This window comes from Nicotiana tomentosiformis, chromosome 9 (assembly GCF_000390325.3).
Source record: "Nicotiana tomentosiformis chromosome 9, ASM39032v3, whole genome shotgun sequence".
NCBI lineage: Eukaryota > Viridiplantae > Streptophyta > Magnoliopsida > Solanales > Solanaceae > Nicotiana > Nicotiana tomentosiformis.
In genome coordinates, this window is record NC_090820.1 from 51,930,731 (window position 1) to 52,002,819 (window position 72,089).

The 72,089-nt window shown below is 38.3% G+C and overlaps 1 protein-coding gene across 1 annotated transcript; it reads left to right on the forward strand.

Annotated features, from left to right (window-relative positions):
- Positions 1-20,289: 20,289 nt before the first annotated feature.
- On the forward strand, positions 20,290-23,667 carry LOC138899633 (putative calcium-transporting ATPase 13, plasma membrane-type). Its single transcript, XM_070186271.1, has one exon. It carries the CDS (start codon positions 20,392-20,394, stop codon positions 23,494-23,496), a length of 3,105 nt encoding a protein of 1,034 aa, XP_070042372.1. The 5' UTR covers positions 20,290-20,391; the 3' UTR covers positions 23,497-23,667.
- Positions 23,668-72,089: the final 48,422 nt, after the last annotated feature.

Consider the following 72,089-nt stretch of genomic DNA (forward strand, 5'->3'; position numbering starts at 1 on the left):
ATTTCGGCGTCAATTGGCAAAAGTTAGAAATTGGATGATTTTTGAAAAGTATGACAGGGAGTGGACTATTTGATATCGGGGTCAGATTCTGATTCTGGAAGTGGGAATAGGTCTGTAATGTCAATTATGACTTTTGTGTAAAATTCGAGGTCAATCAGATTTGATTTGATAGGTTTCTGCATCGAATGTAGAAGCTTATAATTCTAAAGTTCATTAAGCTCGAATTGGGGTGCGATTCGTGGTTTTAGCATTGTTTGATGTGATTTGAAGGCTCGACTAAGTTCGTATTGTATTTTAGGACTGGTTGGTACATTTGGTCGAGGTCCAGTGGGCCTCGGGTTGATTCTGGATGCTTAACGGTTCAAAAGTTAAAATTGTGAAATTGCTGAAGGTTGGACTCTGCTAGTGTAACCGCACCTGCGGAGCTTTGATCGCAAGTGTGAGCTCGCATGTGCGGAATGTGTTGTGCAGATGCATAGAAATGGACTGGGGACTGTGGAGTGCAGATGCGGCAGGAATTTCAACAGGTGCGGACTCGCACCTGCGCTTGGAGGGTCACAGAAGCGGAAGCAGGGGTGATGAGGATGATCCACAGAAGCGGGTTAGTTCGCGTAGATGCGCGCCCGCAAAAGCGAGGACCAGACTGCAAAAGCGGTTAGGCGGCTTAGTGGCCTCCGCAGATGCGAAGGGCGGACCGCAAATGCGGTGCTGCAGAAGTGGTTGATTGGCCGCAGAAGATAAAACCGCTGGCCTTGGGAGAAGCCGCATATGCGAGCAAGTTCCGGGGCAGTGTTGTTTTAAGAACGGAATTTTGGCCCACTTTCTTTCATTTTCACTTAGATGGGGCAAATTTTGGAGAGCTTCAAGAGGAGATTTTCATCGTCTATTGCAAGGTAAGCTATTCTCATCTATTGTGAGTTAAATACTTAGATTATGTATGGATCTTTACATGGGAATTAGCAGAAATTTGCGATTTTGGTAGAAAAACCTAGAAATCGGTATTTTTGGATTTTGACCACGAAATTGGACATGAAAATTGGAATAAGTTATATATTATAGTTCGTGATGTTATGGGTAGGATTTATCTTCAAATAGTTTTGGAATCCAGGCACGTGGGCCCGAGGGTTGATTTTATAGACTGCTCAAGAGGAGTTGGGAATTGTTTAAAATGATTAATTATGGATATTAGAATATATTTTTACTAGTTTGCACGTTGTTTGAATAGTTTTGGGTCGATGGGCTTTGGTTTGAGCCGTTAGAGAGGCCTTGGAGCCGATAATGGAACTTCGGAGCGAGGTAAGTCTCCTGTCTAACTAGGTGAGGAGGAAACCACCCCTAGATGATGCATTTGTTATGTGTTACTTGTTGCGGGGGATACGTACGCAGCAGGTGATGATAGTCCGTGCGTAGTTAGATTCATGTTATGTTCGGGTAGACTTAAGTTTCTGCCATGCTATAACTGTACTATTTGAGTTGTCTCTTGCCTAATAAATTACCTTATTTTACATTACAACTTGAGACTAGACTTGCATGGAGTGATAACTCACATGACTAATGATACTCTCCTACAAAATTCTCCCGTGTTATGCCTTCTCATCGAAATGTTCCCTTAAAAATCTATAACTCACAGGACTATTCGTGAGTAGGGTCGAGGACCTGTCAAAGTTTCTTATTATAATGGGATCGGGTCATTCGCCTCGGCAGGATAGATACATCTATGGTTCGTATCGCTCGACCCTCGGCAGTGCGCACACTATAATGGGATCGAGTCGTTCTCCTCGGCAAGATTATGTACCACACTATAATGGGATCGGGCCGTTCGCCTCGGCATGATCATGTACCACACTATAATAGGAACGGGTCGTTCGCCTCGACGAGATTTATGTACCACACTATCATGGGAGCGGGTCGTTTGCCTCGGCAATAAAATAGATATATCTGTGGTTTGGCAATGTTATGATGGATCGGGACATACGCATTGACATTTCTAATAAATACTCCTATGAATCGTGCGTAATATTTGGTAAGAAGCCATCATGTCTGTGAGTGTTTCCTGACTAAACTGTGATGACTTATCTGGTAAGGTCCATTATAGATACTCCAATTGAGGAAGTGGCTACTAGATGAGAGTTTCAGTTATTGCTGAGAGGAGGATTGCACTACGTACAATACTTGTTACTTTGTTTATATTCTCTGATTCACATTTGTTTACTTCTACTGTATCTGTCTTATTGGATCACTAGTAAGTGTCGATATCGACCCCTCGTCACTACTTCTTTGGGGTTAGGCTAGATACTTACTAGGTACGCGTTAATTTACGTACTCATACTATACTTGTTGCACTTTTTGTGCATGTAAACATATGTTCGGTGGTCTTTGGGCGCAAAGGTGCGGCCATTTCAGGGACTTTACTGTGAGTTGCATTCTCATGCTATGATCCGCAGTCTGCAGAGTCTCCATCAGAGTTATTTATATTTTTCTGTCTAACATGTATTCCAGACAAATATTGTATTTTATTATATTTCCTAGTAATGCTCATGTACTTGTGACACCGAGTTTTGGAGATTCCTTTAGGTTATTCATTATTGAGGTTCGTGTAAATATTTTTATTCACTCTGTAAATTCTATTTTATAGTGTTCAATTAAGAAAAAATTATGAATTCAAGATATTAAAATGAGTAATTAATTTGGTAAATCACCATTGGCTTGTCTGACGACGGCGTTAGGCGCTATCACAACCTATAGTGGATTTTAGGTCGTGACATAGTGAATCTGAGAAATTTCTAGAATGGAAATACAAATGGAAAGGATGTTTGAGCTTAATAATGTCTTAGATGCAAAGAGGTTTAAGCATGTTATTTCTCGACTTGTTAGTTATGCTTATTCTTTATGGTAGAAAGAGAAACGGGATAGAAATAAAAAATGGAGATATTGTCATTGATTCTTGGGGGTTTCTTAGGGTAGTTATGAGAGCTGAATGTTTGCACGAAGAGTATGTGAAAGAATTGCTTATGAAATTTTACAACATAAATCAAGGAAGCAAGAATGTGGGGATTTAATTTGAAGAGTTGGAGACAACTAGGGCTAGAGCCAATCTTGATTATAACGGAAGACTCATGATTTCTAGATTTTTGGCTAGCCAAATGACTTCGCACAAATTTACTACTATACATGAGGCATTCCAAGCGGCTATCAAGGTTGAAAATAAACTCCAAGAAGAGAATCAACTCAAAGATAGTAAATCCAAAAGAAACAAATGCTTCATGGAGCAAAAATAAGGAAACTTGGCAATCTCTTTCAAATGAAAACAAGCCAAAAATTAACTCCAAGTGAAAAAATGATAAACAAAAACCAAAGGTGGAGGCTAAGGATGGGGTTAACAATTCTAAACCTTACTTTCGAAATCCTAACTCAAATAGGTGCTATAAATGTCAATGATATGGTCATAAAATGAATAAACGTCTTGATAGAAGAACCACAATCTGTATGAAAGAAGCTTATGAAAAGGAAGAAAGTAGAGAACCATGTGAAGAAGAGGAGGTCGAATGTGATGATAAAGTAGAATATAACACTCCTAATTTAGGAGAGTGTAAGTACCCAAATAATTAGGGGTGGGCGTTCGGACAGTTCGAATTGGATATGAAAATTTCGGTTTGGATTTTTGATTTTTGAAATGAAGAAATAAAAATCCAAATCCAATACAAATAAGCTTGGATTGGGTCAAATTTTTTAAATTCGATTTTGGATTAACCAGTTTGGATATTTATGATTTTCGATTTTGAGCCTATAAGTTGAGTTGTTTCTTCTTCTTACAAAAATAAATATCCAAATAAAGTATGTTAAACTGCTTAAAAGCTCCTCACTCTCACTGCAATTATCTAAAAAAATATTTATTCAAGTAATAAATCATTATTAAGGAAATACAAAGAGTCATTAATAAGGCCGATAAGAATTAGCAATAGTAAAGTCAAATCCACATAAAAACTATTCTGATAATAACTTAATAATTAGTATTGAATATATGAGATAATATCTAATGGATAGGGTATTGGACTTATTATATTGGCATATGGTTAGTGGACTAATGTCTAATGGGTAGCACTAAATATATAAGTATAAAAATTTTAAATTTTCAGATATCCAAAAATCCAAAGTACCAAATCCAACATCCAATATGAAATTCAAAAATTTTAAAAATTGAATCCAAAATTCAATCCGTAATTCAAAAATCCAAACCAAAAATCCAAAAAATTCTAATTTCGGTTTGGATTTTGGGTTTGCTAAAATATACCCACCCTTACAAATAATAGAAGATTTGAACTAAAGAGAAAACTGGTTCCATGGAAGGTGTAATATTAAAGATCAAGTGTGTTCCTTGATTATTGATAGTGGTAGTTATGATAATATTGTTAGTATTTCTATGATTGACAAGTTGAACATGAAGACTCAAAGACATACTCGTCCTTATAAACTTCAATGGCTTAATGAATGTGGTGGACTTAAAATGACTAGACAAGTCTTGGTGAATTTTAAAATTGAAAAGTATGTTGATGAGATTCTTTGTGATGATGTTTCCGTGCAAGCATGTCATTTATTATTGGAGAGGCCATGGTGATATGACAAGGGTACTCTACATGATGGAGGTACTAATAAGTATTCCTTTGAGAAAAATGGCAAAAAGATAGTCCTTACTCCTTTGATCACATTTCAAGTGAGTAAAGACTATAGGCATATAAAAAAATTAAGTAAGAGAGCCGAGAAAGAGAGAAAAGAAAAGATTAGAGAGAAGATTGAAAAGAAAAAAGAAAAGATTGGCCAGAAGATTGAAAAGAAAAAAGAGAGAAAATAAGAGAATTCAAGTGAAAAACATCTTTTTAATAATTCTTTCATAATTAATGCTTTTCTTGCTAGTTGTTTGGCTTACTGTGTAGAACCTTTGAAGAAAACTTCAAGTGGAAGTCTTCAAGAAAGAGCTCCAAGAGAGGTGGCCCAATCCACCCTTATCCGAAGTGAAGATTCTTTCATTCTTTAAGGAGGTAAAATAAAATTTTTAGAAGTGTATCAAGATATAATTGCTAAGCCTAACACTCTTTTTTCTTGTGATGAGCATAGTGATATTTCAAGTGTTAGTTTTGGTACATTTATTGATTCTAATAATTTCTTCGCATCGAGGAGAATGCCCCAAGTGGCTCTCTTGGGGCAATAGATATTGGAGACTCGCCGATTCTCCCTGCGTTTTCCTAGGAGGCAATTCGGGAGGCCCAAGCTACGAGGACTCCAGAAGTAGACATGGCCCATGGAGGGAAGGACACCTTCTGTGGTTACTTTATCGGGGTCGAGGATGCTACCGACCTGAGTGAAGCATCGAGTCTCCTTGATGAGGCTCAACAAGCCTTGAATCGGGTGAGTCTCAACTCATTTTGTCGATATCATACTTAGTTTATTTATTCTCTTCATGTCTAATTTCCTTTCTATTTTCTGTATAGGCTTTGTCACTCCATCAGGAGGCATTTTCAAAGTCTCGAGCAGAGTTAAGCCGATGTGAGGCCGACCTCCGAGGGCTCACGGAGGAGAGAAATGCCCTTAAACTTCTCAGTGGGCAAAAAGAAGAAGAGATCAAGGACCTCCGAGCTGCGTTAGCCAAGGCTCACCAAGATCAGAATAACCTGATGGAGCAGGTAATGAAATCTTAAAAGCTTATCGGGTCGATTCGGGAACGGTGGCTAACATTTCAATCTCACAGCTACAGCAAAAGGTCGAGAGGATCGAGCAGTTCCGCGAGGAGGTCAACATGATGAAGGCGGAGACCTTGGGTGGAAAGAACGTATGGACCACTTTTCTCCTAAAAAAAGAGCTTGCTTGAGCCTAATTGTCATCGGTCGAAAGTCATCTTCGAGGAGTGAAGGAGAATAGCTCAAATCAGGCAAACAAAATAGAGGAGCTCGAGTCTGGGTTTGCTTTCGAACTTGCAAAGGCCAAATATGAAGCCGAAAAGGCAAAGACCGAGGCAGAGGCGATCGTGGTCGTCTACCGGGCCGATGCTGAAGCCGCTCAAGTCCAAGAGAGAGAGGCAGCCGAGACCGCTCAAACTCGAGCACATTGGATTGCTGAACTCGCCAAATGCCAATCTCGAAGGGAAACCCTCGAGGAGATCCATGCTCGAGGTTTCGATCTTACCGATGAGATAATAAAGGCTAAAGAGCATGAAGTTGATGTTAGAGCGCTGGCCTCTTCTGATGATGATGATGATGATGGCAACAAGAACGTGTCCGAGAATAGGGAGGACCTAGATAGAGAAGAAGCTGCCCCTGAGAAAAATTAGGAATCTTAGAATTTTTCTTTTTTGATTTTTTGTGCGGGACCCTGATCGGTCCTTGTAAATAATTTTGTATATATAAAAGATGTTTTTTTTCTTTGACTTATCTTTATTCTAATTTCTACCTCGTGAAAATTCTATTTCATTCATGCCTTCATGCCTTATAGATATTTTGCTCACAAGTTTGGGACTTTAGGCAACTAGACCGAAGTCGGACCAGTGCAGTCTTTAAAATAGAGTGAGTACTTGCTTGAACTCAAAGTAGAGTGACCCTTAGGTTTTAGTTGAGTAAGGACGATTTCTCAAACTCAAAAAATAAAATGGCCCTTAGGCTCTTGAATTAGGCCGATCTGGCCGCAAAAGAATGGCTTTTTCCCTTTTTCGGCTTGAACAATTAATCATAAACATTTTTCATGCCTTAGCACGAGATACATTTGTACCCATTAGGTTTTTCAAGTATTGGTGTTATTGAAATCCTTTGCTTTGTTATGCCTTATCACAAAATTGTCCCGGAGTTCGAACAATTCGATACCCCTTAGGGTTTTTCGAGGGTCGATATTATCGAGACCCTTAGTAATTCAGCCGAGGGTCGCCTTTTTTAACCGGTTTATGAGAATATTGGAAGGCCGGTTTTATAACGGAATTCGGACATCTCCGAACCGTGTTAATTTGGCCGTAGATTTTAGTTTGAGATTTTCCCCTTAGGCTTGTTTCCCTGCTATACTTCAAACTCGTTCGAGGTATCAGTCCCCGAGTTGGGTGGCCATGGCCTATAAAATTGAGGATTGCCTTTTTAAGGTCTTATGATTTCGAGGTTTAGTAATTCGATCATGTCGATTTTTTGGACGGCAGTCCCCGAGTATAGGGTAAATTGTTTGAACTTCAGTTATGATCGGCCCTTAAGCCAGTTTCCACAATAGATCATAACTATGAATTTGTAAAGTATAAATTTCTCTAAGGCATGAAATATCTGGTAAGGAAAAATACTTCTTTTAATAGATTATACATGCGTACATGTTTTTCCATTAGGGCTCGAGTAATCTACATGGACACGGTTCATTTGACCGTTTGGTCCTTTACCTATCGAGACTCTGTCAACACGAAGTATTTTTCTTATAACTATCCGAGAGTGATGCCCCCTAGTATTCGAGGTTGACTGTAAAGGAGCCTCAGATCCTATTAAATTGATCTAAGTTAGCGCGAATAATGATTTAAGAATCCTTTGGTGTCTTCGATTAAACACCTGCAAATGGTTAATATAAAATAAAAACGAAAATGGAGAAGGTCATACCTTAGCAGTAATATCGTTTGAGGAGTGATATGTTCCAATTGTTTGGTAATTGTTCGCCGTTCATCGTTTCAAGTTTGTAGGATCCCTTTCCAATGATATCGAGGACCTGATACGGTCCCTCCCAGTTCGGGCCAAGTTTTCCTTTGTTTGGGTCTCGTGTATTGAGGGTGACCTTCCTCAGAACCAAGTCCCCAATTTTAAAGTGTCGAATATTGACTCTTCGATTGTAGTGCCTTTCGATCCGTTGTTTCTATGCGGCCATCCGAACGAGGGTGGCTTCCCGTTTTTCATCTAGAAATTCGAGGCTTGTATTCATAATCTCGTGATTTGACTCTTTCGTTGCATATCGAAACTTGATGCTAGGTTCCCCGACGTCAACTGGGATCAGAGCTTTGGCTCCTTATACTAAAGAGAACGGTGTTGCTCCCGTACTGGATTTTGACGTTGTTCGATACCCCCAAAGGACTTTGGGCAATATTTCTCTACATTTTCCCTTAGCGTCGTTCAATCTTTTATTTAGAATTTGAATGATGGTCTTGTTTGTCGATTCGGAATATCCATTCCCACTAGGATGATATGGCGTCGACATGATCCTTTCTATTTTGTGATCTTCGAGAAACTTTGTCACTTTGCTGCAGACGAATTGCTTTCCATTGTCGCATACGATCTCGGCAGGCATCCCGAATCGGCATATAATGTGGTCCCAGATTAAGTCTATGACTTCTTTCTCTCTAATTTTCTCGAAATCCTATGCTTCAACCCACTTAGAGAAATAGTCAGTCATAAACAAAATAAATTTAGCTTTACCTGGGGCTGATGGTAGAGGGCCAACGATATCCATTCCCCATTTCATGAATTACCACGGTGATAAGACTGAGTGGAGTTGCTCTCCGTGTTGGTGAATCATCGACGCATACCTTTGACATTTATCTCACTTTCGAACAAACTCTTTTGTATCCTTTTCCATATCGGCCCAATAGTATCCTGCTCTGCTGACTTTGTGAACTAATGATTCAACAGCGGAATGATTTCCGCAGGTGCCCTCATGGATTTCTCGTAGGATGTAGTCGGTATCTCCTCGTCCCAAACATATTGCCAATGGTCCATCAAATATCCTTCTATATAGTGTAACATCTTCGGCCAATGTGAATTGTGCGACCTTCGTACGCGGAGTCCTTGATTTCTTAGGATTCGATGGAAGCTTCCCGTTCTTTAAGTACTCGATATATTTGTTCCTCCAATCCCAGGTCAGACTTGTGGAGTTGATTTTAGCGTGTCCTTCTTCGATTACTGACCTTGAAAATTATACGATAGCCCTCGAGCTAATCTCGTCGTCTTCGACTGATGACCCCAAATTTGCAAGGGCATCGGCCTTGCTGTTTTGTTCTCGAGGCACATAATGTAGGGTCCATTCTTTAAACCTATGTAGAGTCACCTGTATTTTATCCCAGTACCTCTGCATTCGATCTTCTCGAACCTCGAAGGTTCTATTGACTTAGTTTACCACAAGCAGGGAGTCACATTTGGCCTCGATGACCTTTGCTCCAAAACCTTTAGCTAGATCGAGATCTGCAATCATGGCGTCATACTCGGCCTCATTGTTAGTTAACTTGGGAGTTTTGATAGCTTGTCTAATTGTATTACCCATGGACGGACCCCTTCATGTTCGAAGCGCCGTCTGTGAAGAGGGTCCACACCCCCGATGATGTACCTGACTTTAATAATAGTTCGTTTTCGACCTCGGGTACGAGGGATGGTATAAAGTCGGCCATGAAGTCCGCTAAGATTTGAGACTTGATGGTTGTTCGGGGTCGATACTCGATATCATACATAATGATCCCGATGACCCATTTGGCCAATCGTCTCGAAAGTTCGGGCTTATGCAAAATATTGCGAAGGGGATAAGTAGTCACCACACAGATCGGGTGACACTGAAAATATGGTTTTAATTTCCTAGAGGCGCTTATCAGGGAAAGCGCTAATTTTTCTAAGTATGGGTACCAGGTCTCGGCCTCACCTAAAGTTTGACTAACATAGTAAACCGAAAATTGCGTACCTTGCTCTTCTCGAACTAGGACCCCACTTACCGCGATTTTCGAGACTGCTAAGTACAAGTAGAGTTGCTCGTCCACTTTCGGAGTATGAAGCAGTGGCAGGCTTGTGAGGTACCACTTTAATTCTTCAAATGCTTGTTGGCATTCCGAGGTCCACGCAAAATTGTTCTTCTTTTTTAGCAGCGAGAAGAACCTGCGAATTCTATCTGAAGACCTCGAGATGAATCGGCCTAGGGTGGCTATGTGCCCTGTTAATCTTTGTACGGCCTTAATATTGTCCACAACTGTGAAGTCTTCGATTGCCTTAATCTTATCGGGGTTTATTTTCATCCCCCGATTTGATACCATAAAGCCGAGGAACTTGCCCGAGCCGACCCCGAATGCACATTTCTCCGGGTTGAGTTTCATGTTGTATTTCCTTAGTGTATCGAAGGTCTCCTGCAAATGTGTCAAATGGTCCTCTGCTCGCAGGGACTTAACTAGCATATCATCAATATAAACCTCCATTGATTTACTTATTTGTTCTTCGAACATTCGATTTACTAAGCGTTGATAAGTGGCACTAGCATTGTTTAGTCCAAACGACATTACATTATAACAATAGGTGTCGTACTTAGTGATGAACGAAGTCTTTTCCTGATCCCCTGGGTTCATTTGTATTTGATTGTACCAGGAGTAGGCATCAATAAAACTAAGGATCTCGTGGCCGGACATGGCATCGATAATGCGATCAATATTTGGCAGAGGAAAAAAGTCTTTAGGGCATGCTTTGTTTAAATCTTTATAGTCTATGCACATTCTAAGTTTATTTCCCTTTTAGGGACTACGACTATGTTTGCCAACCATTCAGGATATTTTACCTCCCGAATGGATCCTATTTTGAGAAGTTTGGCTACCTCATCCTTAATGAAAGCATGTTTTACCTCGGACTGAGGCCTTCTCTTTTGTTTTACCTGGCGGAACTTCGAGTCCAAGCTTAGTCGATGTGTAGTGATCTCCGGCGGGATCCCTGTCATATCTAGGTGGGACCAAGCAAAACAATCCATATTATTGATAAGATATTTAATGAGTTTTTTCCTGAGCTCGTGGGTTAACCCCGTACCCAGGTATACCTTTCGATCGGGTAGATGCTCGAACAGTATGACTTGATCCAGCTCTTCGACTTCCGATTTGGTGGTGTTGGAATCCTCGGGAATTATGAAGGATCGAGGGATCCAGTAGTCATCGTCCTCGTCCGTTCCCTGCTTCTCCGACTGAGTCGAGGCTGGTGGCTGTGGTTGCTATTTAGCTTACTATATTCCTTTGGACTCCGATCCCTTTGTTGACGAAAGCGCGGATACCGGTATTACTTCATCGATCGCGAATATCTCTTTGGCAGCATGTTGTTCCTCATACACCGTTTTTACTCCATCCGGTGTTGGGAACATCAGTATTTGGTGAAGGGTTGAGGGGACCGCCCTCATGTTGTGAATCCAGGGTCTTCTGTGCAGTGCGTTGTATCTCATATCGACCTCGATCACATGGAACTTTGTTTCTTGAATAGTTCCGGCTACATTTACTGCTAGGATGATTTCACCTTTAGTTGTTTCACTCACCATGTTTAAGCCATTGAGAATCCGAGCTGCGAGTACGATCTGATCTTGTAGGCCGAGCTGCTCCACGACCCTCGATCGAATAATATTGGTCGAGCTTCCTGGATCAATTAAAACACGTTTAACCTAAATTTTATTCATAAGGATAGAGATTACCAAAGCATCATTGTGGGGTTGTGAGATCCCTTCTACTTCCTCATCATTGAATGATAAAATACCTTCTGGAATATAGTCTCGAGTTCATTTTTCCCTGGTGATTGATACTTTAGTGCGTTTGAACACGGGCCCTTGTGGAATGTCAACCCCACCAATGATCATGTGAATCACGTGATGTGGTTCTTCCGGCTCATTTTTCCTTTTTGTGTCCCTGTCTCTGAAATGGTTTTTAGCTCGGTCGCTCAAGATTCTCGAAGGTGACCCTTATTGAATAGACGGGCCACCTCTTCCCTTAGTTGTATGCAATCTTTGGTTCTATGACTATGTGTACCATGGTATTTTCATATTTGATTGGGGTTTATTTGGGATGGATCAGTTTGTATGGATCTGGGCCATTTAGTATCTTTGATTCTCCCAATGGCTGACACAATACCTGATGCGTCGATGCTAAAGTTGTATTATGATAATCGTGGTGCTTCTGTGGGATCGGCATGTTTATCGAAGCCACTTTTTCTCATGAGCCCTCGATAGCTCTGTCCTCGATCATTTCGGATGGGATTGTGTCCTGGGCCGTTGTTTCTACAATATGCGTTGTATGGTTGATACCGAACTCTGTTCGACCACGGTTCTCTATCGATATCCCTTTGAGTTCTGCCGATGGGTCTATTTGGATAAACGGAATTGGAATGGGTCCCCAATTGATCATCCTCGACCCTGATCTTTGACTGGTACTGATTATGTACATCGGCCCAGGTTACAGTTGGATATTCAATTAAATTTTACTTTAGCTGTCGTGATGCCACCGAACTTTGTTTGTTCAACCTTGAGTAAAGGCTTGAAAAACCCAACCGTTTGTAACCGGTGGTAGTTCCATGCGTTCCATCTGGATTCGAGATACGAATCCCCTCAACATTTCATTGTATTTTTGTTGGTCCGACTTCCTAGTCGCAACCTTTATTGCTCCGGTATGCTCCTTTACGAAGGAGTCTCCAGGTACGGCGAAGGAATCGATGGAATTAAGCGGCAAATTATGGTACCATATCATTGCTCCTTTCGACAAGGTTTCTCCAAATTTGCTCAGTATAACAGATTCAATCTCATCGTCTTCTAAGTCATTCACTTTTATTGCGCATGTATAAGAAGTGACATGCTCATTAGGGTCGGTGGTCCCATTTTACTTAGGAATTTCTGGCATTCAAAATTTCTTCGGAATGGGTTTCGGAGCTGCACTTGGAGGGAAAGACTTCTTTACGGATTTTTTTGAATCCATACCCTTTAGAATCGGTGGTGCCCCCGGTATTCGGTCAATCCGGGAGTTGTATGTCTCTACTTTTTTGTCATTTGCCTCAATTTTCTTTTCTCCCGATTCAATCCGTTTAGTGAGCTCCTCGAGTATTTTCATAATGGTGGGGTCAGTCCCCGATTCATTGGCGTTCGACCTTTCCGGCACAGGCTCGATCATGTGGACGACTTCTGGTTCGATCCTACTCGGTGTTCAGTGCCGATTTTGTAGTTGTGCTATAGCGGTTTTTTGAGCCTGTAATATTTCGAATATCAATTGGAGGCTAACTCCACCATCTTCTCCGCGTTGCGTACCTCGACCACCTTATCGAACTTCCCTGTGTACGCTACCTTCGGGATCAACGCCCAAATTTGTATTTAGGGCTGCATGTGAATTGACATCAACGAGATTTGCAATTGGTGCTCCCTCGAGGTCAGCCTGAGGCACCTCGATCCCTGGGGCGGCTATATTGTCATTTTTCCCGTGAAATCCGAGGCCGATGTCACCATGTATAGGCGCTGCTTGTGAGTTTGACATGTTTATCCTGAAAATAAAGATTCTTACGAGAACAAGTGTAAAGCAATATGTGTTATGAGAATCAGTATTAAGCAACCACTATTATCCTTGGCCCCACGGTGGGCGCCAAACTGTTTACCCTTAAAATTGGATAACAATTAAACTTATAATGTGGTTCTAAGGATACGTGATTTCACTTAATACCAATTGATAAATATGAAGATTAATAACATAAATGAACTATAAAGTAAAGTAAAGCAAAGCAATGTTAGAATGGAACACATCCCTCGAGTTTGGATACCCTCGAACTGGTTGATGCAAGAATAATTAAAATACAACAAACTGATGAATAATAGTATAAACGAGAAAGACAATTATATTGCTTTGATATCTGTGAACAATGTCTCTTACAAATGATTAGAACCCCCATTTATATAGTAGAGGAATTTTACTTATGGTATAATTCTAATTACAGAAGGAAATCTCATGATTAGCAAATTAACCGTTTCTGATTTGATCCGTTCCGAGATTTACGCCATGATCCTCGATCAGTCACGGATATCTCGTCTTTCTGTTATTGTGCTATCTTCGATCTTGCTCGATGTCTGTCTCATTTGGCTTCGATCGCTACTAGCCTCGATCTCGACAGGTACCTCGATTCTGAACTCGGTACCTTATCCTCGTGATTTAGTCTGTTCCGTTACGAGGCCGTCCTTCGATGCAACCTCCCGGTCTCGGTCAAATAATAAAATCGGGTGGGCCCGGTTTTACCCGTATACATAATTCTTTCAGGATCGAATTAATTCACTTGTTTAGAAACCACGTATAAATTCAACTGTACCGTTTTCCAGGTAAACAATATCGAGTGTGACTATGTTGTCTCCAAAGAACACCGAGGAAATCACAACGAAGGGAGTAAAAAGTTGAATCAATGTGAAAGGAATAGTCTCCGCCATGGGCAACAAGAAACATCAGTTGCACCTCCACGCAAACTTAAGAAGACAGGAAACCATATATTTTTTTATTCACCAGATAACGTTGTTTATTGCAGTGAAATATCCTGGAAACTCCGCACAGTAATTATTAATTCGTAAAATCTGAAATCTCTTGTGCTTCCTTTGTAATTTCTGTGTTTCTTCTCTTTTATTTCATTGGGGTTTGTCAAGTACTAATGAATTTCTCAATTGATACATGAAAACAATAGTTAAATTATGAAATGGATATTTAATTTATCAAGTTAAGCGGAAAATAGAAGTTTAATAATTGACCCTAGCTAGACCAAAAAAATTTGGACTTCAAATGTATCGAATGATTAGTTTAACTGTTTGACTACAGAAATATATTAACGTTATAGTAAGTTTGATAGCTCAATATCAGATAAGAAGAATAATTAATTTGAGTATAAAACTTGTATACTTCTTTAATTAGTTGCATAGTCCACGTAACTATGTCTTAAAATAGTTATCCTACTTTTTATTTTAAGTTTTGTTTTCTCTCTGTTGGGACTAGAGGCCATGTAGGACGCAAGATAACATATCTTTGAGTTAGCGCTCATTTCTCCTACTTTTTCATTTACTTTAATCCATTAATTTTATTGTGTTTAAGTTATTATTTGCTTTAATCTTAATATAAGTTTTTTAAAATTATTAATATAATCCGATTATACCAATTATACCAGGTTACTTTCTTTTTTCCGATTACCAATCTATATATGCGTATGGTAGACAATTAGGACTTTTTTTTTAATCAAGCACTAATTATGTACGAATTGATTACTTTAAGGAGGTTGTTTAAATCTGTAACTATTCGTATCCATGTCCCGCTAATACACATATTCTTATTTAACATAATATCGTGCATAAAATAATTCATAGATTCTTATGTAACGTATGCAAGTACTATCAATATGGGGTTTAATAAGGCTAACAAAACACAATACTAAATTATGTAGCGATTATTTTTTCTCGTAAAACAAACCAAATAGGGTATGGCTTATGGAATTTTATACTGAGATTTTTTTAAAAGTTTCTTGCCAAACCAAACGACCCCTTATTGAATTACATATAACTAGTTTTAGGTAATTTGTAAAAAATTACAGTAGTATTTATTATTTGATACACTGAACCAGATTATGGGCCCCAAGGAAAGTAGAGGCAGCCCATACACACCAATATGACTGCAAGTGTAAACATAGGTGAAAATCACGATCTGATTTCCTTGGATCTTCTGATCTCCCTCTCCGGTCTTTAATTTTCTCGTCATGTTCAACTGCCGCTGAGAGAAAGCCTCATTCTAGAGAGAGAGAGTCTTTTAAATTAAGCATATGCTTTGGGCCAAGTTAATATTTGATTTTCTTATCCTACCTTATTCTACTCTAGTAAGATAAAATTACATCACTAACTTTTTACATGAGATATAACATCTATTATATTATTAGTTCTACTTTATCTTGATTAGATTGTGCTGTTAAACATTGTCGGCGAAATGAGAATCAAAACATAGAAAAAGGCAGCTTTCCTAAGAAAGAATAAATTCATATTCATACTTAATGGAACTACGTACTTATCGATCGACTTTGAAATTCATCTCTTTCATGCAAACAGGCCTGGCTTTGCGTTAATTCATACCATACACGGATACACATTGTCGACATGACTAATTTTCATTAATGAGAAAGAACCATGTATCAATTAGTTATCTTAATAGCTAAGTTAATATATACTACTACTACTACATATCATTAAGTGAATCTTAATATATACAGCAGTAGTTAAGTTAAAAACATACGTTTGGCTAAAACTTAGCTTACTAACATTTCTGTTCCATCAGCCCCATCGAATTAATACAAGGTCATAGTCAAGCAAGAGATCATCGTTTTACCTGCGCTGTTAAATCCAAAACTAGAGAAGAGTTGAGTTGCAGAAGAATAAGCTTCGTAATTTACTCTTTAATGAAATTTTAGGGCTATTCTTAATTTCTTAGGTAAAAAGGAACACGACTTGCACATACACACGCAAATAGTAGGAATTTCGAAGTATAAACTTATTAGGTTTGAAGTATCATGTACTTCAATATTAAAAATAAAAAAGAAGGCAATTACTATACGCGCAAGGCATATATTCGGACTACGTTTTTAGTGCAGGAAAGTATACAAGAAACTACGAACGAATATTAAAACTTCTTTATATTTCTCTTCTTTCTTATAGATTCTATAAACACATCGGATCCACACAATTTCAGATTTGGTTGGGACGTTTTAAGTAATGAACTTTTCAATAGATAGATCATATAAGCAAGCACTTTATTAGTTTCTTTCTTAAGACCATTTTCAATGATTCGGTTGTTAAGAAGGCGAAAAGAAAAGAAAACACAGTTAAAATGATGAAAATTGGTTTTCTCTTGGACGGGTCGAAAGAGACTACAAAAAAAAATCGAACTAGCTACAAAATTCATTGCTAGTTGCTAAAAAGCCCGTATCTAACAATTATTTTTAATAATTTATCATCAATCAACTGTTAAATATGATTAGCGATGAATATTCACTGTTTAGCGACATAATTTATTCATTGCTTATTTCTGTTTATTTTGTAGAAACATAACTTGTCTCATACGATGAAGTTAGAATTTGAAGATAAAATTTAAATAACTTTACTATACTAGTATAGCAATACTGTAGGTAAGATCTCAAATTTCACAATTGGAAAAATAGCTTAATCACTTTGGTTATAAAACTTATGCACACCTGTTTTAGTTGTCTAACTAGACCGTTGTCTCAAGTTAAATACCCTATTATTTCTTTTATTTTTTATTTTCTTTTAAACGTTGGAGTAGGGACCCGGTCTAGGGAAGAGAACGATATGGTAAAGATCAAATCTTGCAGGCTTGCAGCTATAGGATATAGTTGATTTCTAAATAACAAAGCATTAAAATTCTTTTAGAGTGTTTTTATTGTTCTTAATCCTGTGGTGGATCATTGGCCCGCAATTTTTTTCGTATATATACGAAATTTTAAACTTATTTATTCAATTTATCTAAGTTTTCCTATTTACAAAAAATAACTAAACTATTTTATAATATATATATAAATTTGGTCAAAATCTATAATTTCAATACATATTTTTTGTACGGAATCCGGTCAAAAACTACAATTTATATACAATTATATTACCAGTTGTATATATTTTGTATGCCGTTTCTACACCCTATATACAAAATATTTATAATTTGTTTATGTCTTTTTCTTCGAGTTTCAATCTAAAATTCCAACAAAAACCACCTCGAATATTCACCAAATTCTTTCAAAATTGAGATATAAACTTCAAATGGTATTCCCAATCATTTGCAATAATACCCAATCCAAACAAATAATAATTTCACAAAATTTAATTTTCTAATTCAAAGTTTCTAAGCTTTCTAATGATTGCCAATGGAGTTTAAGCTCATGTATACACGATTTAATTTAGTTTAGTTTCGATTATACCGTCAATTAGTTTCAATTTAGTTCCAAGCGCCACTCCTGTAGACAATGTCTTGGTTTATTCATTAAAAAAAATCTAGTAACCCATTTTGATGCTTCATGTATGTAATCTATGGCTTTGAACCAGTTGAATCATTTTTCTTCACCATTCTTCAAAGCTCCGAGCATGTTCATCTGCAAAAGCCGAATCGAAGAAGAACTGAGAGAGAAATTATATCTATACAGAGAAGAAAAAAAATAAAGAAGAATAAAACCTAAAATGGATAAAATTGGAGTCTAATTTATTATTTTGTATATAAATGATAAATTGTGTATTCTAATGTAATTAAGTAATAACCTCGCAACGATGAGTAAATAAGTTTATAATGTAATGTAGGTATAAATTCCCGCAAGGATTGTTGATATTCTGTGCTATCTTGTGCAGTCTAGAACTTGCCTGTGTGTTAATCAACGCGGAATCATTAAGTTGTGCTAGTCTAGGAGATGCCATAGGCGTTTCTTGCTTGACCATAAAGGTGCTTGTCACTGACAAATAAAATTTTCCCATTGCTAGCCCCTTTGAGCCTATAGACCATATCCTTGGCACCCGCATTACAAGTCGTACTCCTACTTTGCTCTTAATGTGAGATTGTTGAACCTTTACCTCCTAAGGCACTTAGTCACTAGAAGAAGTAAGGTGAGAGATTGGGAAATGGCTTTCGAGTGGAACCATGGAAGGGCCCTTAAGGTGCACTAAAATTGTGAATAAAGGTTACTGCCTTAAGAATTCAATGTATGGAGTGTGTAAAAAAAAAAAAAAAGAGGAATTTTTTTGCAAGAAAGAGCAAACAAAAGTCCAAATAATGTAGAAAGACATAGCTCCTAATCCTTCTCACTCGTGGTAGTGAAACCATAGATGTGCTTGATGGAAAAGAGGGTTATGTTAGTTATGGTGTATGACAAGTGAATAGGTTGAGAAGATATTGCGCTTGAATTGTGAGTGTAGTGTATTAAAGTGCTTAGGAGGGTTAGTTACTATTTCTAAATGTATCATACCCGTCCTTTAGCCTACATTACAATCTTAAAGTCCTAATTGATCCTAAATTTAGCTAGCTTAGATTAGTAGAGATATACACTACGGGCAAGCTTATGGTACGACCACGGGATGCACATGAATTCTTTGCGAGAGTGAGTAAATGTTGTTCAATTGTGTGATGTCCTTAATTTATGTTCAATGGCATATTTAAATTTGTGGACTACTTTGATATTCACTCTTTTGCTTGTGGTGAGGGCACTTGATCTCATGACGGATTGGTGATATTGTACACTTTCTTGTGTCTGGTGAGTGCGTGAGTTGAGGATGCTTAGTGGTAACGAGTCATCTCTTGAGGTAAGGTGGTTGTGGAGAGGTTGATTGAGTTGGTTGAAAAACATTGAGTATACTTGGGCTATTTAAAAATGGGAAGAATGTGAAATTTGTATGTTCATGCTTAATTGCCGACATCGATCATAGTCAAAAGGTAGGGTGTTTGATTGAGTTAATTGTGAGGTCCTCTTTCATAGTGCTAAGTACGTTTTGGGGGTGCTAATATAGTTCCATTGCTCGAGGACGAAAAAAAGTCTAAGTGTGGGGTGTTGATAATCGGCTTAATATATACATATTTTGATATATATCGCCTCACATTTTGCTCATGTCTCGACGATTTGAGATGTTTAATATGATTATTTGTGCTAATTTTTGGTATTTCTATGTGTAGGAATCATTCGGATACAATTTGGGACGAAAGGGCGCGAATTGGAGCAAAATTGGGACAAAATCGCAATAAGGGAGATTTGAGGGCCACAGCCAGCGTGGGGCGCTGGCTGTGGCGCAATTTACAGAAGCCAAAATGTTTGAGCGCCAGGGCCAGCGCCCCACGCTGCCCTGGACGCTCAAGACGGGAAAGTGTCCTTTTTCGACTAGGACTCGGTTATTTCGACCCTTAGACGCCCCCAACTCATATAAAAGCCAACCTAAACCTATTTTTGAGGGGAGGACGTGATTTAGAGAGAAGAGGGAGGCGCCAAACACTCGGAAGCAAGGATTTGATCAATTCTTCTACCCTTTCCTAGTATTCATTGAGTTTATGTTTGAAAACATTATTTTTGATGATTGTATGAACATGAATGGCTAAGAACTCTATTGTTCTAGGGTCATGGGTATACATGAATGTTGACGTTTGAAGTTTAATTTGACGAAATTGATTTTATCATATTGGGTTGTTTATTTAATTCTGTTTTTAATTATTTTGCTGAGTAGCTAACAGTGAAATACTATCTACGAATCTAGAGTTGAACTCGAAAGTGGGAACTCTAGATTGCATATAGAATTAAATAGAGCAAGTTTTTAAACCCGAGCAGAAAGCTTAGATTGGAAACTTAGAATCTTAGCTTCCAATCAAGAGAAAATAGAAAAGGCTCGTATTCCATAATTACTTGGAAAGAAGTTAATATGTTTGTGCAGGGCGGCATGTGGAAACATCCCAAAAGTCAATAAAACAGTCATTCAACTAATTCCGAGGGGCATCGGGTACTATATAATGGAGCTAACTTTGTCAAATCAAATTCCAAACACAGTTCAGCCTTTCCAACATTTGTTCCTTTCTTTTGTGTTTTTCTTGATCATCATCCTATAAACACAATAATACCGTCTTTGCCTTATTTGTAGTTAAGGAAAGACAGTCACTCCATGATGTTTCAAGAAAACTTGCATTACCTCTGCATGAACATTGCAATTGATTTGCCAGCAGAAGTTGATGTCTCCAACAAAAAGAAATGGCACTTAGCTTTTGCTACCATCTATTGTTCGAGAGCTTTCAAAAATAAGACCAGCACAAAGGTACTATCACCTGTCCTTGTGCCATCCTACAGTCCAAGAAAAGTCCGCGTATCAACCGATACAATCGCCATTGATGTAGTTCAAGAACATCCTTTATTCTCAGGCATTGATCAGTCAAGTCTAGCTAAGCTTGTCAAAGATAAAAGTGCTGACAAGCTAGCTAATCTTGGAGGTGTACACGGTGTTGCTACTTCTCTCATAAGTGACACAACTAATGGTATAAATGGAGATCTAGAAGACGTTTCACGTAGACATGAAGCTTTTGGAAGCAACACGTATCCTAAGCCACCTACTAAAAGTTTCTTCATCTTTGTCCGGGAATCCTTCAAAGATCCTACCATCATTATTCTTTTGCTTTGCGCTGCTTTGTCTCTTGGATTTGGAATTAAGGAGCATGGACCAAAAGAAGGATGGTATGATGGAGGGAGTATTTTCGTCGCTGTGTTTCTTGTCATCGCTGTTTCGTCTATTAGCAATTTCAGACAAAACAGACAATTTGATAAGCTATCCAAAGTTAGCAAAAATATTCCAGTAGAAGCTGTTAGAAAGGGGAGGCGCCAACAGATATCTATATTCGAAATTGTGGTAGGAGATGTCATTTGCTTGAAGATTGGAGATCAAGTTCCTGCTGATGGGATTTTGGTAGAAGGTCATTCTTTACAAGTAGATGAATCTAGCATGACAGGTGAAAGTGATCACGTCGAGATTAACCTTAGCCAAAATCCATTCTTGATTTCTGGCACTAAGGTTGTCGATGGCTATGGCATGATGCTTGTAACATCGGTTGGCATGAACACGACCTGGGGTGAAATGATGAGCGAAATTAGCAGCGATTCTAACGAGCAAACACCTCTTCAAGAGCGACTCAACAAGCTTACTTCATCGATAGGTAAAATTGGATTGCTAGTTGCTTTCTTAGTTCTTGTTGTCCTATTGGTACGATACTTTACCGGGAACACACGAGATGAAAATGGGAACAAAGAATTCAACGGGAGCAAGACATCATCGGATGATGTGATCAATGCTGTGGTAGGAATTGTTGCTGCTGCAGTTACAATTGTTGTTGTGGCAATTCCTGAGGGCTTGCCTTTAGCTGTTACACTTACTCTGGCTTATTCGATGAAGAGAATGATGGCAGATCAGGCAATGGTGAGGAAGCTCTCTGCTTGTGAGACCATGGGCTCTGCCACCACAATTTGTACAGACAAAACTGGTACTCTTACATTAAATAAGATGACTGTCACAAAATTTTTCTTAGGCAAAGAGCACGTAAAGGCAAAAAATCAGACATCAATTTCAGCCAAAGTTCTTGAATTATTCCATCAAGCGGTTGGATTAAACACTACTGGTAGTGTTTTCAAGTCCTCCGATTCAGGTTCAAGCTTTGAATTCTCAGGCAGCCCAACTGAAAAAGCTATTCTTTCATGGGCTGTGCTGGACCTGAATATGGATATGGATCAAGTCAAGAGAAATTTCAACATTCTTCACGTTGAAGCTTTCAATTCAGAGAAAAAGAAGAGTGGGATAATAATCAAGAACATTACTGATGGAACAATTCATGCACATTGGAAAGGTGCTGCTGAAATGATTTCAAGAATGTGCTCCCATTACTACGATGCAGAAGGGAACATAAGAACTCTAGAGAAATCAGATAAGGAAGAATGTGATCAGATAATTGAAGGAATGGCTGCTAGCAGCCTTCGATGTATCGCCTTTGCACACAAGCAATTGCCAAAAACTGGGCAGGAGGATCATGAACAAATACATGGAAGTATTCCAGACAACTCTTTCATTCTTTTGGGCTTCATCGGCCTAAAAGATCCATGTCGACCTTGTGTAAAGCAAGCTGTGGAAGATTGCCAAAATGCTGGTGTGAATATCAAGATGATCACTGGTGACAATGTGTTCACTGCAAAAGCCATAGCCACAGAATGTGGGATTCTTCATCCCAATTCTGAAGTAGATGACGGAGCAGTCATAGAAGGTGAGGAATTTCGCAACTTAACAGATGAAGAACGGATGGAGAGAGTGGAAAAGATTCGCGTAATGGCAAGATCATCCCCTTTTGACAAACTTTTAATGGTGCAGTGCTTGAGAAAGAAAGGTCATGTGGTCGCGGTCACAGGTGATGGCACGAATGATGCACCAGCTTTAAAGGAAGCTGATATAGGGCTATCTATGGGGATTCAGGGCACTGAAGTGGCTAAAGAGAGTTCAGATATTGTCATTTTGGACGATAATATTGCTTCAGTTGTCACTGTTCTGAAATGGGGAAGATGTGTCTATAACAACATTCAGAAATTCATCCAATTTCAGCTCACAGTTAATGTGGCCGCACTTGTGATCAATTTTGTAGCAGCTGTTTCAGCTGGTGAGGTACCACTCACAGCAGTGCAGTTGCTATGGGTAAATTTGATCATGGACACATTAGGGGCACTAGCACTTGCAACAGAGAAGCCAACCGCGGAACTCATGAAGAAGCTACCAGTCGGTAGGACTGACCCACTTATCACCAACATTATGTGGAGAAATCTAATGGCTCAGGCCTTGTATCAGATTGTTGTTCTATTGACCTTACAATTCAAAGGCGAATCCGTCTTTGGTGTCAACAAGAGGGTAAACGACACTTTGATTTTCAACACGTTTGTTCTTTGCCAAGTGTTCAATGAATTCAATGCGCGAAATCTGGAGAAGAAGAATGTTTTCGAGGGAATACACAAGAACAAGTTGTTTGTGGCAATCACTGGAATAACTTTGGCTCTGCAAGTGGTGATGGTGGAATTTTTGAAGAAGTTTGCAGATACAGAGAGATTGAATTGGGGGCAATGGGGTATCTGCATTGGTTTGGCAGCTGCATCTTGGCCAATTGGTTGGCTAGTCAAGTGCATATCTGTCCCAGAGAAGCCATTTTTCAGTTATCTCAGGTTGAATTACTTGAAAGCCATGTTTAAGTGAGTAGATTTTGTTGTTTACTTTTTTTTCTTCTTTTTCATAAGATAGTTCCTTGCAGTAGTTTTAATTTGTTAGTATGACTGTAGTTGATTAAATGATTGATTGATATTGCATTCCTTTATTACTCACTACTTGTATTTTCATGTGTTAATTTTTAAATAAAGAGTTGTAGAATTCTTCTACTACATTTACAAGACGACTTAAAAAGTTTATATATGCATACACCTTTCATTACATTCTAGTAGTACAAATATAGTTTAACATAGAAGTCAGTTTGTAAATATGTCTAAAGTTCAATACTTTGTTTATGAGCGGTCACTAATGCTTGCATCATTAGGGTAGACTCTCTACATCACACCCTTTGAGGTGCGGTCCTTCCCCGACTCTGCATGAATGCGAAATGCCTTGTGCACCGGGCTGCCCTTTTTTTCAGCACTTTGTTCATGATTATAGACACAACATTCCTTTTTGAAAATGATAACAAGCTAAAAGTTGTGAAGCTTTGGACTGGGATTTGTCATTTCTATAAACCACATCAAACTAATATGGGGATCTCCAGAATACACAATCTGATATTAAAAGTTGAATTCTATCAAGTTTAAATGTTGAATCCCTCTGCCTAGACTTGTGTGTCTTAGCCTAGTGTTTCTCCCTTGCCTATCCACATTTGCCGCTTAGTTTAAGTCGTGAAGATATTCTACAAATAGTTTTCTGCTCGATCGCAGGGTTCAGAACTAGAAAATGGAGAAGATATTTTGGTTTCTTACCTGTTACATTTTATTTTAGCAATATATTTTCAGCCAGAAAAGCGATTTTGTCTCGCTCCTCCTCAATGACCTATCAATGAGGCTTCGAAATCATGCTGAGAATGTTATCTGCGAGAAGAAATTGGAATTAAAGCCTTCGTTCCCAATTTCTTTGCCTTTCTCTACCTTCTTGGACTGAAGCACCTAGAGATCCCCATATTTTAGCCCTATACCTCTCACTCTCCGTTAGATTACTAAACTAGATTAATCCCCAAGTCATATACGTTGAGATCAATTGACCTCACACGAATTTTATTGTATTAATTCAAATTGATTCAATTTCTAGAAAGATGATGGCACGGAGTTCGTATTTATAATTGAAAAAGGTGACTTTTTAAGGCTAATCATATGTGACGAGGTGGAATTCCACTCAATTTAACACACCTATGGGCTCATCAGACCGAGAGAGAGAGAAAATACGAAGATTGGAGTCTAAAATCTAAGGAATTATTATATTTTAAAAATCTTGCTATGTGATATTTGGTTATAATTATATATTTTTAGTGCATTACTTACTTTACATTTTGAGGCTTTAATACTAAATTTTATTATATTTGTGTTTAATTAATTTTATTTTATGTGTAGGGACATTGAATACAAAATTGAGAGCAACGTAGAAATTTTATGTATATTTTATACATTACGAGTTATGATTACTTAATTAGTGGAGACATAAGGATTAAAGTAACATTAGAAAAGAATGACAAAAAGTCAATTGTTAAAGAAGAGACAACATGAATTTGAAGTTAGGCAGCAAATCCAAAATGAGAAACGAACCACCAAAGCAGCAGGCGAGGCGAGCAAATTTGCTCGCGTTAGAACTAGCGCTGCAAGGCTTACAGCGAGGATGGAGCTCACGGCAGAGCTCGCGAGGTGAGGTCTACAGCGAGGTGTTCGCGTAATTCGGGTTTTAAAGCCTATTTTGTTTCCTATTTAATTTTGGACTTGGTTATTTCGTCTAGGTCTTTTCCTCACACATATAAATAGTCATTAAACACCATTTTTAGAGGGGAGACCGAGATTGGACCGACATTAGACGGGGATTTGACCTAAGGAGGCAAGAGCACACTAGGTGCAAGTCGAGGAATTTTTCTACGAGTTCTTCACTTCCTTCTTCCTATTTTCATTATTGGTTATGAATTATAGTATTGTAGTTTTGCATACTATTATGAATAGCTAATTTGTTATCTAGAGTTTTGATAGAACCTTTTGTAGGATAAATTCTTGTTATGTTTTTATATAATTGAGCCGTAGTATTTTCTCTATTTGTTCAACTACGTTATTATTGTGGTTGGTTGAAGAGCTCTCAATCGATTGTGCCTATTTAGTGTGTATTACTCGGGAGAGAGTGCATATTTAGGTAATTGTTGAACAACATCACTCCTAATGTATATGAGGGATCAATATGGAGGGTTTAAAGGTGAGATTAAGGATAATGAAATCTTGGTGCGATCCGAGTGAGCCGTACTTAATGCCAACTAGCGTAATTCGGGAGAATATGTCTAGTAAATTGTGGTAGTCACTCGGGAGAGAATTACGACACTCGGAGCGTTCATGATCGGTAAAGAAAATTTAGGCGAAATTATAGAAGGCATAGCGGGAAGAATTCCGACAATTGGGAAAATTATAACTCTAGACCTCCTTAGTCTTGTCTCAAATTTCATCCTTTTTAGTTGATAATTTTACTGCTTTATAATAATTATTAGTTAATTAATTAGAAATAAATATTATAATCTCTATAATTAGAAAATTATTTGGACTTGTATTTTTTAGTAATATTGAACAGTTGTAGCTAAGCCTTAGTTCTCTGTGGGATTCGACTCCGGACTTGTAAACCAAATTATATTTGCAACGACCGCTTAGTCCTTTTTATAAGGTATAGTTGGGCGTGATCAAATTTTGGCGTCGTTGCCGGGGAACTAACGATGTAGCTGTAGGTATACATATTGCTAGGTTGCAAGTTTGAACTTTTTTTTCTTCTTGTATTTTATTTTTTATAATTTTGTTTTACTTGTTGATTTTAGAAACATGGCATCTTGGAATTATGAGAGTTTTAATGTTGGTAATTCTACTTTTGATCATCCTTATGCATATTGTGAAGGAAACCACCCACGGCAAAATTATTAAAATATTCCCGAGAGCGAGTTATGTGCACCAACTCAATCTTATGTGTGGAATGTGTGTGATATGTGTGGTGGTCAAGATGGTCACTTTCATGGTTGTGCTTATATTTCTTATCCTTCCCCAACCCCTTACTATGATGGTTCTATTTTATTTTGGTAAAATTAATACGAACAAAGAACCTAGGAAAACTGACCTAAATGAGATCAAAGATATGTTAGAGTGTTTCATGGAACAATATGATGAGAAATCATTGCAGATACAAAGGCAAGAGGCAACTATTCACAACTTGGAGGCTCAAGCTAATAAACTAATTGAACCTTGTAAAGTGCAACAAGCTTACATTGTAGATAATAGCCAAGAAGGGCATGAATTGGCTGCAGAAATTGCCATTATAATGGAGGAGTTGAGAGTAGAATATGACCAAACCAACCAACTAGAATTTGATGATGTCGATGTTGAAGAAGATATATTAGAGTCAACCAAAGACATTGAAGATACATATTTAGTTGATTCTAGTATCATTGATGTTGAGGATGTTGAAAGTCCTGAAGTTCATGTGTTTGAGCGCATTGGTCCTCATTCCAAACATTTTTCTACATTAAAATTGGATGATGATATGAAGATAGAGTCATCCGAGCCGATTGAGGAGTCAAGGAATGAGGAACAAGGTGCCTACATTCTGAAATGTTTCTTGCCTCAAAGTCAGGATTACACACCTCATGTAAAGGCCAAGAAGTGCAGAATACTACATTGTTTCCTTGGGACAGTTAGACTCGTTCCACCACCCCAGGAGCATAATCATAAGCTTGAATCAAAACTTGAGATCCAATTCATAAGTTCGAAGTGGAGGCATAAAGTGATTCACGTCGTGCCGCGATATTAAATCAAGCGCTTGTTGGGAGGCAACATTACTTATTTATATATATATATATATATATATATATATATATATATATATACTTTTTTATTTCGAAAAAAATATAGTCGGAGAAAATGAGACAAAAATCTGAAGAAAAAAAAAGAAGGAAAAAATAGAGATTAATAAATTGTTATCTTGTTCTTGCTAGTGGGTATGAATTAAAGTAGTGCTTAAAGATGAAAGGAACGTTTGGGGGGGGGGGTGTAATATTTTTTGTAAAATTGAAGTGGTGTTGGAAATAATACGTTTAAAGTAATTTTGTGATGTGTTAAAGTGCTTAGGAGGGTGAGTCACTATTCCTTAAATATATCCTACCCGTCCCTTAGCCCACATTACAACCATGAAAAAGTCCTAATTGATTTAAGATCGAGCGAGCTTACATTAGTAGAGATCCACAATAAGGGCAAGCCTATGGTGCCAATTGCATGCATGTGACTTCTTTTGTGAGAATGAGAGATTTTCTTTGATATATATGAGTCCTTAAAATATATTTGAGCATTTGATTTGAATGTATGGATTCAACTTACTCTCTTGTTCTTGTTGTGAGAGCACATGGTTTCATGAGGGATACGTTACGTTATTAGACTTCTCAACAATATTGGGTGTTCAAGCCATGAGTGCATTTTGACTTTTGAGTCGGTTTTTGAGGCTAGGATTGTTACGAGCATGTTGTAGTTGTTGTGAATGTTTTGAAGTATGGCATAAGAAAAGGGATGTGTATGAGATTGTCTATGCTAAAGTTTAATTGTTGCTATCAACCATAGTCATTCGTATAGTGTGATTCAAAAGTGTTAAATATGTTAAGTGCTCAAAGATAGTGTGAATTGTTAGTTGACTCGAGGACGAGCAACGTTTTAGTGTGGGGTAGTAATGTTTGGCTATAATTATATATTTTTAGTCCATTACTTACCTTATATTTTGAGGGTTTAATACTAAACTATACTATATTTGTGCTTAATTGATTTTATTTTATGTGTAGGGTAGCTAAAGACAAAATTGGGAGCAAAGTAGAGATTTTATATGTATTTTATACATTACAAGCATGGAGTTATGACTATTTAATTAGTGGAGACATAAGGAATAAAGTAATATTACAAAAGAAGACAAAAAGTCAATTGTTAAAGAAGAGACAACATGAATTTGAAGTTAGGCAGCAAATCCAAAATGAGAAACGAACCAGCAAAGCAGCAGGTGAGGCGAGCAAATTTGCTAGCGTTAGAACTAGCGCTGGGAGGCTTATAGCGAGGATGCAGCTCGCGAGGTGAGGTCTACAGCGAGGTGTTCACGTAATCCGGGTTTTAAAGCCTATTTTGTCTCCTATTTACTTTTGGACTTGGTTATTTCGTCTAGGTCTTTTCCCTACACATATAAATAGTCATTAAACACCATTTTTAGAGGGGAGACCGAGATTGGACCGACATTAGACGGGGATTTGACCTAAGGAGGCAAGAACACACTAGGAGCAAGCCGAGGAATTCTTCTACGAGTTCTTCACTTCCTTCTTCCTATTTTCATTATTGGTTATGAATTATAGTATTGTAGTTTTGCATACTATTATGAATAGCTAATTTGTAATCTAGAGTTTTGATAGAACCTTTTGTAGGATAAATTCTTGTTATGTTTTTATATAATTGATCCGTAGTATTTTCTCTATTTGTTCAACTACGTTATTATTGGGGTTGGTTGAAGAGCTCTCAATTGATTGTGCCTATTTAGTGTGTATTACTCGGGAGAAAGTGCATATTTAGGTAATTGTTGAATAACATCACTCCTAACGTATATGAGGGATCAATACGGAGGGTTTAAAGGTGGGATAAGGGATAACGAAACCTTGATGCGATCCGAGTGAGCCGTACTTAATGCCAACTAGCGTAATTCGGGAGAATATGTCTAGTAAATTGTGGTAGTTAGTCGGGAGAGAATTACGACACTCAGAGCACTCATGATTGGTAGAGAAAACTTAGGCGAAATTATAGAAGGAATAGCGGGAAGGATTCCGACAATTGGGGAAATCATAACTCTAGACCTCCTTAATCTTGTCTAAAATTTTATCCTTGTTAGTTGATAATTTTACCGGTTTATAATAGTTGTAAGTTAATTAGTTAGAAATAAATATTATAATCTCTATAATTAGGAAATTGTTTGGACTTGTGTTTCTTAGAAATATTGAACAACTATAGCTAAGCCTTAGTTCTCTGTGGGATTCGACTCTAGACTTGTAAAGCGGATTATATTTGCAGCGACCGCCTAGTTCTTTTTATAAGTCATAGTTGGGCGTGATCAAATTTTGGCGCCGTTGCTGGGGAACTAACGGTGTAGCTGTAGGTGTACATATTGCTAGCTTGCAAGTTTGAACTTTTATTTTTGTTTTCTTGTATTTGATTTTTTATATTTTTTTTTCACTTTTTGATTTTAGAAACATGGCATCTGGGAATTATGAGAGTTTTGATGTTGGTAATTCTACTTTTGATCATCCTTATGCATATTGTGGAGGAAACCACCCATGGCAAAATTATCAAAATATTTCCGAGAGCGAGTTATGTGCACCAACTCAATCTTATGTGTGTGATATGTGTGGTGGTCAAGATGGTCACTTTCATTGTTGTGCTTATATTTCTTATCCTTCCCCAACCCCTTACTATGATGGTTCTATTTTTTTTGGTGAAGTTAATAGGAACAAAGAACCTAGGAAAACTGACCTAAATGAGATCAAAGATATGTTAAAGTGTTTCATGGAACAATATGATGAGAAACCATTGCAGATACAAAGGCAAGAGGCAACTATTCACAACTTGGAGGCTCAAGCTAATAAACTAATTGAACCATGTAAAGTGCAACAAGTTTACATTGTGGATAATAGCCAAGAAGAGCATGAATTGGCTACAGAAATTGCCATTATAATGGAGGAGTTGAGAGTAGAATATGACCAAACCAACCAACTAGAATTTGATGATGTCGATGTTGAAAAAGAGATACTAGAGTCAGCCATAGACATTGAAGATACATATTTAGTTGATTCTAGTATCATTGATGTTGAGGATGTTGATAGTCCTGAAGTTCATATGTTTGAGTGCATTGGTTGTGATGACCCAAAATGTCATCTTTAAATTTAATAATTAATTATGTGATCTAAGCACTATTTACCATTACTCGACTTGAGCGTGTAATCCGTAAAAATATTTCGAAAAGTTTTCAGGTGAAAAATGAATTAAAATATAAATTAGAGCTTTAGAACTCAACTGAGTTGACTTTGATCAACAGTTTGAGCAATCAGACTTGGATCAGTATTTTGACAATTTTTGTAGGTCTGTATCGTGATTTGGGACTTAGGCGTATGCCTGGAATCAAATTCCGAAGTCCCCAGCCCGAGATATGGAATTTTGATGAAAAAATTAAAGTTTAAGTTAAAATAGTGACCGGATGTCAAATTATGTGCAAACGACCCCAGAATAGAATTTTGATGATTTCAACAGCTCTGTATGGTGATCTTGGACTTAGGAGCGTAATCGGAATTTTATTTGAAAGTCCGTAGTAGAATTAGGCTTGAAATGTCGAAAGTTGAATTTTTGGGAAGTATGACCGAGGGGTTGACTTTTTGATATCGGGGGTCAAAATCCAATTCTGAAAATTTTCATAACTCAGTTATATCATTTATGACTTGTGCGCAAAATTTAAGGTCAATCGGAATTGATTTGATATGTTTCGGCGCAAAATATAGAGGTTGGAAGAATTGAAAACTCATAATTCGATTCGATGCGCAATTCGTAATTTCGGCGTTGGTTGGCATGGTTTGAAGCCTTAACTAAGTTCATATTATATTTTGGGACATGTTGGTATATTTGGTTAAGGTCCCAAGGGCCTCGGGTGGATTTCGGAAGGTTAACGGAATGGATTTCGGGCAAAAAGGAACTGCTGGAATATTTCTGCTGCAGAAGCTATTTTTGGACAGCAACCGGTGCAATCGCAGAGCTGACTTTGGAAGCTTATATCTCGAAATCTATAAGGAATCTGAACATTATCAAAACATGAAAGTTGTAGACCTTTGATTTTAGTTTCCAGAATAATAAACCATTTATCATTCAAACATTTATACAAAATGTTATGATCGATTGACTGAAACTGGTACTGCAGATTTTTGCTACAGCAGTGTGCATCGCCAGATATTTCTGTTGCACAGAGCTGACTTTGGGAGCTTATATCTCGCAATCTATAAAGAGTTGGGCGATGAGCAAAACATTAAAGTTGTAGTACTTTGTATCTAGTTTGCAGAACTTTAGATCGTTTGGCAGTTCGAGTTGAGTAAAAGAACGTATGATTGATACACTACAGGCTGTCGAGGAAGAGTTTGATGTATTCAACATAAGCATGTAATGATCCAAAAGTCCATTTTTAGTTCTAGAGATCGAAATTCGATTTCGAGACTTTTGACATTTTGATAATGAATTATAGGAGTGATCTGGAAAGTTTGGTCTAATTTCATCAAGTTGCGATTGAGTTTTAAGCGCGAAATATGAGTTAATTGTTTAACGAGCAAAATTGGTATCACATTGAGCAAATGAGCTCCGAATTAAGTTTCGATTAAACGAATGGGTTTGTAGTTTTATTTGTGACTCATAGGAACAAGAATCGTCGAATTCCGAGTTCGTATGATGGAGTTAGAGCCTTTTTAGTGAAATAAAACTGTTGGTGTAAATAGTCCTGGTGTGCACCTTTAGCGACCAGATGTGACACTTTTAGCGACGAGATTTGACTTTTAGCGACCGGAATAGTGTTTTTGGGGCAGAAACTTAAGGACCAAAAATGGTCATTTCCTTCATTTCGTTTTGGAGTTTTGGAGCACGGTTCTTGGGCGATTTTGAGGATTTCTTCAAGACTTCAACTTGGGTAAGTGTCTTATATCCAAATGTGATTATATCTCATAAATCTATGGTCATATTAATCATTTATTTCGGATTTAAATGGAAGAAATTAAGATTTTTGCAAAATCCTCCAAAAACGAAAATTTAAGATTTGGAGGTCGAGTTGTTATCGGATTTTGGTAAAATTGGTATGGGTGGACTTGTAATTGAATGGGTTGTCGGATTTTATAAGTTTCGCTGGATTCTGAGATGTGGGCAATTTTGAGCTAATTTCGGATTTTTAATGAAAATATAATATTTTCTTATGAAAGTAATTACTATAATTTTTGTTGACTGTATCGAATTAATTATGATTAGATACGAGTCGATCGGAGTCGGAAATTCGAGGAAAAATCATAATACTTGGTTAAATTAGAGCAAGTCGAGGTAAGTGACTTGTCTAACCTTGTGTGGGGGAAATTTTTCCCAGGATTGGTATTGATGTGATTATTGAAATGTGTTGAAAGTCGTGTGCACGAGGTGACGAGTGTGTACACGGGCTAAATTGCGAAAGATTATATTTTAAAATTGTGTAGATCATTGTTGCGCATTTATTAAATTATTTTATCTTGTTATATTCTTCATCATTTATCTGAGATATATACTTCAAATTTGTTTGATCTTTTCTTACTAATTGGTTTACCTGTTTAGTTGAAACTTGGTTTCTTTTATTCTGTGAATTATTTGAAGGTTGATTTTCTTTAAATTAAATATTATTAATATGAAGTATTTGACATTTTAAAACTTGATATTGAAGCAACGTAGTAAAGATTTTGAAATATTATTTTCCTAAATTATTTACTCCTGAATATTTTTATACTCATTGTGAGGGAGCCGTGAGCTCTTTATTGTGGAAAACTATTATTGATAATTTATTTTGGCATGAGCCGTGAGCTCTTTATTGTGAAAAAATATTGTTGTTGAATTATTTTGGCAAGTTAAATTATTTGAGCACTTGAGGTGCAAATTGTGATATATTGTGATATTGATATGCATGCGGTGGTATAAGATCTGGGTGTTGAAATGCATGCGGTGAGATAAGGGTGGCTTGATATGTGTGGCTAGTAGGGGACCTACTAGAAGTCATGCGGTGTGATAAGGGTGGCTAAAACGCGGGATGCTATTTCGGGGAAAAAAATGTTTTCTTTAAATAAATTGTGAAGGCTCCCGCGGTGATATAAGAAAATGAGATATTGTGAATTTATTTATGATTTGGGACTACGAGGCGGTACCTCGGGAGTGCCCTTGTTGATATTGATTTATGGCCATAGTTGCTTTCGATTAATTGTTATGATTTTCATAAAATTGAAGGAAATTCTGTTTTGATTCCACGAGATATTATTTGTAATTATTTGATGTCATTAAATGTGACATACTATTTGATTTATTTCCAATGTCATTTTATTTTACTACATTGATAAACATTTTACCATGCCATTATTATATTCCAGTAGGGCCTCACCTGACCTCCACTACTCTATCGAGATTAGGCTTGGCACTTACTGGGTACCGCTGTGGTGTACTCATACTACGTTTCTGCACATCTTTTTGTGCAGATCCAGGTACATTTTACCAGCCTAGACATCAGTGAGTTACTTGCGCACGGAGACTTCGAGGTATATCTGCCAGCATCCGCAGACTCCGGAGTCCCCTTCTGTCATTTTATGTTGCTTCCTTATATTTTATTTAGACCTTGACATATAGAGACATTGAGAATAAATTCTTAGAAGCTTGTGACTTATTTCTACCGGGTTTTGGGAGTTGAAATTGTTTGAATTGTAGTTTATTTATTTCAGATATTTATTATTATTCCGCATTAATAGGCTTACCTAGTCTTAGAGACTAGGTGCCATCACGACATCCTACAGAGGGAATTTGGGGTCGTGACAAGTTGGTATCAAAGAACTAGGTTCATAGGTGTTATGAGTCACAAGCAGATTTAGTAGAGTCTTGTGGATCGGTACGGAGATGTCTGTACTTATCTTCGGGAGGCTATGGAACTGTTAAGAAAATATTCACTTCTTTGATTCCTTATCGTGCGACATTGATTTAGCTTGAAACAGATATCTCATATTCCTTTGTATCCACTCGTGTATGACATTGCGCACTCATTATCAGTTGTGCGTAAACGGTTCGTGAGGCCGCAGATGGACTACGAGGGAGCCAGAGATGCTCAAACATTGCCTTAACGTGTGGTTCCGACTGAAGATGTGGGCGTTTTGAGAGATCACCTAGTGAATCATGTGCGGGGTGCAACGGACATTGGCGTCTGGTTGATTTATACGAGCTGTGAAGGTTATTATTGTGGATCATCGGACATTGTAACCTATGACTTCACGCCATCCACTACTAATGGGTGGATTGCGGGGTCATGTATTATATCAGTTTTGGCCTGAAATGTATATATGTGGTACTGAAAGGTTCCCTAAAATTTACACATGTTTAAAACTTGAGATTTTGTAGAGGATAAGGTTGGGACTTGTGGTATGTCCGCCTCTTTAATAATCATGTACTTCAGTACCAAAGGAGTTATAGAAATAACTCTAAATTTCCAGAAGGTCTACTCAGCGTGGACGTCACAGTTGCGGATTTTGGGGTGCTTCGGAGTAAGTACACTTGTTGACGAGAGTCTGGACTATGTGGTTCGTGACAAGATTTGTCTGTATGGAGCTCTACTTTTGTGATCGTTGTGTATAAATAGGGGTAAGGGTTATCCCAAAGAAGAGTGGAAGAGTATGTTAAGAAATTGGTCAGCTCAACAGTGTAGAGTCAGTATAACAAAAGAAGAAATTCGTCTTAGGAGAGATAATTCTCCACCGGTGTTCGTGGAAAGCCTATGAAGAGAGCAGACCAGCCAATGCAACACCGCCCACTTGGCTCAGTTCTCAGAAATGCTTTTGAAAGAGTTTGTTTTCTGGACTCTCCGTAATGCGTGGCGCATAGGGTTTGAACGGTTGCGTCATGTCACCATTGACGATGTCAGAATATGCCATCAAGTTCAATAAGTTAGCCCGTCATACTCCTACTTTGCTTCTTATAGCCAGAGGGTGAGTCCATAGACTCATTAAAGGACACAATTATGATCGTAAAATTTTGTACGACTCGGGAGCTACAAGCTGATACTTCATTTCTGCTAGTTGTACAAATTGCCAAGATATTAGAATGTGTTCGGGGTGAAAAATAAAAAGGAAACTAAAGAGACCAAGACGTCTCAAGGTTCTGGGGGATTCAGTGGATTCTACTCTGCAAGTATAAATCATTATGGAGGGGGCTCGGGTAGTCAGCCAGCCCAGTCCGAACATCAGATTACTCGGGGTGCTCCAGTAAGTTCTTTTAATGCACCACCGACATGAGTTCCTACAATGGTTATTCCAGTTATCTGGCACAGACTCAATATGAGCAGCCTAACCCGCAAAGGAGTTGTTATGAATACGGTGATACTAGGCACATCATGAGAAAATGATCCCAAACTTGGGAGAGACATATTTCATCAAAGCACTCAGGCTACGTGCCACATTGCAGTTACTACACCACCTACACGACTAGTTAAGGGTGAAGGATAGACGGGTAAAAAGCGTCCTAGAGGTGGAGACCCAGCCATTGTTATATTTGTTTTACGGTATGGCGAAGGTCGCTACATCAGATGGTGTCGTTACAGGTACGACCTCGATTTAATATAAAGGAATAAATTTCTTAAGTTGATTCGGTTCTAAATATCGAAACGAGTTATCCTATTGTGCTCCACTTATGAGTGAGCTTCATAATTCTATAATCTACTTATGTGTTTACCCCTGTTGGGAGATTTTATAGAGATAACTACGCCTATCATTTTGTGTTGGTCACTAATAAGAGCTGCGAGGCTAAATGTGGCTTTCTGTTACTCATTTGGGTAAATTTTGATGTAAATTCCGAATAATTAATTGCAAATTATGAATTATATGCCCTACCGGTGTGAGGTTCATTATATGTTGTGATTTGGTGTAACCGAAATTATTTAAAAGGAGAAAATAGAAATTTGCAATTGGCACAATGTGCATATTACTTGAAGATTTGGCGGCATTATTAGTACGGTGTCCATTATGAGGTCTACACCGATCACCGAAGTCTATAGCATCTATTTAAACAGAAGGATCTTAATTTGCGACAGCGGAGATGGTTGGAGTTACTTAAGGATTATTATATCACCATTCTTTATCATCTTGGAAAGGCCAATGTAGTGGCCGATGCCTTGAGTTATAAGGCGGAGAGTTTGGGTAGCTTAGCATATTTACCGGTAGCATAGAGGCCTCTAGCCTTGGATGTTCGGGCCTTGTCCAGCCAGTTTGTTAGATTGGATGTTTCCGAGTCGAGCCGAGTTTTGCTTGTGTGGTTTCTCAGGCTTCTCTTTATGATCGTATCAGGGAGCGTAAGTATGATGACCCCTATTTGCTGGTCCTTAAGGACACAGTTCAGCACATCGATACCAAGGAAGTCACTATTGGAGATGAAGATGTATTACGGATGCAGGGCAGGCTATGTGTGCCTAATATAGATGGTTTTCATGAATTGATTCTCCAGGAGGCTGATAATTCGCGGTACTCCATACATCTGGGTGCTGCGAAGATGTAGCAGGATTTGAGGCAATATTATTGGTGGAGGAAGATGAAGAAAGACATAGTGGAGTATGTAGCCCGGTGTCTAAATTGTCAACAAGTGAAATATGAGCATCAACGACCGAGTGGATTGCTTTAGAAGTTAGTGATTCTAGAATGGAAATGGGAGAGGATCACTATGGATTTCGTTGTTGGGCTCCCACGGACTCAGAGGAAGTTCAATGCAGCTTGGGTGATTGTGGGTAGATTGACCAAGTCAGCTCATTGCAATCCTATGATGACTACCTACTCTTCCGAGCAGTTGGCTCGAATCTATATTTGCGAGATTTCCAGATTTCACGGCATACCGGTATCTATCATCTTTGACCGGGGTATGCAGTTTACATCACGGTTCTAGAGGGTAGTACAACATGAGTTGGGTACTCAGGTAGAGTTCAGTACAACATTTCACCCTCAGACGGACGAGCAGTTTGAACGCACTATTCAGATACTGGAGGATATGCTTTGTGCGTGTGTGTTAGATTTTGGGGGTGCTTGGGATCAGTTCTTACCACTTGCGTAGCTTGCTTACAACAGTTACCAGTCAAGCATCCAGATGGCTCCGTATGAGGCCTTGTATGGTAGGTGGTGCCAGTCCCTAGTGGGTTGGTTCGAACCAGGCGAGGCTAGACTTTTGGGTACAGACTTGGTTAAGGATGCCTTGGAAAAGGTTAAGTTGATTCAGGATCGACTTCATACAGCCCAATCTAGACAGAAGAGTTATGCGGATCGGAAGGTTCGTGATGTTGCATTCATGGTTGGTGAGTGCATATTGCTCTGGGTTTCGCCTATGAAGGGTGTGATGAGGTTCGGGAAGAAGGGCAAGTTGAGCCCTAGGTATATTGGGCCTTTTGAGATTCTTGAGAGAGTTGGAGAGGCGGCTTACAGACTTGCACTACCACCTAGTCTTTCTGCGGTTCATCTGGTATTCCATGTTTCTATGCTTCGGAAATATCACAGCGATCCATCTCATGTGTTAGACTTCAGTTCGGTTCAGTTGGACAAGGATCTATTTTATGTTGAGGAACCAGTGACTATTTTAGATAGGCAGGTTCGAAAGCTGAGGTCAAAGAACATTTCTTCCGTGAAGGTTCAGTGGAGGGGTCATCCGGTCGAGGAGGCGACTTGGGAGACCGAGCATGATATGCGTAGCTGTTATCCACACTTATTCACCATCTTAGGTACTTTTTCTAACTCCATTCGAGGATGAACGTTTGTTTTAGAGGTGGAGAATGTGATGACCAAAATGTCATCTTTAAATTTAATAATTAATTATGTGATCTAAGCACTATTTACCATTACTCGACTTGAGCGTGTAGTCCGTAAAAATATTTCGGAAAGTTTTCAGGTGAAAAATGAATTAAAATGTAAATTGGAGCTTCAGAACTCAACTCAATTGACTTTGGTCAACAGTTTGAGCAAACAGACTCGGATCAGTGTTTTGACAATTTTGGTAGGTCTGTATCGTGTTTTGACAGTTTGAGCAAACAGACTCCGTTACGTCATTTATGACTTCTGTGCAAAGTTTGAGGTCAATCGGAATTCATTTGATATGTTTCGGCGCAAAATATAGAAGTTGGAAGAATTGAAAACTCATAATTCGATTCGATGCGCGATTCGTAATTTCGGCGTTGTTTGGCATGGTTTGAAGCCTCAACTAAGTTCATATTGTATTTTGGGACATGTTGGTATATTTTGTTAAGGTCCCGAGGGCCTCGGGTGGATTTCGGAAGGTTAACGGAATGGATTTCGGACAAAAAGGAACTGCTGGAGCTATTTTTGGACAGCAACCGGTGCAATCACAGAGCTGTCTTTGGAAGCTTATATCTCGAAATCTATAAGGTAGACCTTTGATTCTAGTTTCCAGAATAATAAACCATTTATCATTCAGACATTTATACAAAATGTTATGATCGATTGACTAAAGCTGGTACTGCAGATTTTTGCTACAGCAGTGTGCATCGCCAGAAATTTCTGCTGCACAGAGCTGACTTTGGGAGCTTATATCTCGCAATCTATAAGGAGTTGGGCGATGAGAAAAACATGAAAGTTGTAGTACTTTGTATCTAGTTTGCAGACCTTTAAACCGTTTGGCAGTTGGAGTTGACTACCAGAAGTTATGATTGATACACTACAGGCTGTCGAGGAAGAGTTTGATGTTTTCAACATAAGCATGTAATGATCCAAAAGTCCATTTTTAGTTCTAGAGATCGAAATTCGATTTCGAGACTTTCGACATTTTGATAATGAATTATAGGAGTGATCTGGAAAGTTTGGTCTAATTTCATCAAGTCGCGATTGAGTTTTAAGCGCGAAATATGAGTTAATTGTTTAACGAGCGAAATTGGTATCACATTGAGCAAATGAGCTCCGAAATAAGTTTCGACTGAACGAATGGGTTTGTAGTTTTATTTGTGACTCATAGGAACAAGAATCGTCGAATTCCGAGTTCGTATGATGGAGTTAGAGCCTTTTAAGTGAAATAAAACTGCTGGAGTAAATAGTCCTGGTGTGCACCTTTAGCGACAAGATGTGACACTTTTAGCGACGGGATTTGACTTTTAGCGACTAGAATAGTGTTTTTGGGGCAGAAACTTAAGGACCAAAAATGGGCATTTCCTTCATTTCGTTTTGGAGATTTGGAGCACGGTTCTTGGGCGATTTTGAGGATTTCTTCAAGACTTCAACTTGGGTAAGTGTCCTATATCCAAATGTGATTATATCTCATAAATCCATGGTAATATTCATCATTTATTTCGGATTTAAATGGAAGAAATCAAGATATTTGCAAAATCTTCCAAAAATAAAAATTTAAGATTTGGAGGTCGAGTTGTTATCGGATTTTGGTAAAATTGGTATGGGTGGACTCGTAATTGAATGGGTTGTTGGATTTTATAAGTTTCGCCGGATTCCGAGATGTGGGCCCCACGGGCAAATTTTGAGCTAATTTCGGATTTTTAATGAAAATGTAATATTTTCTTATGAAAGTGATTACTATAATTTTTGTTGATTGTATCGAACTAATTATGACTAGATACGAGTCGATCGGAGTCGGAAATTCGAGGAAAAAGTATAATACTTGGTTAAATTGGAGCAAGTCGAGGTAAGTGACTTGTCTAATCTTGTGTGGGGGAAATTTCCACTAGGATTGGTATTGATGTGATTATTGAAATGTGTTGAAAGTCGTGTGCATGAGGTGACGAGTGTGTACACGGGCTAAATTGCGAAAGATTATATTTTAAAATTGTGTAGATCACTGTTGCGCATTTATTAAATTATTTTATCTTGTTATATTCTTCATCATTTATCTGAGATATATACTTCAAATTTGTTTGATCTTTTCTTACTAATTGTTTTACCTGTTTAGTTGAAACTTGGTTTCTTTTATTCTGTGCATTATTTAAAGGTTGATTTTATTTAAATTAAATATTATTAATATGAAGTATTTGACATTTTAAAACTTGATATTGAAGTAACGTAGTAAAGATTTTGAAATATTATTTTCCTAAATTATTTACTCCTGAATATTTTTATACTCATTGTGAGGGAGCCGTGAGCTCTTTATTGTGGAAAACTATTATTGATAATTTATTTTGGCATGAGCCGTGAGCTCTTTATTGTGAAAAAATATTGTTGTTGAATTATTTTGGCAAGTTAAATTATTTGAGCACTTGAGGTGCAAATTGTGATATATTGTGATATTGATACGCATGCGGTGGTATAAAGTCTGGGTGTTGAAACGCATGCGGTGAGATAAGGGTGGCTTGATACGCGTGGCTAGTAGGGGAACTACTAGAAGTCATGCGGTGTGATAGGGGTGGCTAAAACGCGGGATGCTATTTCGGGAAAAAAAATGTTTTCTTTAAATAAATTATGTAGGCTCCCATAGTGATATAAAGAAATGAGATATTGTGAATTTATTTATGATTTGGGACTACAAGACGGTACCTCGGGAGTGCCCTTGTTGATATTGATTTATGGCCATAGTTGCTTTCGATTAATTGTTGTGATTTCACGAGATATTATTTGTAATTATTTGATGTCATTAAATGTGACATACTATTTGATTCATTTCCAATGTCATTTTATTTTACTACATTGATAAACATTTTACCATGCCATTTTTATATTCCAGTAGGGCCTCACCTGACCTCGTCACTACTCTACCGAGGTTAGGCTTGGCACTTACTGGGTACCGCTGTGATGTACTCATACTACGCTTCTGCACATCTTTTTGTACAGATCCAGGTATATTTTACCAGCCTAGATGTCAGTGAGTTACTTGAGCACGGAGACTTCGAGGTATATCTACCAGCGTCCACTGACTCCGGAGTCCCCTTCATTTTATGTTGCTTCCTTATATTTTATTTAGACCTTGACATATAGAGACATTGAGAATAAATTCTTAAAAGCTTGTGACTTGTTTCTACCGGGTTTTGGGAGTTGAAATTGTTTGAATTGTAGTTTATTTATTTCAGATATTTATTATTATTCTACATTGATAGGCTTACCTAGTCTTAGAGATTAGGTGTCATTACGACATCCCACGGAGGGAATTTGGGGTCGTGACATTGGTCCTCACTCCAAATATTTTTCTACATTAAAATTGGATGATGATATGGAGATAGAGTCATCCGAGCCGATTGAGGAGTCAAGGAATGAGGAACAAGGTGCCTACATTCTGAACTTTTTCTTGCCTCAAAGTCAGGATTATATACCTCATGTAAAGGCCAAGAAGTGCAGAATACTATATTGTTTCCTTGGGACAGTTAGACTCGTTCCACCACCCCAGGAGCATAATCATAAGCTTGAATCAAAATTTGGGATCCAATTCATAAGTTCGAAGTGGAGGCATAAAGTGATTCACGTCGTGCCGCGAAGTTAAATCAAGCGCTTGCTGGGAGGCAACCCTGCATAACTTCTTTTTATTTATTTTTTATTTTTAATTTTTTTTAGATCGAAAAAACATATAGTTGGAAAAAAAATAGAGAAAAATCTGAAGAAAAACAAAGAAGGAAAAAATAGAGATTAATAAATTGTTGTCTTATTCTTGCTAGTGGGTATGAATTAAAGTAGTGCTTAAAGAAGAAGGGAATGTTTTTGGGGGTGATATTGTTTGTGAAATTGAAGTGGTGTTGAAAAAAATTCATTTAATGTAATTTTGTGATGTGTTAAAGTGCTTAGAAGGATTAGTCACTATTCCTTAAATATATCCTACCCGTCCATTAGCCCACATTACAACTATGAAAAAGTCCTAATTGATTTTAGATCGAGCGAGCTTACATTAGTAGAGATTTACATTAAGGGCAAGCCTATGGTGCCAATTGCATGCATGTGACTTCTTTTGTGAGTGCGCGACAGAGCTCGCGAGGCGAGGTATACAACGAGGTGTTCGCGTGTTCCGGGTTTTAAAGCCTATTTTGTCTCCTATTTGATTTTGGACTTGGTTATTTCGTCTAGGTCTTTTCCCTACACATATAAATAGTCATTAAACACCATTTTTAGAGGGGAGACCGAGATTGGACCGACATTAGACGGGGATTTGACCTAAGGAGGCAAGAACACACTAGGAGCAAGGCGGGAAATTCTTCTACGAGTTTTTCACTTCCTTCTTCCTATTTTCATTATTGGTTATGAATTCTAGTATTGTAATTTTGCATACTATTATGAATAGCTAATTTGTTATCTAGAGTTTTGATAGAACCTTTTGTAGGATAAATTCTTATTATGTTTTTATATAATTGAGCCATAGTATTTTCTCTATTTGTTCAACTACGTTATTATTGTGATTGATTGAAGAGATCTCAATCGATTGTGCCTATTTAGTGTGTATTACTCGGGAGAGAGTGCATGATTAGGTAATTGTTGAACAACATCACTCCTAACGTATATGAGGCCAATACTGAGGGTTTAAAAGTGGGATTGGGGATAACGAAACCTTGGTACGATCCGAGTGAGCCGTACTTAATGCCAGCTAGCGTAATTCGGGAGAATATGTCTAGTAAATTGTGGTAGTTACTCAGGAGAGAATTACAACACTCAGAGCGCTCATGATCGGTAGAGAAAACTTAGGCGAAATTATAGAAAGCATAGCGGGAAGGATTCCGACAATTGGGAAAATCATAACTCTACACCTCCTTAGTCTTGTCTCAAATTTCATCCTTGTTAGTTGATAATTTTACTGCTTTATAATATTTTATTAATTAGTTAGAAATAAATATTATAATCTCTATAATTAGGAAATATTTTGGACTTGTGTTTCTTAGCAATATTGAACAGCTGTAGCTAAGCCATAGTTCTCTGTGGGATTCGACTCCGGACTTGTAAACCAGATTATATTTGCAACGACCGCTTAGTCCTTTTTATAAGGCATAGTTGGGCGTCATCACTATGTTAGGTAATTAGGTGCAAATATTCCTAATAATGGTAACTAGGCTTCCAATTTTGCATATCTAGGTAAAATTCTCTTATAATTACCCTCAATTGTTTCATCCACTCACTCATTGTACCACCTTACGCTGTTTCTCATTTGTTGCTCTCTTTTTGCTCACTCCTTCTTACTCTCTTTCAGTTCTCACTCGTCCTTGCACACTTCTATAGTAGTGAAAAATATTTAGTAATTTATATGCTCGTTCTTAGTCCAATTACATTATTCTTAAGTTAATTTGGTGATGCTATTGACTGTTGTTTGGTGTTACTTTATGTTTTTAGTAGCATTGGAGCTTTAAAAATTAAAAAAAATAACAAAAATTGAACTCAAAAGGTCATAAGTGCTGCTGGCGAAAATTGCAAAAGTTGTCCAGGATGAGTAGACATGCTCACATGTACTTAGGATTGATTAGAGTAAAAATGCGGCATCTGAAGGTTCTACAATCGGAAGCGCCTAAAAATACAAAATCTGAAGGTTCTACAATCGGGGGCGCCCATGATAGGGTTACAAGCACGCAAATCAACTTGAGACTTGAGAGAGCAGAATTTAAATTAAACATGTCATTTTCGAAACGGAGCATAGCTTTCGGTATGGAAATTTTTAAACTACAGTAGTTATCAATGGTAAGAACCTTTAAATATAATGAGTCAAATTTAAATTCTTGATTAGTTTATTCTCATACTTAGGATTGGAGTCCAAAATTGAAAAATATAACAAATATGAGTCTGGCTCTGAAACTATATCAGAAAAATGGACTAACTCAACCTAAGAGTTCTAACTCCAGAAGCGAGGATACCATTATCAAGATCATAATAGACAATTTACTCAACCAATATGAAATAATCTAACATTAGAACCAAATTGAACGTGAGAATTTTGGTAGACAAATGGAAATAAATCATTAATTCAAATAAACCTGAAAATTTGTGAAAGATAAAAGTTTAAAAGGAGTAACTAATTAAAAGTAAAAAATTTAAAAATTTTGAGATAAGAAATCGTCCATGTAATGCACAGTTAGGGGTGTTGATAGTTCGGTTTGGGTCGATTTTTCCCTAACAAAAAATTAAACCAATTAAATTATTTTTTTAATATTGAAACTAAACCAAACTAATTAAGTTGGTTTATTATCGATTTTTTCTTAAATATGAGACATCCACTACCAAACACATATTCCAACAACTACATTCCAACATAACACTTATCAACCCAGTTGCTCTTTGAGTAACTATGTACATTTAGAAGATATTTTGATGATAATTAAATTAAATAGTGATATAAAATTTAACGACTCAATTAAAGACATGACAATTTTTACATGAAATAGATTTTTTGACTTAAGACTACTGATCAAACTAGAATATTAAGGCAAATAAGTCGATTACTATAAAAATATACATATATATATATATATATATATATATATATATATATATATATATATATATATATATATATATATATGTGTGTGTGTGTGTGTGTGTGTGTGTAATAAGATTTAAACAGGTACTTTTATAGTCGATTTGGCTTGGTTTTTGATTATTTTTTTGCTTAAAATTAAAACCAAATCAAATTTGATCGGGTTTTAAAATTCAAAAGTAAAACCAAATCAAACCAAGAAATAACTAGTCTCTTGCCGGTTTGATTAGGTTTTTAACTTGGTTTGGTTCGATTTTATTATTTTAATTTCATGAATACTCCTACACACGATAGTACAAAATTGGACGAAAAAAATAAAAACGAGAAAGTGTCCATCAAAAGCTTAGCACTTTGTAGTGAACTGCAACTCAGTCGTACTTTTCAAAAATTTTACATAGTCTTGGTCAAGGTCCATCAATGGAGGAAACCTAAATATGGTATTTTTAGACTCAAATGATCAAAATGAGTGAAAAAAAATCAATGTGACCAAACTATATATAGCGCCCTTTAAAAGGGCCCTTTAAAAGGGCGCTATACATATCCTTGATTAGACTAGCAGGTATAGCACGGTTTAATAAGGCGATATATGTACAACGCCTTAATAAACAACGCTATACCCCTTCAAATATTCGTTCCTTCCCTTTCCCCCCGTTACAGAACCAAAACAACCCCCACCCCCCCCCCTAAAATCAAACCAGCGGTCTCCCCCATTAACGACCCAAAAAAACTCGAGTGGACCCACCCGTCCCACAAAAAGTAAAGATTATTGGTCCCACATCCTAGCTAAGCCTTCTCTTGTTGTGGGTTGCTCGTTTCGGATTCAAATCTTCAACTTTTCAAAAAACATAAATCGAGGTATTTCGATTTAGTTTTTGTCGAAACTCGTATAAAAATGCATATTAGTTGTTTTAAATGTGTTTTATGTTGTTTTGTGTTTTTTTTTTGCGATTAAACTGATATATTATTTTTATCCGGACTAAGATATTAGTTTGCTAAAAAATATGTAAAAATTGGGATATCATTATTATTTGTTCAACAAAATGTTAATAAGTTACTTTTTACGGTTGTATATGTATTTTCGTGAATGTTTTGTGATTAAATATATTTGTTATTTTTATCTGGTTTAGATTATTTATTTGCTTAAAGACTAGTAATATAGTGCCCTTTTAGCGTAGTAAAATATAGTGCCTTTTAGCGTAGTATCCCTGTAGTTATTGAAATTAATCATTTAAGTATCTCTTATACCCACAAATACGTCAAAATAGTTGATAGATCAAACACAAACTCTGTCCAATTCTAGTCAACGATCGTAAGAAAATAAATGAGAAAGAACAATATTTTTCGGATATCTTGGTGCTACTGGGCCTTAAATATCGAGCCCGGAACTCATATGTGAATACTTAATAATTAAATCTTGTATAATTATAAAAATTAATTATTTAATTTACAAACAAACATATAAAATTATAAAACTAATATGTAAAATAATAAAAACTAACACATACAAGAATTCAGGATATCTTGGTGCTACTAGGCCTCAAATATCGAGCCTGGAACTCATATGTGAATACTTAATAATTTTTATAATCTTGTATAATTATAAAAATTAATTATTTAATTTACAAACAAACATATAAAATTATAAAACTAATATGTAAAATAATAAAACTAACACATACAAAAATTCAGGATATCTTGGTGCTATTGGGCCTCAAATATCGAGCTTGGAACCCATATGTGAATACTTAATAATTTTTATAATCTTGTATAATTATAAAAATTAATTATTTAATTTACAAACAAACATATAAAATTAAAAAACTAACATGTAAAATAATAAAACTAACACATACAAGAATTCAGGATATTTTGGTGCTACTGGGCCTCAAATATCGAGCCTGAAACCCATATGTGAATACTTAATAATTTTTATAATCTTGTATAATTATAAAAATTAATTACTTAATTTACAAACAAACATATAAAATTATAAAACTAACATTTAATTAATGTTGTTTAATTTACAGTAGAGGACATGGAGGTTCCGCCTATGCATCCCGGACCTTCTAGCGATGAGCTACTGTCGTTACAGGGCGATCATAGGTCCTCCCACATATAGGAGGGAGAGTTACTGGCCCAGACTCTCCGCTCTGGAGGCGGAGAGTGGACGACGACATGTGGGACTTTCTGAAGGGCAAAGTTATCCATCCTCGTGTAGTCAGACGCCTGCAGGATACAAGCTTCTATAGGATTTTTGAGATCGGGTGGCTGCACCTCGATTGGTCTTTGATCACGACCCTGATAGAGCGGTGGCGACCGGAGACGCACACATTCTACTTGCCCATTCGCGAGGCCACCATTACACTGCAGGACGTGGAGGTTATATATGGGCTACCTGTTGATGGACACCCCGTTGCTCTGCCGCAGGCCATGAGAGAGTTGTAGTCCACTTATGGGATTTTGGTAGAAAGGGGAGGCGCCAACAGATATCTATATACACCAACAATTTTTCATTTTTTTTAAAAACTAATGAACCTGTAGTCCACTGCTTTAGGAAAGTCTTTTTTTATTTTTTCAGTTTTTTTAAAGCATTTGTTTTTGTAAAAACTAAAAAAAAAATATTTTTTGTAAAAACTAAAAAAAAAAAAGACTTTCCTAAAGCAGTGGACTACAGGTTCATTAGTTTTAAAAAAACAAAAATATTTTGTTAAAAATTATTTTTCCAATTTTTACAAAAAGATTACTTTAGAACAAAAGATGCTAAGTTTAGCCTTGGGTGAAAATTGGGTCGGGTGGTAGGTTTTTTAAAACGGATCGGGTAGAAAAAATGGATCGTTTGCATATGGTGCTACTACGTGGCACTCTTTCCAAAATAAGGGTATTTTTGTTCCAAAGTATGACAACATGGGTATAGATAACCCAATAGTATAACGGGGGATATTCTTAGATCATTTTCGAAAGTAGAGGGGTCTATTTGGCCCTTTACCGTATTAAGAATATGTTCTTTTTGAATTTTTAACAATAACGGACCAACCAGACCAGTATGTTTCATTTGGGAGGATGAACTAGACATTTTTCATCGCAGTAAGAAAGATATCACATTCCTTTTGCCGGCTTTGACTCTTCATTGTATTTATTTTTTCCAATACCATCCTTCCGAAGAAAATTAGCTCTGTTTGACTCAGAGGCAGATGCACTCAGGGCGTATGCAAGATTTTTGATAAGCGGTATCAAAATTTAAAAAATAAATGAATGAATGAATAAATCAATATAAAGAAAAGTAGTGTTATTTTTTATATTTATACCCAATATTTTCATTTGGTATACTATCTATATATATACATATTTAATAAAAATTCTAACAAAATAGTGTCACGTGACACCGCTTGGCGCAAGGTGTATCCAACCCTGGATGCACTCATGCAACATACATTTTATGGGTTCAACTGTGCCCATCAAATCCCTGACACGTAGAACAGATTTATATGTAAAATTACTATAATATCAACAAATATAAAATTCTCAAAAATCATAATTTTAAAAGTGCTACGGGTTCAGTGATATTAAAAGTTGAATTCTATCAAGTTTAAATGTTGGATCTCCTCTAGCTAGACTTGTGTGTCTTATCCTAGTGTTTCTCCCTTGCCTATCCACATTTGCCGCTTAGCTTAAGTCGTGAAGATATTCTACAAATAGTTTTCAGCTCGATCGCAGGGTTCAGAACTAGAAAATGGAGAAGAGATTTTGGTTTCTTACCTGTTACATTTTATTTTAGCAATATATTTTCAGCCACAAAAGCGATTTTATCTCGCTCTCCCTAAATGACCTATCAATGGGGCTTCGAAATCATGTTGAGAATGTTATCTACGAGTAGGGATGGCAATGGGGCGGTGCGGGTGCGGTGCAGGGCGGGATAGGTTTGAACCTATGCGGGCGGTGCGGGTTTGGGCTTCGAGGGTGCGAGTGCGGGGCGGGTTTATTTTTTTAAGAAAAAATCTTTGCAGATTGCAGGGCGGGAGTGATGACCCGATAGGTCAGCTTATGTTTTAAAACCTAATTCTGTCATTCGAAGCCTTAAAAATTATGTTTTAGCCTTCTTCGCTTTGCGTGCGCAGTCTGGGCGTCTTCCCGGAAAGCTTTTATGTGAAAAACTGAGAAAAATAAAACTTTTTGCCTAAAAGCTTTATTTGAATTGATTTCGGCCAACATTTTGAGCAAACGGACACATATTCATATTTTGACGGTCCCGATGGATCCGTATCGGTATTTGTGATTTGGGCGTATGTCCGAAATCGAATTCGGAAGTCCTTAGCCCGAGATATTGTACTTTATTGAAATTTGAAAGCTAAAGGCTTAATAAATTTGAAATGTTTGACCCATAGTTGACTTTTTGGATATCGGGTCCGTATTTTGGTTCTGGAATCCGGTATAGGTCCAATACCATATTTATGACTTGTCTGTGAAATTTGGTGAGAAACGGAGTTGGTTTGACGTGATTCGGACGTCCGGTTGTAAAAATAGAAGTTTCAGAGTTTTCTTAAAAATTCCATTTGATTTGGTGTTCAATTCGTAGTTCTAAGTGTTATTTTAGCGATTTGATCGCACGAGCAAGCACGTATGATATTTTTAGACTTTTGTGCACTTTTGGTTTAGATCCCTGAAGACTCGGGTGAGTTTCGGATAGGCTACAGAGTGAAAATAAGACTAGCACATTGCTCGTATTTCCAAGTCTGGTGCAGTCCTCTGGTATCGCATTTGCGACACCAGGCATCGCATTTGCGACCGCTGAGGGGTTCGCATTTGCGAGCTACTCATCGCAAATGCGAAGAGTAGCTGGGCCACCTTATGTTCGCATTTGCGATACAAAGTTCGCATTTGCGATGGGAGCTGGGAGGGGGATTCTTCGCATTTGCGATCACTGAGTCGCATTTGCGATCCAGCCAGAGTTCGCATATGCGAACTATTCTTAAAATTTGCAAAGAAAGCAGAGGTGTGATTGTTCTCGCATTTGCGATGAATTCTTCGCATTTGCGGGGCTCGTAAATGCGAGCCCCAGGTCGCAAATGCGACATCTGTAGCTGAACAAAATATGACTTAGACGAGATTTTTGGTTCATACTTCAAATTTTCAAAACCTAAAACCTTATAGGCCATTTTTCCAAGACTCCTTCTTCCCCAAATCATTGGTAAGTGGTTCTAACCTATTTCCTTTCAATCTTGATTTACATTTCACAAGTTTTCAACCTAAAATCTAAGGTTTTCATGGTGGAATTGGGGGGTTTTTTGGTAGAAACTAGGGATTGGGAATTTAGACCTCAAATTGAGGTTGGATTCCAAAACAAATTACATAACCAGGCTCGGGGGTGAATGGGTAATCAGATTTTGGTCCGAATTTTGGGTTCGGACCAAGTAGGGCCCGGGAGTTGACTTTTGTTGACTTTTTCAATAATGCCTTAAGTTGAATCATTTGCAATCGTAGGTGATTCCTAAGGCTTATTTTGAATCATTTGGTTGGTAATTTGCTAGATATTGTTGGTTCGGAGGCTGGTTTGAAAGGCAAAGCTATGGTTGAGCTTTGAGTGGTCTTTGGAGCGAGGTAAATATTGTGTCTAACCTTGATTTGAGGAAATTAGGAACCCTCAGATTATTTGCTATGTGAATTTCATGTGATCGGCGTATATGTGAGGTGACGAATGCTTATGCGCCGCCAAATTATCTGTTTTTCCTTGTTTCCCCGTCTTCTTATATTATTTCTTTCCCTGTCTTAGTTGTTATATGCTCTAAATGTGTTTCCATGCCTAATTGCTACTTGTAGTCGTTGTTTCCTCTTGTTCATGATATTAGTTATTTCCATAGTTTCATACTCTCCTACTATTTGCTCAAGATGGTTTATCTGTACCTTGTAGTTGTAAATTTTGGATTGGTCTCACTGTGTAGTATTACTTATTCGGATTATCATATTGTACAAGGTTTCTTATTTGTTCAGTTTGGTGTCTTGGAATTGTAAAGGGTTTTTCTATGATTTGAATTGTGAGTTTTACTGTGCTTATTGAGTACGTGATATTGATATGCTGGGATCGGGTTGCACGCCGCAACAGGTGAAATAAGGGTGATATGTTGAGGTGAAATGAGGATGAATTTGTACTATACGGTGGGATTGGGTTGCACGCCGCAACAGGTGGAATAAGGGTGGATTGACATGGTGAAATAAGGATGAATTATGATACTGATATTGACGTATGGTGGGATCGGGTTGTGTGCCGCAACATATATATATATATACTGTTGTTGATATCGTTAAGGTGAAATAAGAGAGGAATTTGTATTGTCTGGTGGGATCGGGTTGCGACCCGCAACAACCTCTATGTTTCCATTTCTTGAGCTGTGTTGGTTTTTTCGGTATTTATATCTGAATTATTAAAGATTAGTAATTCTAGACGACACTGGTTTATTCTTTGAGGCTGTGGTTATTATTTTCAGTTGGCTGTTTAATTCTGTTAAGTATTTCCATTTTCTGTCATTATTATATACTGTGTTCAGGTTGTAGTGTAGGTGGCCCGCCTTAGCCTGGTCATTACTTTGTCGAGGTTAGGCTCGGCACTTACTAGTACATGGGATCGGTTGTGCTGATACTACACTCTGCACACTGTGCATATTTTGGAGACGGTCCTAGCGGCGGCTACTAGAGAGCTCGGATTAGACAGCCTGCGGAGACTTGAGGTGCAGCTGCTCAGCGCCCGCCGCTCCTCAAGTCCCCGTCTTTATTTTTATTTAGATGTGTATTTTCATTTAGACAACTTTGTATTTATTTCAGACCCTTGTATGTATTACTCTAGCAGCTCGTGCACTTGTGACACCGGGTTCAAGGATTTGTAACAGATGTTTTGACGATTTTATCTTCCGCATTTATATTTGGATTATTACAGTTAAATCAGTTCTTCTTCATTAAATGAATTTAAATTGGTAAAAAGGATAAATTGTTCTAACGTTGGCTTGACTTGCAAGTGAAATGTTAGGCGCCATCACGGTCCCAATGGTGGGAATTTCGGGTCGTGACAAGTTGGTATCAGAGCACTAGGTTACATAGGTTTCACGAGTCATGAGCAAACTTAGTAGAGTTTGGAGGATCGGTACGGAGACGTCTGTACTTATCTTCCGGAGGCTATGGAGTTAGGAACAGTTTCACTTCTATTCTTCTCTGTCGTGCAATTTTATTCTATCATTGCTTATTGGACCCTTCTATTCTGTTCTCACAGATGGCGAGAACGCGTACCGCAGCTTCAGTTGAGCAGCAGCCAGAGCCCCCAGTGGAAGATCCTACGAGGAGCAGAGGTCGAGGCTGAGGTCGTGCTAGAGGCCGAGGCAGAGGAAGAGCTCATCCCAAAGCTCGAGCAGCATCACTAGTGGTGGAGCCTCAGGTAGAGTTCGATGAGAAGGTTCCAGCCCAGGTTGTGCATGTCGGACCAGCTCAGGTCCCGGAGGGATTCATTGCCACCCCAGTGCTTCAGGATGCTTTGGTCTGTTTGGTGAGCCTTATGTAGAGTGTGGCCCAAACTGGCGGATTCCCCATGGCACCAGTCGACTCTCAGGTTGGAGGAGGAGCACAGACTCCTACTACTCACACTCCGGAGCAGATGGCTCCCCAGTATCAGACTCCAGCAGCTCATCCAGTCAGAGTAGTTTAGTCGGTTGTTGTGACACTGGCCGATGATGGGTCAGCTATGTCTTCTGAGGCTTTATGGGGATTGGACAGGTTTACCAAGCTCTTCCCAGTTCACTTCTGTGGTGCTCCTTCAGAGGATCCCCAGGAGTATCTTAACAGTTGTCATGAACATGGGTATAGTGGAGACAAATGGGGTCAACTTTGCTGCATTTCAGATGTCAGGTTCTGCCAGGAAATAGTGGAGAGATTAATTATTGACCAGACCAGCTGGATCGCCTGCTCTTACTTAGGACTAGTTCTCTCCACTCTTCTTAGAGAAGTTTCTCCCTATCACATTGAGAGAGGAGCATCGTCGTCAGTTCGAGCGTCTCCAGTAGGGCAGTATAACTATTACTCAGTATGAGACCCATTTGTAGATTTGGCCCGTCATGCTCTTCTTCTACTTCCTACCGAGAGAGAGAAGGTGAGGAGGTTTATTGACGGACTTGCTCAGCCTATCAGATTGCAGATGGCTAAGAAGATTGGGAGTGAGATTTCTTTTCAAGCAGCTGCCAATGTTGCCAGGTGAGTCGAGATGGTTCTTGCTCAGGGAGGTTAGGGGTCTGACAAGAAACCTCATCATTCCGGTAGGTTTAGCGGTGCCTCATCTGGAGGCAGGGGTACTTTTGGTAGAGTCCATCCTCCCATGCCGTTTCATTCAGCGCTTCAGGCATCCCAGAGTGCTTTGGGGAGTCGTGGTCCTTATGTGCCTCATTCTGGACAGCCAACTTACAGTGCACTACTAGCTCCTATCAGTTCACCTCCTATTCAGAGTTACTACCGTGGTTATCCGGCCCATTCGGGTCAATCTTAGTTTCTGCAGCCACAGTAGCAGGATGGATGCTTCATGTGTGGTGGTTATGGGCATATCAGGAGGACTTGTCCGAGGTTATTGGGTGGCATGCCACAGCAGAGTTCTCGTGCCATGGTTCCCGCACCAGTTGATGCACCACCTGATCAGCCAGCCAGAGGGAGGGGTCAGGCAGCTAGAGGTAGAAGCTAGACTATTAGAGGTGGAGGTCAGGCCGTTAGAGGTGGAGGCCAGCCAACTAGAGGTCATCCCCGGGACGTAGTTCAGGGTGGTGGGCCCTAGCCCCAATGTTATGTTTTTCCATCTAGGCCTGAGGCTGAGTCATCTGACGCTGTTATCACAGGTACTATTTCAGTTTGCAGTAGAAATGCTTCAGTTCTATTTGATCTTGGTTCTACTTACTCCTATGTGTCATCCTATTTTGCTTCATATTTGGTTGTGCCTCGTGATTCTTTGAGTGCTCCTGTGTATGTGTCCACACCTATAGGGGATGCTATTGTTGTAGATCGTATTTATCGTTCGTGTGTGGTTACCATTGGGAGCCTTGAGACTAGTGTAGATCTTCTACTTCTCGATATGGTTGATTTTGATGTTATCTTCGGTATGGATTGGCTGTTGCCTTATCATGCTATATTGGATTGTCACACCAAGATGGTGACCTTAGCCTTGTCGGGGTTTCCTCGATTAGAGTGGAGGGGGACTCTTGGCCATTCTACCAGCAGGGTTATCTCTTATGTGAAGGCTCGGCGTATAGTCGAGAAAGGGTGTCTAGGTTATTTGGCTTATGTTCGCGATTCTAGTGCGGAGGTTCCTTCCATGGATTCAGTACCAGTTGTTCGTGAGTTTCCAGACGTGTTTCGTGCAGACCTGCCGAGGATGCCAGCCGACAGGGATATTGATTTCTCTATTGATTTGGCTCTGGGCACTCAGCCCATTTCCATTCCTCCATACCGTATGGCCCCGCCAGAGTTGAAAGAATTGAAGGAATAATTGCAAGATTTTCTTGATAAGGTCTTCATTAGACCTAGTGTCTCGCCCTGTGGTGCACCTGTGTTGTTCGTGAAGAGGAAGGATGAATCGATGAGGAAGTGCATAAATTATCGACAGTTGAACAAAGTCACCATCAAGAACAAGTATCCATTGCCGAGGATTGATGACTTATTTGATCAGCTTTAGGGTGCCAAGGTGTTTTCAAAAATTGATATGAGATCTGGCTACCATCAATTGAGGATTATGGCATCCGATGTCCCTAAGACAACCTTTCGGACTCGGTACAGGCATTATGAGTTTCTAGTGATGTCCTTTAGGTTGACAAATGCCCCCGCATCATTCATGGATTTGATGAACCGAGTGTGCAAGCCTTACTTGAACTCCTTTGTGATTGTGTTTATTGACGATATCTTGATCTACTCCCGCATTCGAGAGGAGCATGAGCAACATCTTAGGATTGTATTTCAGACCCTGAGAGCCAGCCAGTTATATGCTAAGTTTTCAAAATGCGAGTTTTGGTTGAGCTCAGTCGCTTTCTTAGGGCACGTTGTATCGGTAGAGGGCATTCAGGTAGATCCTAAGAAGATTGAGGCAGTTCAGATCTAGCCTAGACCCACTTCAACCATGGAGATCAGGAGTTTCTTGGGATTGGTGAGTTATTACCGTCGGTTTATGGAGGGGTTTTCATCTATAGCAGCCCCGTTGACCAGGTTGACCCAGAAGGATGCCCCGTTCAGATGGTCAGACGAGTGTGAGGTGAGCTTTCAGAAGCTCAAGATAGCTTTGACTACAGCGCCGGTGTTGGTGTTGCCCATAAGTTCAGGATCTTATACGGTATATTGTGATGCATCCCGTATTGGACTCAGTGTAGTGTTGATGTAGGAGGGTAGGGTGATTGCATATTCATCGCAGCAGTTGAAGGTTCACGATAAAAATTACCCTATCCATGACTTAGAGTTGGCAGCCATTATTCATGCGCTGAAGATTTGGAGGCACTATCTTTACGGCGTGTCGTGTGAGGTCTTCACAGATCATCGGAGCCTTCAGTATTTATTCAAGCAAAAGGATCTTAATTTGAGGCAGAGGAGGTGGTTGGAGCTATTGAAAGACTATGATATCACCATCTTGTATCATCCCGGAAAGGCCAATGTGGTGGCCGACACCTTGAGTAGAAAGGCAGCGAGTATGGGCAGCCTTGCGTTCATTCCAGTCGGTGAGAGGTCGCTTGCATCAGATGTTCAGACTTTAGCCAACCAGTTTGTGAGGTTGGATATTTCAGAGCCCAGCCGTGTTCTAGCTTGTACAGTCGCTCGGTCTTCTTTGTTTGAGCGCATCAGAGATTGGTAGTATGAAGACCCTCATTTGTTGGTCCTTAGGGACACAGTGCGGCACGGTGATGCCAAACAGGTTACTGTTGGAGATGACGGAGTCTTGAGGATGCAAGGTCGTGTTTGAGTGCCTAATGTGGATGGACTTCGTGAGTTGATTCTTGAGGAGACCCATAGTTTCCGGTATTCTATTCACCCGGGTGGCGCCAAGATGTATCAGGACTTGCGGCAACATTATTGGTGGAGGAGGATGAAGAAGGATATAGTTGCTTATGTAGCTCGGTGTCTAAATTATCAGCAAGTAAAGTATGAGCATTAGAGATCTGGTGGTTTGCTTCAGAAGATAGAGATTCCTGAGTGGAAGTGGGAGCGTATCACTATGGATTTTGTTGTTGGACTCCCATGGACTCAGAGGAAGTTTGACACAGTTTGGGTCATTGTGGACAGGCTGACCAAGTCAGCGCATTTCATTCATGTGGCAACTACCTATTCTTCGGAGCGGTTGACAGAGATTTATATCCGCGAGATCGTCCGTCTTAAGGGTGTCCCCGTGTCTATCATTTCAACCTTGCACTTCTGGAGGGTAGTACATCGTGAGTTGGGCACGCGAGTTGAGTTGAGCACATCGTTTCATCCTCAGACGGATAGACAGTCCAAACGCACTATTCAGATATTGGAGGATATGCTCCGCACATGTGTTATAGACTTCGGAGGATCGTGGGATCAGTTTTTGCCCATTGCAGAGTTCGTCTACAACAACAGCTACCAGTCAAGCATTCAGATGGCTCCTTATGAGGCATTATATGATAGACAGTGTTGATCGCCGGTTGGATGGTTTGAGCCGGAGAAGGCTCAGTTACTGGGTACAGATTTGGTGCAGGATGCCTTGGATAAGGTCAAAATTATTCAGGATAGACTTCACACAGCTCAGTCCAGGCAGAAGAGTTATGCCGACCGTAGAGATCGTGATGTTGCATTCATGGTCGGGGAGAGAGTATTGCTCCGGGTATCACCCATGAAGGGTGTAATGAGGTTCCGAAAGAAGGGCAAGTTGAGCCCTAGGTATATCGGGCCCTTTGAGATTCTGGAGAGAGTGAGAGAGGTGGCTTACAGGCTTGCGTTGCCACCGGGGGTTATCATCAGTTCATCTGGTGTTCCATGTGTCCATGCTTCGGAAGTATCACGGCGATCCGTCACATGTGTTAGATTTCAGCTCTGTTCTGTTGGACAAGGATTTGACTTATGAGGAGGAGCCGGTGGTTATTTTAGCCCGGCAGGTTGGTTAGTTGAGGTTGAAGAGTTATCATTCAGTCCGAGTGTAGTGGAGAGGCCAGTCTGTCGAGGCAGCTACTTGGGAGTCCGAGTCGGACATGCAGAGTAGATATCCGCACCTTTTCACCAGTTCAGGAACTTCTCCATGTCAGTTCGAGGACGAACGGTTGTTTTAGAGATGGAGAATGTGATGATTCGATAGGTCGTCTTATGTTTTAAAACCTAATACTGTGGTCTGAAGCCTTAAAATCATATTTTAGCCTTCCCCAATTTGCGTGCGCTGTCCGGGCATCTACCCGAAAAGCTTTTATGTTAAAAACTAAAAACAATAAGAATTTTTGCCTAAAAATTTCATTTGAGTTGACTTCGGTCAATATTTTAAGCAAACGGATATGGACTCATGTTTTGACGGTCCCGGTAGGTCCGTATCGTGATTTGAAATTTGGGCGTATGCCCGGAATTGAATTCGGAAGTCCCTAGCCCGAGATATCGGACTTTGTTGAAATTTGAAAGCTAAAGGCTTAATGAATTTGAAATGTTTGACCCATAGTTGACTTTTTAGATATCGGGTCCGTATTTTAGTTCCGGAACCCGGCAAAGGTCCAATACCATACTTATGACTTATCTGTAAAATTTGGTGCGAAACGGGGCTAGTTTGACGTAATTCGGACGTCCGGTTTTAAAAAAAGAAGTTTCAATGTTTTCTTAAAAATTTCATTTGATTTGGTGTTCAATTCGTAGTTCTAGGTGTTATTTTGGCGATTTGATCGCGCGAGCAAGTTCGTATGATTTTTTAGACTTGTGTGCACTTTTGGTTTAGAATCCTGAGGGCTCGGGTGAGTTTCGGATAGGCTATGGAGTGAAAATAGGACTTAGAACATTGCTGGTATTTCCAGTTCTGGTGCAGGCCTCTAGTATCGCAGTTGCGACACCATGCATTGCATTTGCGACCTTTGAGAGGTTCTCATTTGCGAGCTACTCATTGCAAATGCGAAGAGTAGCTGGGCCACCTTATGTTCGCATTTGCGATACAAAGTTTGCATTTGCGATGGGAGCTGGAAGGGGGATTCTTCGCATTTGCGATCACTGAGTCGCATTTGCGATCCAGCCGGAGTTCACATATGCGAACTATTCTTCGCATTTGCCAAGAAAGCAAAGGTGTGATGGTTCTCGTATTTGCGATGAATTCTTCGCATTTGCGGGGCTCACAAATGTGAGCCCCAGGTCGCAAATACGACATTTGCAGCTGAACAAAATATGACTTAGACGGGTATTTTGGTTCATTCTTCAAATTTTCAAAACCTAAAACCTTAGAGGCGATTGTTTCAAGACTATTTCTTCCCCAAATCATTGGTAAGTGGTTCTAACCTATTTTCTTTCAATCTTTCACTACATTTCACAAGTTTTCAACCTAAAATCTAAGGTTTCCATGGTGGAATTGGGGGGTTTGGGTAGAAACTAGAAATTTTATAAATTGGGGATTTAGACCTCAAATTGAGGTCGGATTCCAAAACAAATTACATAACCGGGCTCGGGAGTGAATGGATAATCATATTTTGGTCCGAATTTCAGTTTTGGACCAAGCGAGCCCCAGAGTTGACTTTTGTTGAGTTTTTCTAATGACTTAAGCTGATTCTTTTGCGATCGTGGGTGATTCCTAAGACTTATTTTGAATCATTTGGTTGGTAATTTGCTAGATGTTGTTGGTTCGGAGGCTGGTTTGAAAGGAAAAGCTATGGTTGAGCTTTGAGTGGTCTTTGGAGCGAGGTAAGAGTTGTGTCTAACCTTGACTTGAGGGAATTAGAAACTCTCGGACTATTTGCTATGTGAATTTCACGTGAGCGGCGTATATATGAGGTGACGAGTATTTATGCGCCGCCGAATTATTTATTTTTCCTTGTTTCCCCCTTCTTATTATATTATCTCTTTCCCTGTCTTAGTTGTTATATGCTCTAAATGTGTTTCCATGCCTAATTGCTACTTGTAGTCGTTATTTCCTCATGTTCATGATATTAGTTCTTTCCATAGTTTCATACTCTCCTACTATTTGCTCAAGTTGGTTTATCTGTACCTTGTAGTTGTAAATTTTGGATTGGTCTCGCTGTGTAGTATTACTTATTCGGATTATCATATTGTACAAGGTTTCCTATTTGTTCAGTTTGGTGTCTTGGAATTGTAAAGGGTTTTTCTATGATTTGAATTATGAGTTTTACTGTGCTTATTGAGTACGTGATATTGATATAATGGGATCGGGTTACACGCCGCAACGGGTGAAGTAAGGGTGATATGTTGAGGTGAAATAAGGATGAATTTGTACTATACGGTGGGATCGAGTTGCACGCCGCAATAGGTGGAATAAGGGTGGATTGACATGGTGAAATAAGGGTGAATTATGATACTGATATTGACATATAGTGGGATCGGATTGTGCGCCGCAACGTGTGTGTATATATATATATTGTCTGGTGGGATCGGGTTGCGCACCGCAACAACCTATATGTTTCCATTTCTTGAGCTGTGTTGGTTTTTCCGGTATTTATATCTGAATTATTAAAGATTGGTAATTCTAGACGACACTGGTTTATTCTTGAGGCTGTGGTTATTATTTTCAGTTGGCTGTTTAATTCTGTTCAATATTCTTATTTTCTGTCATTATTATATACTGCGTTAAGGTTGTAGTGTAGGTGACCCGCCTTAGCCTCGTCACTATTTCGTCGAGGTTAGGCTCGACACTTACCAGTACATGGGACCGGTTGTACTGATACTAACTCTGCACACTGTGCAAATTTTGGAGACAGTCCCAGCGGCGGCTACTAGAGAGCTCGGATTGGACATCCTGCAGAGACTTGAGGTACAACTGCTCAGCGCCCGCAGCTCCTGAAGTCTCCGTCTTTATTTTTATTTAGCTGTGTATTTTCATTTAGACAGTTTTGTATTTATTTCAGACCATTGTAGGTATTACTCTAGCAGCTCGTGCACTTGTGACACCGGGTTCAGGAATTTGTAGCAGATATTTTTACGGTTTTAGCTTCCGCATTTATATTTAGATTATTGCAGTTAAATGAGTTCTTCTTCATTAATTGAATTTAAATTGTTAAAAAGGATAAATTGTTCTAACGTTGGCTTGCCTAGCAAGTGAAATGTTAGGTGCCATCACGGTCCCGACAGTGAAAATTTCGGATCGTGACAGCGGGTGCGGGTCTTTTTTTTAAAAAGTCACATTCGGGCTGAAAACTAACTATGGTCACTAAGCAGGTGTAATGAAACATATTAGTGACTTAATGTAGTACTTAATTGCACTTGCACCTTCAATGTCGTTGGAAAATGAGGTATTTTATTGGAAAAAGGCAAAACATAAATAGGTGGTCTATATTTATTATCGGTTTGAATTTTGAACTACCAAAATGGTTGAACACTAATCTGGGATGGGCAAGATGTTGCTAACTTCATGAAAATTCTTTGTTTTAAAAAATCAAATACACCATCTATATCATGGAAATTCTTCACGAATATAATTGTGTTATTCATATCTTTTTTTAATAAATCACTTAAAACACTAATGTAGTGCAAATCTTAAATTTAAAAATATTTATCTTACTAAATAGATTTATAGTATTAAAAGTGGAACAATAAAAAATATAACTAAATAAAAATAAAAATGTTTTATATGTTAAATCTTTTTTAAAAGGGTATACGGTACCTTAATAGTTCAAAAACAAGAAAGCTATTACTAGTATTAAATCACATGTCTTATTCAATAATTTTTTATCGTTTTCTGTCTAAAAGTTTTGATTGATTAAATATTTTATTGTCATTTCAACAAGTTTTGGCTCAATAATTTTTTTAAAGGGCAGAGTAGCTTAAGAGCAACAAAAGAGATTTCAGGTTTTTGGTTGATTAAATCAGAAAGTCCAACCGAAACCCCAAAAGAAATAAAACTGAAGAAATGAAAGAAAATAAAATAAAATATGCGGGGCGGATGGATGCGGGTGTGAGTGTGGGACGGGTGTATGCGGGTGCAAATGCTATGTGGGGCGGGGCAGGTTTAAAACTTCATGGGTTTATGCGGGTTTACATTGAACTCACATGAATTTTATTACTCCATTTCAAAGTAAAAACCATCCTCTTGCATTTCGCTCCGTACATAAGATTCGAAAGTTTGGAATGAGGGTATAGGAATCGCCTAATTCTACTGTCTTAACGTTTATATTTATATATCACTTTCCTTCCTCTCAAGTCGTTTGCTTTTTATCTTATTTTATTTTATTTTACTAAATCAAATTGATTCAATTTTCTAGAAAGATGATGGCACAGTATTTATAATCGGAAAAAAGTGACTTTTTAAGGCTAATCATATGTGACGAGGTGGAATTTCACTCAATTTAATACACTTATGGACTTATCGGACCGAGGGAGAGAAAATAAGAAGATTGGAGTCTAAAATCAATGAGTTATTATATTTTAAAAATCTTGCTATGTTAGGTAATTAGGTGCAAATGTTCCTAATAGTGGTAATTAGGCTTCCAATTTTGCATATCTAGGTAAACTTCTCTTATAATTACCCTCAATTTTTTCGTCCACTCACTCACTGTACCACCTTACTCTGTTTCTCATTTGTTGCTCTCTTTTTTGCTCACTCCTTACTCTCTTTCAGTTCTCACTCTTCCTTGCACACTTCTATAGTAGTGAAAAATATTTAGTAATTTATATGCTCGTTCTTAGTCCAATTACATGATTCTTGAGTTAATTTGATGATGCTATTGACTGTTGTTTGGTGTTACTTTATGTTTTTACTAGCATTGGAGCTTTAAAAATAAAAATAAAAACAGCAAAAGTTAAACTCAAAAGGTCATAAGTGCAGCTGGTGAAAATTGCAAAAGTTGTCCAGGATGAGTAGACATGCTTCTAGCACACGTACTTAGGATTGATTAGAGTAAAAATGTCCGAAGGTATTACAATCGGAAGCGCCTAAAAATGCAAAATCTGAAGGTTCTACAATCGGGCGCCCATGACAGAGTTACAAGCACGCAGATCAACTTGAGACTTGAGAGAGCAAAATTTAAATTGAACCTGTCATTTTCGAAACAGAGCATAAATTTCAATATGAAAATATTTAAAGTACAGTAGTTACCAATGGTAAGAATCTTTAAATATAATGAGTCGAATTTAAATTTTTGATTAGTTTATTCTCATACTTAGGATTGGAGTCTAAAAATTGAAAAATATAACAAATATGAGTTTGGCTCTGAAACTATATCAAAAAAATGGACTAACTCAACCTAAGAGTTCTAACTCCAGAAGCGAGGATAAAATTATCAAGATCATAATTAGACAATTTACTCAACCAATATGAAATAATCTAACATTAGAACCAATTTGAACGTGAGAAGTTTGGTATACAAATGGAAATAAATCACTAATTCAAATAAACCTGAAAATTTGTGAAAGATAAAAGTTTAAAAGGAGTAACTAATTAAAAGTAAAAAATTTAAAAATTTTGAGATAAGAAATCGTCCATGTAATGCACAGTTAGGGATGTTTATGGTTCGGTTTGGGTCAATTTTCTCCTAACAAAAAATTAAACCAATTAAATTATTTTTTTAATATTGAAACTAAACCAAACTAATTAAGTCGGTTTATTATCGATTCGTATTTTGTCGATTGTTTCTTAAATATGAGACATCCACTACCAAATATATATTCTAACAACTACATTCCAACATAATACTTATCAACCCAATTGCACTTTGAGTAAATATGTACATTTAGAAGATATTTTGATGACAATTAAATTAAATAGTGATCTAAAATTTAACGATTCAATTAAAGACATGATAATTTTTACATGAAATAGATTTTTTGACTTAAGACTACTGATCAAACTAGAATATTAAGGCAAATAAGTCGATTACTATAAAGATAAAGAACTAGATTACATACGAAGAGTTAAATGATTAATACGTACCATAAAAATTTTAAAATATTATATAAAAATATACATATATATATGTGTGTGTGTAATAAGATTTAAACATGTACTTTTATAGTCGATTTGGCTTGATTTTTGATTATTATTTTGCTTAAAATCAAAACCAAATTTGGTCGGATTTTAAAATTCAAAAGTAAAACCAAATCCAACCAAGAAATAATCAGTTTCTTGCCGGTTTGAGGTTTTGTTTTGAGGTTTGGTTCGATTTTATTATTTTAATTTCGTGAATACTCCTGCACACGATAGTACAAAATTGGACGAATAAAAATAAAAACGAGAAAGTGTCCATCAAAAGCGTAGCACTTTGTAGTGAACTGCAACTCCGTCGTACTTTTCCAAGTTTTTACACAGTCTCGGTCAAGGTCCATCAATGAAGCTGCTAGTGAACTTTAACTTATATTATGTCACGACCCAAAATCTAACTATAGTTGTGATAACGCCTATCGTGTTACAAGGCAAGCCTACTTCTCAAAATATTACTACTAAACCGATTATAAGAATTTAATAAAATATTTCAACATTTAAATTTTTCATAAACTAAATCAACTCTAAATATAATATAGAAAAATACGAAAACGAGCCTCAAACATCGGGGTGTCACTAAGTCATGATCGTCTAAAACTATAAACTAAGATATATAAACTGTCTAACTGTCCAAAAGAAGAAATGACAAGAGAAATAACAAGGTTTTGCGGACGCTAACAGCTACCTTGCAGTCTCCAAAGATAGCCGACCTGAACTCAACGATCGCCGCGCTCTAACTCACCTGGATCTGCATATAAAGTGCAGGGTGTAGTATGAGTACAACCGACTCAGTAGTAACAGAAATAACTAAGGAACTGAGCAGTAGTGATGAGCTAAGTAAAACAATCCAATTATTTATTTTCACAATTTAAAAATAAACAGAAATAAACAGGTAAATTCCATAACCCAGTAAATGCCACAAAGAAGGTTAACAGATAAATGCAGCAACAACACAAATAATTACAACCTCACAGCAGTGTCACTACATCACTCATCACTCACACTCAACACTCAAAACACTCAACACTCTGCGCTCTCAATGGGGTGTATACAGACTCTGGAGGGGCTCCCAAAGCCCAAACGCTAAGCACGGACAACTCACATGCCATTATATCAATACCTGGATCTGCACGGTCAACTCACGTGCTACGCGGACAACTCACGCATTGTGGTACCAATACCTGGACCCGTACGGTCAACTCACGTGCTACGCGGATAACTCACGCGCTATGCGGACAACTCACGCGCTATGGAATTAATATCCTCACAACCAGGCCCTCGACCTCACTCAATCATGTACCTCACTAGCCTCACCATCATGAACAATTAAGGGAACACAACCCACATCAAGTATCACAGCATATTAGCAAATAATAGAGACTAAGGAAAATATGTACAATAATTTCTATGACTGAGTACAAATAATGTGAGCATAAAGAAAGCTTAAGCATGATCTCTAACATGAAGGCAGACAAGTTCAACAACAAGTAATTACGTAAACACAGATGATGGCCATGAGGCCTCACAGGACGGACCAAGTCTCAATCCCTCGAGGTATACACTCACACGCCCGTCACCTAGCGTGGGTATCACCTCCAAACAGTCACACGATATCAAATTCTCCGGGTTTATACCTTCAAAGCCAGAGTTAAAACTATTACTTACCTTAACAGCGTAAAACCCTATTCCGGGATGCCATCGTCTCTAGACTCGGTCTCCAAAAGCTCCAAATCTAACGACAAATCAGAATACAACTATCAACATAGTCTAAAGAATCGAATTTTATAATAAAAACTACATAAATATGCCAAAAATTCGAATCGGCCAAAATCCGCCCCCCGGATCTACGTCTCGAAATTCGTAAAAAATAGCAGAATAATAAACCTCGTCCTCTCTCGAATCTAACCATATAAAATTCATCAAAATTGGACTCTGTTTGGTCTCTAAAATCCTCACTTAAACTCTCCAAAACTCAAACTCTAGCTCCCTCAATTTCACTTTAAAATTATCAATCAAATCCCAAAAACGAAGATGGATTCATGAAATATAACCAAACCTGAGTAGAGAACACTTACCCCAATCCTTATGGTGAAAATCGCCCCCGAAATCGCCCAAATTCGAGCTCCCCAACTCAAAATATGACCAAATACACAAACTCTCGTTTTATATATTTTTCTGCCAGCTATTCTGCCTCATTGTTTCGTGCCAAACGATCCCGAAACTCGCTTTTTATGTATCCAATGGATTCCTTGTAAAATTTTAGTCAGGTTAAGCTTTTGAATCACTCAATTTGACCTTATAATAAAGGAGATATGTAGGGTTTAATATTTACTAATAGTGCAGATTTTTAAATACGCCGTCAGTGGCAATATCGTAATCAATCTCAAAAATCTTACAACCTAATTCTTAATAAAATGATCATAAAATTCTCATACGATGTCCAAATTCGACGATTTATTTTGCTACGGGTCCGTAATTACGATACAGATATAATGCTTCAATCAAAAAATAAATCGGAGCTCATTTGTTCAATATGATATCATTTATACTTGAAAAAACGGCGTCGAAACATAAGAAAAACGAGCGCAACACAACCCAAATCTATCCGAAACTCACCCGATGAGTTCGTTTATTCATAAATCAACTTACGTTGACTTTTCTAACTTAGCTTTCTAACTAAGGGACTAAGTGTCTCATTTCACTCCAAAACTACTCCGGACCCAAACCTACCAACTCGATACAACTCAACACCGCTGAACAACACATAAAGAAGCATAAATGGGAAAAACAGGGGTATAACTCTTGGAACGACTGGCAGGGTCGTTACATCCTCCCCCTTTTAAACAAACGTTCATCATCGAACGTGCCAAGAGTTGTTCTCAAAACCATCAAGAACTCTCTCCGAACCCCAATGGCACAAAACCAATCCGTTAGGACTGAATCCTTCTAACTCAACCAAGCTACGCAGACCACCGTAAACCCAAGGACATTGCCACAAAACACTTGTAGAACTCATTACCTCATACACACCCAAAGAACTAATCATACCCATTACCATGCCGATCCAGCCTACTACCAAGATGACCTATCTATCCGAGTTTCTTCTGAATTACCTTCAAATTGATACTTTGCCCCGCCATAACACCACAATCCTCAACCAAGACTCACCACACGATACCCAAGCATAAAACCACACGGCTTTAAGGCTCATAGGCCGCTGAATACTCTCTTAAATATCCCCAAAAGTACCACAAGCACGTACTCACACAAGCCGTCGATGCACAACTGATACCGAGCGCCCATGTGCGCATACGAATGCGTGGAAGGAATACAAAGAGTTACACTTCAAGCCGAATCAATACCACACGAAAAGAATTCAAGAATGTGAAAATTTTCTAAAGGTTCTGCAACTTCTCGAAGACAAGTACAAACGTCTCCGTACCGACACGAAAGACTCTACTAAACCCGCTCATGACTTATGAGACCTATCTAACCTAGGCTCCGATACCAACTTGTCACGACCCAAAATCTAACCATGGTCGTGATTGTAAGCACGTAATTTTTGACCCGTCACGTCTTTAAGCTATATTAATTTTCTTGCATATTTTAGATATTTTTTTAATGGTTCTTTAAGTTTTAATTTATTTTACTTTAATTACAATATTTGAAAATACCAAAAATAGTTTCATCTTTATAATAAGATAAATTTATCCTAATTTTCAGCAATTAGCCTAACTTAGAGGTCCAGTTTCGGGCAAGAAGAAGCCCAAATCGGCTCCCTCACTTAAACCATCCCAAACCCGTTTTAACTCTTGACCCGCCCATTTTCTATTTTTAAATCACAGCCACCCATTATTTCTAATCCAATTCCCCACATCAATTCTCCTAACCACATAAAATCTTAACCTACCTCAAACCTTAAACCTAAAAGCCTTTAAACAACCCGCACACTCTCACCCCCACTGCCGCCGCATCACCACCCAACTTCACCGGAATCACGTGCCCATGATCCCCTCCTCATCGTCTCTTTCTCCACGTGGCATAACGACTTCTGACAGAATATTCTTATCTTCACCTCCCTCATGCGCTTTGATTTCTTTGGACGAATCTCTGATAAATGGGAGCGGTTGGATGCTAGTGAAATCACATCCACGCCTTCCATTTGTCCGATTTTCGTTCTATGTGAAAAACTTTCCTGGATTTTCGGAAGGGGAGAGAGATTTTGGGCGTGACTTAGAGAGAAAGAAGAAGCTTCTATAGTGGGTATATAATCCAAATTTTCGGATAGAAAAAGAGGAGAAGAGGGCTAGGGTTTTCGGATTTTTGAAGGTTCTTCCTTCTAATATTTAGTTGGTTCGCATATAAAAATTTTAGAGTTCTCTTTTAGTCTTTTTTTGTTTTTTGAAACAGAAAACACAAATATATATATATATATATATATATATATATATATATATATATTAGCTTTTCATTTATTTATCAAAAATGAAGTTTAGCTGAGGTCCGTCGACTGCTCGTGAGGTTCTTGTTCGTGGTCCCAAATCCATTTTTATCGCTGTTAGGTTTGTCGTTGAGTCGAAACTGTCATTTGAGGTCGGCTCGTGGTTCCTGATTTGCTTGTCATGGTTTCATTCACTGCTGGTCAAGTTCATTGCTCAATTTCCCTACTTGTATCTCATCCGGACAGAAGCTTTAATTGAAATCCTCTTTAAGGTTCATTCTCTTTCCCTTGATCTTGTTTTGGTGTTGATCACAGTGTGATAAGAGTCGAGGTGTGATTAGTTCAGAATATGTTTAAGAGCTCTTTAGATGGAATTGATTTGATTTGAATGTTTGAGGTCGAATTTAGATTTCCATATATTCATTCTTATTCCATCCTGTTTTGTTATGTAACGAGTTGGTTAGATTTTGTGATACTAGTTAAAGCTCAGAAAAATATAATTCTTTCAATCGTGGAGTTTCTTATTTAAAAAGATTTTCTAACTCTCTTGCTGAGTGCCCGATAGTCCATGTTTTTTATCAAAATGTTAGAACTCGATTCATGTGATATTCATAAGTCTACCTTGGTTATCCAGTGTTGAACTTAACAGTTTCGAGTATGAAGACTGAATTTGAGTTTGTTGTCGATTTTTGATTGAATCTGCTCTCATCATAAGGATGCTTGGTGCCATTTATTTGCTCTTATTGAGATTACGTGCAAGTAATTGATATCAGTTGAAAACACTTAAGAGTTCAGGTGCGAGTCGAATATCTAGTTCCCCGGGAATTTATTGAAATCATATGGTTGATCTTCTGTTGCATTCAACTCGATTTGTTCAATTAGCTCATCATTTTCTGTTGCAAATTTGGCTAGTTTCATGTTTAATTGAGTTGGAATTGTGGTATCTTGCTTCAAATTCTTTATAAGGGCCACTGTTAAATGGTTAATTGTACAGATTATGTTCTCATGAATAGCTAATGAATTTTCTTCTCGAGTTGATGTATCTGATAACAGTTTGGCTATAACCTTGATGCTATTTGTGTTTGAGAAATTTGGTTAGTTCAAATAATGGAAGTCGAAAGCAGTATTGGTGTTGTGTATGATCCGTTCTGAAGTGTTTGATTTTAATTCAATTGGTCGTGTATTTCTGTAAGACTAATGAGAGGCTGCATAATACTAATTGGAGTTTGCAAGTGAACTTGAGAAATTAACAGTTATGAAGATAAAAGGGAATAAAGGTAAAAGAAAGGTTAGATAGCATGATAACCCAAGGAAAAGAAGGGGTTTGGATGGATTTTAAGCTTTTATCACACTTTGATCCACCACTTTTTGTCCTGATTTTATTGTCGTGTTTGTTTTGTCGAGTTACTATTTTCTCTCTTTTCTTTTATGTGTTGACTGCTATCTTTGTGAGTAGATAATTTGAATGAGTTAATTTTGAATGTTTGTCGGGGAATGGGGAAAGGACAAGCCCATTAGAGCCCATTAATAATTAAACTGTCTACATGCTTTAGGATTGGGCTCGGTCTAACAAATAAATTTAATTGTTAAGAAAAATGAGCATGGATTGAATTCTCCTGTTATTTAGCTTTCTTTTATTTTTTTTCATTATCCGTTAGTGGCATGTTTAGGTCGACCACACTTGGCTAGGCAACTATTAAGTTATTTTTTGTTTGTTTTTAGAGGCTAGAGGTCGTCCCCTTAGTTATTATAATTTTATTAGGGGAATGCCCCGAAGCACATGTAATCGAAGACTAAAGGCGGACGTCCTTCGAGGAAGTATTAGTATAGGCTAGCTTAGGACTTTTAATTCATTTCTTTTCCTTTTTAGGTAGGGGACAACCTTGAACCTGTTTGTGTTTGTTTTCTTTGCGCGTTATGCCTCAATTGTAATATTTTTAAAAGCCAATTCGATCAAGTATGCAACTGTACTAGTTATTGAGTTTGCATATCTTGAATGTCTAGCCACTTTTGGCCACATCGGCCATTTTATCAAAAGTGATTTAGTAACCCATGTCTTAAAATCTTGAGTACACAAATAAGTGTCCCACTACTTTAGGGTTCGTCCTTTCTGAGTTTGCATATTTAGCCACTTCTGGCCATATCGGCCGTTTTTGCAAAGTGGGTCATTTCTGTAAAGTAATTTTGGACCATGATTATTGGGAGTTTTGAAGTCGTATAAGTCTTAGTGGGTTATTTCCATGTCTTATAGGTCACCTTTGTTAGAGTTTGCACTAATACCCACCCTTGGCCACGTAGGCCATTTTGCAAAAATAGCCCAATCTTGTCTTGCATATGTCTAATAAGAAGTGTTGTGGTGTCACATAGTGTCTTGAGCCTCTAACTATGTTCTCTTCATTCAGGTATGGACCTGCTAATTCGATCCAAAGTGTTGATGGTAGTAAAGATCCCTAGGAAGTTGGTCAAGTGGTAGAAAATATTTTCACTGTTAGAGCAGCAAGAGTTAATGGAGAAATTGGGCACCCTCACTTCGCTTCTTGATATCACACCCACCCAGATTTAGTGGAGGCAATGTTGATCTACTGGGACCCGCAAAATATGGTTTTCCGATTTGGAGAGTGTGAAATGACTCCTACTTTGTCAGAAATGTCCGGTCTCACTCGTCTAAGTTACATAGGAAAAGACATGATACTTCCCCAAGATCACTCTAGGACGAGATTCCTTAGCGACCTGGGTCTAAAAGACAATAAGCATCTAGGATTCCTCAAGCAGTCCTGGATATCTTTGGATTATTTGTTTGCTAGATTTGGATCCCATGATAGTATTGATCTCTTTTGGGATGAGTTTTGCACAACCAAGGCAAAATGGCAAAGACGCCGCCTTGAAGCCTTCAGCCTTGCTTTGCTGGGAATATTGGTATTTCCTTTAGATGAGAGGCATATTTGCACCAGTCTACAATCAGTGGTAATGGCGCTATTTCATGAGAAGCAATGCAAAGTCGTTACCATTGTACCGATGATCTTGATAGAGTTGTATCGAGCCCTAAGTGAGGTTAGGGGAGTTGTTAGGTTTTTTGAAGGGAGAAACCTTTTGCTACAATTGTGAATGATGGAGCGCTTACACACCGCTTCCTTACTTTGCCCTATCGACCGTGACTTTCGGGATCGTGTGGTATACATTGAGCGTAGGATGAAGCCTCCTAAGTTTACATACCCAGTAGGCGTCATGGCTTGGATTGAGTTCCTAGGTTTGAGGACAAATGGGAATGGTTTGTGGGCCTACTTTTGGCTACCTTTTGATGAGATCTTGGTAGGATGTCGCATGCAACCTTTCTTGATCTTGATAGGACATAAGTGTGTCAGGCCGTAAACTGCCATTAGTGTGATGCGACAGTTGGGCAGGAGGCAGGAAGAGCCGCTAACTTTGAATCTTCGGAGGCGCATCATGAATTTTAGCAAAAAGGCGGCTGATGAGATCAAGTACGTGCAATACTGGAACAATGCAAAGAGGATGAAGAAGAATACATTAGTAGAGGACATTAGTAGGCCCGAGTGTACTCAGGAGTACTTGATTTGGTTGCAGTCTATTCCACCAGGGGACAACACCCCATTGCCAGCACAACTTAAGGGTCGGGGCAGTTCAGACAGATGATTTTGAGGAGGCTTTGGATCCAGATCCTTAGGGTAAGCTTGAGTTGATAAGGTCTCAGTTGGCAGGATTGGTAGCAAATGTGGAGAGACATGGTCAGTACTTGTTTAGGGTCGGCTTTCAGGAGGCGGGGGCACACGCCAGGACCTTTATTCCCAGCATCGGTGCATCTCTACGAGGCATGTTACGGAGCTTGAGCATGACAGACACCCCAGGACCATCCCAGCCGGGGGCACCGCATTCAGGAGCAGCTTGAGGAGGCTTTTTATTTATATGTTTTGAGTCTATTTTATTTTGAATTTTACTTTCTAGTTTTGTCCAGTAATATTGAATCCGTTAGGAGGTGTCAAGGTCTGCCGTAGTCTAGTTGAGTCTGTCGAGTTTTTTGTACTTCCCAGTTGTATTTGAAAAAACCAAAAAACATTATAAATGAAAAATCCAAAAAGACTTTTATTTTTAGTTTATTTTCCACCATTGTTTCAGAACTACACTTGGTCTGATTCATGTAGAACATGATACGTACGCAACCTACATCGGGTTCGATCGAATCATTTAAAAAAAAGAAGTTATGTGATGTGAGAAGTGAGAAAAAAGAAAAGAGTGATAAGCAAAAAGAAAAAGAGTGGAAAGAAAATGATGTAATCCAAGAAGTGATAGAAAAGAAAGAAAAGAGAAGATTGAAATGAACAAATTGGGATGATGCCATATGACCATGCGACCCTCAAAGTCATTTAGAACCGTTGATTATTGCTAAGTGCATTGCACGTAATGTGATATTATTATCTGATAAATGACCTAACGCTAACATGTCGGCTTTGTTTTGTTCTTCCTTGTTATCTTTATTATAATATCAGGAAGGTGGTTAGTTTGTTGGCATTCTGGCGGGTAATCCATACAACACTAGATCAAAGCGTAAGGCAGTCATGGCTAGCAAAGAATTGGACATAGGAGTTGTTGACCCATCGAGGGAGATTGTGGAGTCGGAATCTGAATTGAAAGAGGAGGTCCAAAGGTTGAAACAACAGATGGAAGAAATATATCAGGCCTGGATCAGAGGGCATCCTCCTCCCTCACTCCCCACTAACTATACAGAAAACCCTGCTTCTATCCCACCACTGTCACAAGCCCAGGTTCCCACTACTGTCGATCTTTCCCCTCAACATGCACT

Coding starts and splice junctions, on each gene's coding strand:
- LOC138899633 (XM_070186271.1), top strand. CDS start 20,392: ATGATGTTTCAAGAAAACTTGCATTACCTCTGCATGAACATTGCAATT.